Source organism: Prunus avium, chromosome 7, assembly GCF_965620075.1.
Source record: "Prunus avium chromosome 7, drPruAviu1.hap1.1, whole genome shotgun sequence".
NCBI classification, from domain to species: Eukaryota; Viridiplantae; Streptophyta; class Magnoliopsida; order Rosales; family Rosaceae; genus Prunus; species Prunus avium.
In genome coordinates this window covers 6,635,094-6,707,182 of record NC_142290.1, presented here as the reverse complement: position 1 = coordinate 6,707,182, position 72,089 = coordinate 6,635,094, and the positions used below count along the sequence as shown (strand labels likewise).

The 72,089-nt window shown below is 35.9% G+C and overlaps 3 protein-coding genes, 2 long non-coding RNA genes, 2 other non-coding genes and 1 pseudogene across 7 annotated transcripts; 5 read left to right on the top strand and 3 right to left on the bottom strand.

The window, feature by feature from the left end:
- Window positions 1-9,606: 9,606 nt before the first annotated feature.
- Window positions 9,607-10,353, top strand: LOC148292913 (uncharacterized; annotated as a pseudogene).
- A 360-nt stretch (window positions 10,354-10,713) lies between these two features.
- On the bottom strand, window positions 10,714-12,906 carry LOC148292912 (uncharacterized). The gene is made up of 3 exons (XR_015837070.1): window positions 12,695-12,906; window positions 11,231-11,383; window positions 10,714-11,130 (listed from the first exon to the last, which is right to left on the bottom strand). It is a non-coding gene; the product is annotated as an uncharacterized LOC148292912 (long non-coding RNA).
- Window positions 12,907-27,628: 14,722 nt separating this feature from the next.
- Window positions 27,629-29,497, top strand: CAM3 (calmodulin 3). Its single transcript, XM_021969143.2, has 2 exons — window positions 27,629-27,822; window positions 29,111-29,497. Exons 1-2 carry the CDS (start codon window positions 27,747-27,749, stop codon window positions 29,482-29,484), a joined length of 450 nt encoding a protein of 149 aa, XP_021824835.1. The 5' UTR covers window positions 27,629-27,746; the 3' UTR covers window positions 29,485-29,497.
- An 11,193-nt stretch (window positions 29,498-40,690) lies between these two features.
- On the top strand, window positions 40,691-44,326 carry LOC110765905 (vacuolar-processing enzyme-like). The gene is made up of 9 exons (XM_088244378.1): window positions 40,691-40,957; window positions 41,737-41,901; window positions 42,036-42,192; window positions 42,402-42,487; window positions 42,563-42,762; window positions 43,101-43,149; window positions 43,346-43,552; window positions 43,641-43,838; window positions 43,925-44,326. Exons 1-9 carry the CDS (start codon window positions 40,718-40,720, stop codon window positions 44,057-44,059), a joined length of 1,437 nt encoding a protein of 478 aa, XP_088100504.1. The 5' UTR covers window positions 40,691-40,717; the 3' UTR covers window positions 44,060-44,326.
- Window positions 44,305-44,377, top strand: TRNAE-CUC (transfer RNA glutamic acid (anticodon CUC)). The gene has a single exon. It is a non-coding gene; the product is annotated as a tRNA-Glu (tRNA).
- Window positions 44,378-44,650: 273 nt separating this feature from the next.
- On the bottom strand, window positions 44,651-48,572 carry LOC110765900 (uncharacterized). The gene is made up of 3 exons (XM_021969142.2): window positions 48,330-48,572; window positions 47,607-48,200; window positions 44,651-45,086 (listed from the first exon to the last, which is right to left on the bottom strand). Exons 1-3 carry the CDS (start codon window positions 48,475-48,477, stop codon window positions 44,761-44,763), a joined length of 1,068 nt encoding a protein of 355 aa, XP_021824834.1. The 5' UTR covers window positions 48,478-48,572; the 3' UTR covers window positions 44,651-44,760.
- An 819-nt stretch (window positions 48,573-49,391) lies between these two features.
- LOC148292911 (small nucleolar RNA R71) lies at window positions 49,392-49,498 on the bottom strand. The gene has a single exon (XR_015825961.1). It is a non-coding gene; the product is annotated as a small nucleolar RNA R71 (small nucleolar RNA).
- Window positions 49,499-59,142: 9,644 nt separating this feature from the next.
- LOC110756521 (uncharacterized) lies at window positions 59,143-61,327 on the top strand. Its single transcript, XR_015837069.1, has 3 exons — window positions 59,143-59,589; window positions 60,864-61,040; window positions 61,159-61,327. It is a non-coding gene; the product is annotated as an uncharacterized LOC110756521 (long non-coding RNA).
- Window positions 61,328-72,089: the final 10,762 nt, after the last annotated feature.

Here is a 72,089-nt window from a genome sequence, read left to right as displayed (position 1 = left end):
TGACTCATATGGTTGAGGGCACCAAGACCGTTGTGGCGTTTATCTTCCGGCGAGTGATCGGTTCATAATTGTATATCATTTTGTACCCTTCTAGCTTATGATTTGGTTATGTTTTTGAGTTAAACTTGTGCTTTTAATCCTTTTTGTGTTTATCTTTCAGTTCATTGAGCTTTAGGTAATAATGATGGCTTTAGAGAGCATAATTCATGCAATTCAAGCATGTTAGGGCCTAATTTGGATGAATGGATGAAGAGCTTAAAGACAAACTCAATTTTGGCTACAGTCCCCTGCCAGCCCAGTTTCGTAGGTCATATTGCAAGCTTTGTTTCAGCGACCTACATAGCTCGGATGAGGCCACATTCTTCATGAAAGTTGTTCCAATGGGTGTGTAATATAACATATCCAAAATTCAGCCCCATTGGATAAATATGGAGTCTGTTACCTAGCAAACACAGAGCCATGCTCAGGATGGATTTTATCAGCGCGCAAAATGAGTTAGAAATTTGTTTTGGCCTTAACTTCCTCCTCCGACCTTGGATTGGCCCAAATGATATATGGCTGGAAAGAAGACATTCTGAACTTCAAGTTTGAGTGCTTAAAGTCTTAATTTGCTTAAGGGAAGCCCAATTCGTAAGCCCTTGAAGTTGCTGGTCATGCTGACCTCAGGATGAGCTATTATTTCTGGTTGGAAGCTTGGTCATGGTGACATGAAGATGAGCTAGGGCTGCTGGTGGGATTTATTAGTGAAGTGCATCAACCATTTCAGATTTTATAATGGAAGTGTTGTATGCATTAGTGAAGTGCATCAACCATTTCAGATTTTATAAAACAAGTGTTGTATGCATTAGCCATACTTAATTCAGATTTTCAGCTTCCTTAGGCCTATATATAGTGAGGTTTCCCAAGCTTGTAAACACACCCCAAGGGGGGGAGCTCTCAAACACTTCTCTAGAGCTCCCTTCCCTTCTCTCCCTCAAATTCTCTTAGTTTCTCTTTCTAGTTTTCAATTGTTATAATGAGATCTTTGTGCTGAAATTTTCCTTTAAGTCTTTCCAAGTTCTACTTTAATTTTCATTGTTATGTAAATTCTTTTCTTTAGTTTCAAGTTTGATTAGTTTCCAAGTTTCAATTATGATTTTTGTTCTTATTCATTATGCTTATAAGTTAATATGCTAGTTTGAATGATTGATCACCATTTAGGCTTGCATGTTAGCTATCTTGGTTTGAATTAAGAGTAGACACCATACTTTAATTCGAATTGAACTATGAATAGGAAGAGTATGTATGGACATTCGACAACAGGGATTAGATACATGCTTGGTTGTTTAAATTGTTCTTCTATGCTTAATGGGTTCCTAATGCTTAATTTTAGGTTAGACAACAAATGATCAAATTAGGGAATTAGGAACACAAGGTTATGACCACACACCATGGCTTAATCATACATTAGCTAGAATCAATCCGTTAATCTAATTGAACTTGGGAACTTATCTACTTGAGTTAGTTATTTCTTTCTTCCTTGTTTTATTTATTTCCCTTCTTTTTCATTTCTGTTTTGTGTAGGGAAAATGAATTGAATCATTCAATCACCAATCCTCGTGGGATCGACCTCGCACTTACATATGCTATACTACCAAACGGCTCGTGCACTTGCGAGTATCACAAGTTGAGGATGCAGCTTAATCCATTTTGGTGGAGCTGTATCTACGCAACAAGTTTTTGGCGCCGTTGCCGGGGATTGGCAACATAGTTTGGTTCTATTTCTTTTCCCTACTTGTTTTATTTTTATTTTTCATTTTCATGTTTTTCTGGACAATTTCAAGTTTTAAAGTTAATGACGTTAATGGAAAAGTTGTGTTTGTAGTCCAACAGAAAAGGACAATTGCCCAACAAGCAAGAGAACTGGGTTTAAGTCCCAGCTTACACAACCCATTGGTGCTTGTTGCTTTGAAGCATGGAATTGGATGTGTGTTGATTTTCCTTTTCATTTTAGTTTTTATTTCCTAATCCTTTTAATTCCATTTCAAGTTTGTGTGTTTGTTTTAGCAATTTATGATAGCTTAATAAAAATGGAGAGAGATGGCAACCTCAATTATAAGAATGGGAAGTGTGGAGCAATGGGAGAAGTCGCGACCTCCAAGTGCATCACATTCGACCTAATCGCTTCAAGGGGGAGCATTTCAATCCTTTCTCTTCTTTGAATTATGTTTATTTCCGTCATTGTTTTTACCTTTTGGTCCGCGATGAGTTCTTTGTTTTTCTGTGCTGAATCTAACCATATAAAGAACGTGAAATTTGGACTTACGGTTGGAAAGTTATAGCCTAAAAACTGAACAGAGGTCGAAGCTGAAAAACATAGAAACGAATCTGTCCAAATGGTGATAAACGGGTGATAGAAAGTGCTGTTTGTTTTTTTTTTTCTTTGGTTTCTTGGTTTGTTTCTTTTAGTACAACAATTTATGTTGTTTGTTTGAATTTGTTTAGAGTACTTAGTTCATTTTCGTTTATGGTTTGTTGTTCCATTTTATCTTAATTTGTTTTTTTTTTTTCTTATCTTAAAAATTTTAAAAAGATTTTTCATATGAGCCGACTTATGGTAACCCCAGTGAGCACTTCCGTTAATACAGTGTCTAGGAGTTCTTTAGGCGACACCTTCGGTGTCTAAGAAGTTTGGGTTTTAAGCGGGACCATTGTGACCCCTCCAACCTTCCCGGATCCCCTGGCTGTGTTTTCTGAGGCCCTTAACTGGTCATCCGTGAGTTGCTTGTATATTGTGTGTTTTTAAATTAAGTTTTTATTTTATTTTATTTTATTTTCTTTGTTTTCTTTTCTGTTGAGTCTTTGTTTTTGTTTTGTTTCTGTTTTTGTGTTGTTATGTTAGTTTATTTATTTATTTACGTGGTATGGTTAGTTAGTTTATTTCTGAGTGTTAAAACACATTTTTATTTCAAACATTGCATAAAAACAAAAACAAAAACAAAAAAAAAAAAATTAAAAAAAAAAACATTAAAAAAAAAAAAAAAAAAAAAACATCATCATCATCATCTTCATCATCATCTTCTTCATCTTCTTCATCTCCATCATCATCATGGCTTGCCTCTATTTTCTCGCACTTGTAGAATCTGCAGCAGCTCCACATGGTCCTCATTTTTTCTCTGCAGTGCTTCCACGTGCTGATTGGCACAGTAGAGCCGCTTCTGCAAGTCCGCCACCATAGCCTTCAAGGAAGCTATTTCCTCGCTCATCGAGGCACACTCCCTTGTCCTCGCTAGTAGGCGCATGCCCAAATTGGTAGCGGAGACCGCGTGGAGCACAGTTAAATTGTGGGACTCCTCTACCGCTGCCTTATCAGACCTCTGTGCCACATGCAGATGATCTGTCGGAGTGAGCTTGCTGCTAATCATGCCTCCTAGCAGCACTGCTCTGTTCGACAGTGCCTCAGAAAAGTTCGGTATTGCCTCAGCAAAGTTTGAGGCCGTGCCGTGATGATATGAAGAGTTTGGAAAGACAGTGTTTGGAGGAGCCCTTGTCTGGGCATTCGGTGGTGCAAGTGAGAGCTCAAGGTTGAGATCATCAAGGTGAGTGCATGAGGATGCCATTTGTTTTGCTTCTGAATTTTTTGATGTTTTTCCTTGAGTTTGCAGGAAGAAATGCTGGGTATCATCCGCTTGCAGAGGTGTGGTTTAAATAGACATACGCTGATGAGAGAAAGCCAACACCATTTCGGATTTCCCGGGCATGCTCGACCTAATCGCTTCAAGGGGGAGCACCTTTACTTTCACTTTACTTTTCTTTTTTCCGTGTTTTCTGGTGTTTTATGTTTTTGCCCGTTACTTTCATTTTCTAGAGCTTTGTGTTTTTGCTTTTTCCTTTCGGCTGTCATCTTTATTTTATTTTAGTTAGGGAACTGTGCTTTCTTTTCCGTTTGTCGTCTTTATTTGATTTAAGTTTGGGAAGTGTGCTTTCTTTTCCGTTTTTTTTTTCTTCTGCAACTTTACTATTTTATTTTCAAAACAAAATAACGAAAATACAAAAACAACAAAATAAAATAAAAACAACAATAATGCAGTAGGAAATCATTTCTTCTCGGTGCTTGGTGTCTCGACCATTGGAGCTTTGAGTTTGGCCCTCTGGCTGTCCTCTTCCGGGGCTTCACGCACAGCTTCTTGGGGCTCATCACTTGAGCTCCCAAAGATCGCAATCTTAGCTTGAGCGTAACTACTCTCGCGATCTGCTTGTTTGCGTTTACCCGGTCTGTCTAGGTCTTCCAGCTGTTTTCGCATGTCGCGAGAGTACAACTCTACCATCTTTGATAGGTTTCTATTCTCGTCCCGCAATACTTCTAGCTGGTGTCGATTCACCTCCACTATCCTTGACCTCTCCCTTTTCAAGCTTTTTATAGCAGTCTGACACTCCTCAACCATACTTCGCTCCGCCGCCAACTGACCTTTCAGCACCTCTACCTCATGGGACTTCGCAAGTAGGCGATGACCCAAACTTGCGACTGTTGCCGTACTCTGCACGCTCAGTGCCAGGGCATCGCTCACGACCCGGTTGTCATCCCTTGTCCCCAGAACACGTATATCTTTAGGAGTCACCAGATTTCTGCCCACTCCAATGGCAACATCGTTGTCCAGGAGTATTGAGTCAGTTACTGTCACAGGCCCCCGTGCGGAAGCAAAGTAGGGCATCCATACTGGTGCCGCTGCTTGGCCTCGTGTCTGAGTCGGTGGAGCTAGGTTGAGATCCAACGAAAATGGGTAGTTAGAGGCCATTTGATTTCTCACTCTCTTTTCTTTCTTTCTTTCTTTTCTCTTTTGTGTGTTTCTGAGTTTGCGTTTTTTTTTCACCCTTTCTTATAGACTTAGTCTTTGACAAACCCTAGCCATTGCAGCATCTGAGCATTTTCTGAATCTCCAGCATTCCTTGAGTCCCACAACCTTCTCGCCTTCCAACCATACCCAACTCATTTATCACGACGTGTCTTTTCTGAACGAACGCGTTCAGTAAAGTCTTCGCGCCTTTCCATGAGCCCGTAATTTTTGCTTGTGGAGTCTGCGGCGCCTCTATGTGTCGACACGTGTCTCACCCTGTCTGTTGGTCCCTTACACTGAACCGAGACATCATGACCCATGTTAAAATCCCGCTCTTTGTGTTGCTATTCATGGTTCGATAGTTTGTTTTTACAAAACTAAATAATAATAAAAAGCTGGAAATGAAAACAAATTGTGGGTCGGGTTTCACTTTAGTTTGGGTTTCAAAGTGGGTTAAATTCACCGTGGTTTGTGTTTCGAAATTGTGGGCTTTGGGCTTCAAAATTTTTTTGGGTTTCGGAATTGTGTGATTAGGGTTTACTGTTTCATTTTTTTTGTTTGTTTGTTTGTTTGTGTTGTAATTTTTATTTTATAATTATTTTGTTTTTGTTTTCTTTTGTGATTTTGTGATTTTTTATTTATTTGCTTTAATACCTTTCATTTGTTGTTATGACATTGTTTGTGGCTAATTTTTAAACATTGAGGACAATGCTCATTTCTAGGTTTGGGGGTATTGGAGTTTAGCAAGTAAACTTGGTTTTTCTTAAAAAAAAAATTTAAAAAAATTTAAATTTCTTTCTTGTTTTGAATCTTGTTTTGTTTAGTCACTTTCTGAACACATTTGATGGGATTGTGATAAATGTTGCATGACTTAAATAAAAAATTGAATTTTATTTATTATTTATTTTTTTCCTTGTAAATTTTTATTGTAAAAAATAATAATTAATTAATTAATTAATTTGGCATCGTTCTAGCATGACATGTTCGAAACCTTCTTTGCACTTGCCATTTGTTTCATAATTTTCCAATTAAAGGATTTGCATGATCTAAAGAATTGTATCAAGCATAAATTAGACTTATATAACCATATAATGTGAGCTTTTGAGCCTTGTGCTTCATTTCATGAGTGTTATACACATACTCTTATTTTCTTGTCATCAAAGTTGTTGTTTGATCTCATTATTCATTGATTTGGTTGAACACTTAAAAGTCATTCATTCTTATGCAATTTGACTTCATGACATTTTAAGAAGTGATATTAAGGCCTTCTTTGGATCGTTTGTGCCTTTCAAGCTAACCTTATGCATGCTTAAGCATGATTTTCCATTGTTTACCATTTTGAGCCTACATGTAAACCTTTTCTTTCATTTTACCAATTATATTTCCTCGCCTTAGCCCGAAAAACAAATATTTACCTTTCTAAGGAATTCATGAGCTCTAATTCGGATGTGTTTTTCATGCTAAGTTTGGGAAGGGATATTACATAAATAAAATATAAAAAAAAAAAATTCACTCAATTGGTGAAAGAAAAGAAAAGAAAAGAGAAAAATTGTGATTAAGTGGTGGTTGAATGAAATTTCATTTTTGGGTTTCATTTTTGGGCCTTCTAAATAAATTGGTGTTTGTTCAATTCAAGGAAAGGAGTATGAATAATTGTAAATGAAGGTATAAGGAGTTTTGATCGTGTAAAAGAAAAAATCTAATCGTGATGATTCGAAGTCTTGCAAACAATTGTTTTATGCTCTTATATTTTGAGTTCCTTGGACTTTGTTTTATCCATACCTTTCATTTCTTACTCACCTTACACCCTTGGCCCCATTACAACCTATGTTAAAGACCTAAATTGATCTTAAATGTCATGTGGTTGAATTGCATTCATTTTTCTACTTTTAAGTGTTTGGCATCCTTCTTGAGATCATATTAATGCAAGTTCTTCATCTTTCTATTTCGAGTTAAGTCTTTATGGTTTAACTCTAATCTCATGTTTATAACTGAGTGTTGCATTATAGCCCTCTTCCGAGTGATTCATTTGTGAGAGGACAACTTTGGTGAGATTTGAAGTTGAACTTGTGCTTTGTATGATTTTTGAAATTGTGTGAAAACTAAGATTGGGGAATTTGTTGCATTTGGCTATCACACTACCACACTTTGAGCATATTATGTTTTGAACTTTGCCGCTTTGTGAATAATGTTTAAAATTGAGCTTTTATTGTTAAAACTTTTGAGTCATGTGCATGAGTCATTTCTCTTCAGAAAATGTTCGGAAAGATTGTTTTGAGTTCTTTTTATTTTTGTAATTTTTTTTGTTTTGTTTTGTTTTGTTTTTGTTAATGTAATTTTTTTTTTTTTGTTTTTGTTTTTTATTTTGCTTAAGGACTAACAATCTTTTAAGTTTTCTAATTACCTTGTTTTACAGAGTCAGTAAAACGTTTGTGGGTATCGTATCTGTTAAACCCTCAGGAGACACAACTCCTCCTACTAGGGATGCCTAGAGGTTTAAAGGCTTGTTGCATTCGCTCAATGCAATCGAGTTACCTACGAAAGTGGTCTAGTTAACTACTTGTTTTGTTTTGTGTTGTTTTGCTCGAGGACTAGCAAAATCTAGGTTTGGGGGTATTTGATCGGTTCATAATTGTATATCATTTTGTACCCTTCTAGCTTATGATTTGGTTATGTTTTTGAGTTAAACTTGTGCTTTTAATCCTTTTTGTGTTTATCTTTCAGTTCATTGAGCTTTAGGTAATAATGATGGCTTTAGAGAGCATAATTCATGCAATTCAAGCATGTTAGGGCCTAATTTGGATGAATGGATGAAGAGCTTAAAGACAAACTCAATTTTGGCTACAGTCCCCTGCCAGCCCAGTTTCGTAGGTCATATTGCAAGCTTTGTTTCAGCGACCTACATAGCTCGGATGAGGCCACATTCTTCATGAAAGTTGTTCCAATGGGTGTGTAATATAACATATCCAAAATTCAGCCCCATTGGATAAATATGGAGTCTGTTACCTAGCAAACACAGAGCCATGCTCAGGATGGATTTTATCAGCGCGCAAAATGAGTTAGAAATTTGTTTTGGCCTTAACTTCCTCCTCCGACCTTGGATTGGCCCAAATGATATATGGCTGGAAAGAAGACATTCTGAACTTCAAGTTTGAGTGCTTAAAGTCTTAATTTGCTTAAGGGAAGCCCAATTCGTAAGCCCTTGAAGTTGCTGGTCATGCTGACCTCAGGATGAGCTATTATTTCTGGTTGGAAGCTTGGTCATGGTGACATGAAGATGAGCTAGGGCTGCTGGTGGGATTTATTAGTGAAGTGCATCAACCATTTCAGATTTTATAATGGAAGTGTTGTATGCATTAGTGAAGTGCATCAACCATTTCAGATTTTATAAAACAAGTGTTGTATGCATTAGCCATACTTAATTCAGATTTTCAGCTTCCTTAGGCCTATATATAGTGAGGTTTCCCAAGCTTGTAAACACACCCCAAGGGGGGGAGCTCTCAAACACTTCTCTAGAGCTCCCTTCCCTTCTCTCCCTCAAATTCTCTTAGTTTCTCTTTCTAGTTTTCAATTGTTATAATGAGATCTTTGTGCTGAAATTTTCCTTTAAGTCTTTCCAAGTTCTACTTTAATTTTCATTGTTATGTAAATTCTTTTCTTTAGTTTCAAGTTTGATTAGTTTCCAAGTTTCAATTATGATTTTTGTTCTTATTCATTATGCTTATAAGTTAATATGCTAGTTTGAATGATTGATCACCATTTAGGCTTGCATGTTAGCTATCTTGGTTTGAATTAAGAGTAGACACCATACTTTAATTCGAATTGAACTATGAATAGGAAGAGTATGTATGGACATTCGACAACAGGGATTAGATACATGCTTGGTTGTTTAAATTGTTCTTCTATGCTTAATGGGTTCCTAATGCTTAATTTTAGGTTAGACAACAAATGATCAAATTAGGGAATTAGGAACACAAGGTTATGACCACACACCATGGCTTAATCATACATTAGCTAGAATCAATCCGTTAATCTAATTGAACTTGGGAACTTATCTACTTGAGTTAGTTATTTCTTTCTTCCTTGTTTTATTTATTTCCCTTCTTTTTCATTTCTGTTTTGTGTAGGGAAAATGAATTGAATCATTCAATCACCAATCCTCGTGGGATCGACCTCGCACTTACATATGCTATACTACCAAACGGCTCGTGCACTTGCGAGTATCACAAGTTGAGGATGCAGCTTAATCCATTTTGGTGGAGCTGTATCTACGCAACAGCGAGCTCGAAGCAATTGTGACCAGTAATGCGTTCAACATAAGGAGTATCGAAGATCATCTCATGACAGAAGTTGAGTTACTAAGAAGTCGGTAAACATTATCTAAAATATGTCTAGGATAAGTGTGTGAGTACTTCTTGTAATCATCGTTCTATAGTGGATTTATGTTGGACTGAGGAGTCCCGTGAATTTTCCCCATAAGTGGGGTTTTACCACGTAAAATAATTCTCTGCATGTTCTTTTATTTTATGTCCAACAGGTTTCAGGATTGATAAGCCATATCAATCCTACTACCGAAGTTTATTTTTTGTTTATTTATTATAATCTTAAATTGGCCTATTCACCCCCCTCTAGGTATTTTTAGTCATCCTACAGGTAATTTCAATTGGCATCTGAGCAGGTTACTGAACACACTCAGCAAGATCTGACATACCGTAGGATGGATCGTGACGCGGGCTCAATTGTACATCCACCATATTTCGATGGCAACAACTATGGCGCCTGGAAGGCCAAAATGAAGTCGTTTCTTTGGTCCTTAGATGAACGTGTATGAAATACAGTGGTTCATGGATTTCCTAAACTCACAAAGAAGATTGGAAAAGGAGATGAAGAAACCACTGTTGTCAAAACTAGAGAGGAGTGGACCACTGCAGAAGTCACACACAACACTAATAATCAAAAGGGGTTAAATGCTTTATTTACTACTGTCTCTTCCGATCAATTTGAATATATATCAGGTTGTGATACTTCTAAGGAAGCTTGAGATATTTTGCAGGTTACTCATGAAGGAACATATACTGTCAAGGGAGCCAAGCTTCAAATGCACACTTTACAGTTTGAGACACTCGTGACAGATGAGAATGAAATTTTTTCTGAATTTTATGCTAGACTTTGTGTAATTGTGAATGCTTGTTCAAGTTTGGGTGAAAAAATTCCATAAGATAGGGTTGTGAAAAAGATTTTGAGATCCTTGCCTCAACGGTTTCAACCAAAGATCATGGCTATTGAAGAGATTCGTGACTTGAACACCTTGAAAGTTCAAGAACTCATAGGGTCTATACAAACCTATGAGATGAAACATCTAGCTCCTAAAAAGAGCAAAAGTGTTGCTTTCAAGGTTGTGAATGAAGAAGATGATGAGCATTTAAATGAAGATTGCAGTGATGAGGAATTAACGATTCTCACAAGACGATTCATGAACTTTCTCAAGAATCAGGATCCAAGGAGTTGAGATTCAAAAGGTATAAGCCGATGTCGTTAAAAGGTACAAGAAAAAAGTCCTTTCACAACGCGCAATGTGCGTTGTGAAAACATATTGACAACATGCGGCGCACATTGTTGAAGCCGATGTCGTTAAAAGGTGTAGGGCTTTCGACAACACGCGTTGAACGTCGTCATTTATTTTGGCGCTCGTTGTGAACAACATTAACCACAACACGCGCACGTTGTAGGAGCGATTGACAACAACGTGCCGAGCGTGTTGTCTTATAATATTATGACAACATGTCTGTGCTCGTTGTTGTTTATGTTTTGACAACAAGCAATGCGCGTTGTTATATCAAATATATATGTTTTTTTTTAATAATTATCAAAATTACCTGATAAAAGTATAATTTATCTATAAATAGAAGCTCTATGATAAACATAAATATTTCCTTACTTCACATTCATAAGGCATCCCAGAATACAAAGCTTTCATTCAAAAGATAAATAAGGAGTTCCATATACATATTACAAAGTTATATTCATCCCAATATACTCATCGATGGTGAATGTAGCTGGAAACCACTGATTGAAGCTCATCAGCATCCTGAAAACCCCATTGCATGTTGTAATTTGTTTGCATGCCAAAAGAAGACATGGAATGAGAAGTGCCCTCTTCTGGGATATTCACTAAATTTTCTTCTGGGATATTTGAATTCATAATTCCATTCTCATAATTCCAACTTTGAGCTGCTTGATTAGGGTTTGAGCCATTGACAAAGCTTTGAGCTGCTTGATCCTTGAGGAAAGCTAACTGTGCTTGTAAGTTGACCACCTGAAAAGTTCAAACCAAAAGCATATACTCATCAGTTACTTCAACATACAATCTGAACAGAAACCCAATCTGAACATACAAAGGGTACTAAATGATTAACCTGCTGTTGGAGAGCAAAAATATGTGAAACACATCCATATATGGGATCTTGAATCCTGGCTTGAGCTTCATATGATATCGACATTGCGGCCTTGCATCGATCGCTCAACGGAAGGTGAACTAAAAGCCTCGACACATTGCTTGCGCCAAAAACCTTGTGGATGGCAGAAAAATCAACATCTCCCTCTTCATAGCAGAAATGAGGCGCAAAAATACACCCCGTCACACATTTTCTTCTCAAGAACTTGCAGGCTCCACAGGGAGAACCACAACCAGCCATGGTTTTGATGATCTTTTTTAATTGGGAGGGTTTTGATGATCTTTTTTAATTGGGAGGGTTTTATATACGTTTTATGTTGGTGATTTTTGTTTTTGTTTTTACCGCATTATTGGTGATTTTTGCCCCGCATTATCCGCATTATTGTTTAGGGTTTTTGTTTTTGTTTTTACCGCATTATTGGTGATTTTTGCCCCGCATTATCCGCATTATGGTTTAGGGTTTTTGTTTTTGTTTTTACCGCATTATTGGTGATTTTTGCCCCGCATTATCCGCATTATGGTTTAGGGTTTTTGTTTTTGTTTTTACCGCATTATTGGTGATTTTTGCCCCGCATTATCCGCATTATGGTTTAGGGTTTTTGTAATATAATATTGCCCCCCATTATCCGCATTATTGGTGATTTTTTTTTGGTGATTTTTTTTTTTGTTTTTACCGCATTAATGTCGTCTTATAATATTGCCCCGCATTATCCGCATTATTGGTGATTTTTGTTTTTGTTTTTACCGCATTAATGGTGATTTTTGTTTTTGTTTTTACCGAACCTTGGATCCTACCTAACAAATAATAATAAACCATGGCAGCCATTATCAAACACATCATTCCCACTTTTTCCAGTTGCTGAGTTGGTTTTGGTTTTGTCACTTTCACCGTATTCAATTTCAGATTTACTTGTGTTTTGATCAATTGTTTAAACTTAAAGCAAGCTGGAAGGTGAAGAAAAATTGGGATCCTACCTAACAAATAATAATAAACCATGGCAATCAGAACCATCAAACGCATGTAAAGAATCATGCCATCCCTCTTAACATAAAGCAATACAAGGCATCAGTGCATTGCAACAAAGTCTGGAAAACCAAGTAACTAAACCAATCAGCAAATTTAGCATTCATAAGCAAAGCTAAACTAAATAGTAATCCCAGTTTGCAGCAATAAATTCATGTTAAGGACAGGGAAAATAAAAGTAACATCGTCTACAAAGACAGGGAAAATAAAAGTAACATAGATGGGTACCAAGAATAGGCATGTGGATCTGGCCAAAACCTTGCAGGCACTAAATTGCTTGCTTGAGTACATGTATAAAGACATATATGGCTGATTCCTTAAAAACCAAAATTACATGCAAATTTTAAACCTTTCTACATTGTAAGTCCAAATTTCCTAAAGCAAAGACCTAAAATTGCTTACCTGGCCTTTGCTCCTTCAACTTTGTGAAGGTTTGGGAGAGACTGACGGTTTGGAATCTGATTCCAAATATACAAGAATTGAACCCAGATGTACAAGATCTACAAGATAAATTCATATGGAAGAAGAAAGAAGAAAAAGGGATTTGAAAAAAAAAATAGAACCAGAAATAACGTAGGGAGAAGAAGAGAGGGATAGGGGAAAAAAAAAAAGAGGTAGAAGAAAAGAGAGAGAGAGAGAGTGTCGGCACCGCACAGGGAAGAGAGAAAAGAAGAACAAGAAAAAAGAGAAAGAGAAAGAAAAGAAAGAAAAAGAGAAAGAAAGAAAAAGAGAAAGAAAGAGAGAGACTGTCGGCGGTACAGGGAGAAGAGAAAAGAAGAAGAAAAAAGAGAGAAGAAAAAGAGAGAGAGAAATAGAAAGAGAAAGAAAGAGAGAGAGGATGCGCATGCGCATGCGGGGCTTTTTCCCGCAACAAATTTCACTCTTTTTTCCGCCAATATTTTATTTATTTAATAAATTAATATAATTTTGACAACACGCTTCGTGCGTTGTAGAACTTAAAACTACTACAACATGCAAGGCCGCGTTGTGAAAATAGCTCTATTCTATATTTTGACAACACGCTATACACGCACGTTGTTATAAATTGTATAATACAACATGCTGCTTCTGCGGGTTGTTAAAAATATTGTTCCACAACGCATATGAATGCACGTTGTTGATTACATGTTGTCATAAGTTATTTTTCTTGTAGTGAATCCGTTAATCTAATTGAACTTGGGAACTTATCTACTTGAGTTAGTTATTTCTTTCTTCCTTGTTTTATTTATTTCCCTTCTTTTTCATTTCTGTTTTGTGTAGGGAAAATGAATTGAATCATTCAATCACCAATCCTCGTGGGATCGACCTCGCACTTACATATGCTATACTACCAAACGGCTCGTGCACTTGCGAGTATCACAAGTTGAGGATGCAGCTTAATCCATTTTGGTGGAGCTGTATCTACGCAACAGCGAGCTCGAAGCAATTGTGACCAGTAATGCGTTCAACATAAGGAGTATCGAAGATCATCTCATGACAGAAGTTGAGTTACTAAGAAGTCGGTAAACATTATCTAAAATATGTCTAGGATAAGTGTGTGAGTACTTCTTGTAATCATCGTTCTATAGTGGATTTATGTTGGACTGAGGAGTCCCGTGAATTTTCCCCATAAGTGGGGTTTTACCACGTAAAATAATTCTCTGCATGTTCTTTTATTTTATGTCCAACAGGTTTCAGGATTGATAAGCCATATCAATCCTACTACCGAAGTTTATTTTTTGTTTATTTATTATAATCTTAAATTGGCCTATTCACCCCCCTCTAGGTATTTTTAGTCATCCTACAGGTAATTTCAATTGGCATCTGAGCAGGTTACTGAACACACTCAGCAAGATCTGACATACCGTAGGATGGATCGTGACGCGGGCTCAATTGTACATCCACCATATTTCGATGGCAACAACTATGGCGCCTGGAAGGCCAAAATGAAGTCGTTTCTTTGGTCCTTAGATGAACGTGTATGAAATACAGTGGTTCATGGATTTCCTAAACTCACAAAGAAGATTGGAAAAGGAGATGAAGAAACCACTGTTGTCAAAACTAGAGAGGAGTGGACCACTGCAGAAGTCACACACAACACTAATAATCAAAAGGGGTTAAATGCTTTATTTACTACTGTCTCTTCCGATCAATTTGAATATATATCAGGTTGTGATACTTCTAAGGAAGCTTGAGATATTTTGCAGGTTACTCATGAAGGAACATATACTGTCAAGGGAGCCAAGCTTCAAATGCACACTTTACAGTTTGAGACACTCGTGACAGATGAGAATGAAATTTTTTCTGAATTTTATGCTAGACTTTGTGTAATTGTGAATGCTTGTTCAAGTTTGGGTGAAAAAATTCCATAAGATAGGGTTGTGAAAAAGATTTTGAGATCCTTGCCTCAACGGTTTCAACCAAAGATCATGGCTATTGAAGAGATTCGTGACTTGAACACCTTGAAAGTTCAAGAACTCATAGGGTCTATACAAACCTATGAGATGAAACATCTAGCTCCTAAAAAGAGCAAAAGTGTTGCTTTCAAGGTTGTGAATGAAGAAGATGATGAGCATTTAAATGAAGATTGCAGTGATGAGGAATTAACGATTCTCACAAGACGATTCATGAACTTTCTCAAGAATCAGGATCCAAGGAGTTGAGATTCAAAAGGTATAAATTCTAAAAATAGGTTTGTTGACTATACTGATGGTGGTCTAAATCTCGCAGGTCAAATGAACGAAAGAATCTAAGAGAAAAGGTCAAATGTTTCGAATGTGAAGGCTATGGACAATAATATGCCGACACCTTAAAGAAGCAAAAGGATGGGAAGAATAAGGTACTGCGTACTACATGGAGTGAAAGTGATTCTGACTCTGAAAATAATGAGAAGGCCATTGCACTTATCACGACCGTAAGCTTAGATGAACCAACGAAGAAGGATGATGATTGTGAAGATATGAATATTGAGTTTATCATGAACAAATATGATGATTTGTTGGCTACTTCTCAAAAACTCAGCAAACAAAGTGAAGAGCTTGTACAATTCATTGCCGTGCTGAAGCTGAAAAATTGCCGGATTGCAAACGAGTTTCAATCCCCTGATGTAGATTCCGAAAAGGTAAGTGGAGGTATGAACGAAAAATTGATGTTTTTGCAGAAAAATTAACTGATCAGAATAAACTAATTGCATCTCTAAGTTCTGACAACAAAAGCCCTTGAACTTGAACTTAAAAATTCAAAGGAAAGGATTGTTTCTTTAACCATTGGTGCAAAAAAATTGACAGGATGATTAGCATTGGAAGAAGAGATGGTGACAAATGAGGCTTGGGATTTGAAACAAGTAATAAGTCTTCTGCTGTGTCTAAAACAAAGTTTGTCAAATCCTCTTCACTTATTGAACCTTCTGCCGCTCATGAAGTCAAGAAATTCATTCAAAGTTTTCACTCTTGTGGAACTCGTGGCCACATAAGACCAAGATGCAATAAACTTCGAAACAAATTTGTTAGTTCAAATTCTCATGTCGTGGGTGAAAAAGTAAGTATCCAACATAATATTTCAAATCTTATGAAAGAGATAAAACGCTTATCCAAACTATCTTCTTTTCATTGTTTGCCGTCAACTAAGACAAAGTCAATGTGGAGGAAAAAGAAAAATCATAATTGTATGTTTGCCTCCACTAATGTTGTGCATTAACCCACTACTTTAGAAAATTTGGATCTTAAATGTCTTGTTGCAAAACCTTTAGATAATCTTCGATTTGACACTCTTAGAAAGTCTTTAGGTATTTGTTCTTTTGAATAATTGTTTGTATGCATGCCAAAAGACTCCAGCTATTCTCTTCTCTGTTTTTGAAATTGGATTAAATTCAAAGTATTTTGTTCAGCACATGAAGGGATTGATAAGTGATATCAATCCTACTGACGTCTGGAAGTTTTTGCTAATCTTAGATTGGATTTTTGGCGTTGGATCACCTTGGGCATATTAATATTGGGTTTATGTGAATGGTTCTCGACTGTCTTTGTTTTTTATAAGGTCAATTAAATGCTCTTTATATTAAATCTCAGGTCTCACATATAGCACATACACTCTAATCTTGCTTAATAATTTTGAATGAATTCTTACCTTGTCCTTGTTTTGATACTAGATTTGCGTTGTACTTTTTGCTACTGAGCTCACAAATTTATAACATCTCTTTAATTAAAAGTAAAGTAAAATAAGTGCTTTATCGTTGCGAAGTAACCGGGCCTCTTGTCTAACCAACGTCGAGGTTCACGTCAAAAAGCTTTGATCTTGTACACACATTGTTCTTCTTTGTAGCCTACATGACTCGGATTAGTAGATCCTAGGGGTGCTTTAACACCCATTGTCTTAAAGTCAGCTGACTTGAGCACATTGATTTAACACATGCTACATGGTCTTGTAGAAAGCTTGATAAAGTTAGCATTTAAAAAAAAAAAAAAAAAAGAACTAAAAGTGGTGACCTCTGTATGCATTTTGTATGTGTTTATTCTATATTCTTGGCTTGTTCTGGTTGGATTTTTTCTTTGTTATTAAGCAAGTTTAGTCACAGAACAGGAGATTGGAATTTGATATTTGCTCATTTGATGGACTTTATTTCTCATAAATACTTTTGATTCTCCATTTTATAATCCTTGTGTTTGATTAAACCTTTGTGATTTGATGTGTCTTAGATCCCGAAACGCTTTGCTTCAAATTCTTTTAGACATATATTGGTATTAGCTTTGCTTGTCTATCCATATGCATAGTGTTGCCATGTACTCATGATTTTTTTTGGCATGAATGAAGGAGGAGTCTAGGGTTCTTATTAAGCATAGTAATTGATGATTCTATGTGTTTTGATTGATGTCTTTATGGTTTTGTTCTCTTTTCTAAGTGCTGCTTATATTATTCTTTATTATTCAGATTTTTTTGTGGCTTTATATTTTATTTAAACTTTAAAAAAATTTATTTAAACCAAATTTTTTTTTTAATGAATTTTTAAAATTTTCAAACATAGTGTCGTTTTATGCTTCTTGTTTAATTGTGCAGCTAGGCTTTGTTTCATATTGCACCTCGAGCTTCGCTTGAGTATCATAATTACTTAGAAGGACACATGAGAAATTGAATCTGAGGATTGCAGGGCCATTGTCAATCCTGTCAGTCGCAGACTTGTCACACCAGTATGTTCACATGAACATTCTCTTTTTGGCTTCTGACATCTTGCTATTTCTTGGGCATTACATTGGTGATTTCTTTATGCCTTTATATTTGCTCCCTTGTGTATTTTCCTTGCCCTTTGGATTTCCTAACAAAAAGGGGGAGAGATGACTGTGTGAAATTATGATAAAAGGGGGAGAGAATGTGTTGTAGAATTAAGGGGGAGTGATGTTGTAATTTTGCTTTGCATTACATTTCTTCTCCTACTTGCTTCACTGGTTTTGTTGTTTCTTAATGTGCAAGGATTCAGAGCTTCGAGTTTAGAGTAGGATTTCATTTGTTAAATCCCATGCAATTTCTTTTGAGTTGTAATAGGTGTTTTGTCTAGGAAATGCCAAAGGGGGAGATTTTTAGTATGAAAATTGTATTGTCATTTCCTAGACTCTAGCATAGGTTGGGAAGTAGTGTGTGAATAATGTTTACTGGAAGTTTTGGCGCAACACATTCAATCTCGGATTTTCGAAGTATGACTTGATTGATATAAGGAACTTGATTTCAGGTAAATCATGACATAATCATGCATTCATTACAGGATTCCTAATTGGACTCTTTTTTTATTTAAGTTAAAATATTATCTTTTCCTATTATGACTTGCACGTTGAAATCATCTCCTAATTGATTGGTCTAATTCAATTTGTTTTAATAGATATTGTTTTTCTATTAAAGATTGGTTGTTTGGTGTCATCACTTAAAGTCCATATTGAATCAAAACTAATATCCATAATTGAACAATATTTGGTCTCCAAATTTTGACGTCTTTCACTAGAGTCCATTTTGGATTCAATTTGAGAATTATAATTGAAGAGTGCTTGTGGCCTCTTTGGTCTTTGGTCTGACTAGGAGAGTGAGTGAGTTTTGAATAAAAGTAGAGTGCCTCTCGTTGGAGGTGGGACAGCTTTCGACATATTGTTTTTTGAGCATATTGTATTTTTTAAGAGAAAGCTGATGTGCATATTTTTCAGATAAGTCACCAAGTGTTCCTTGTTTACTTGGTGATTTATCAAATCATTTCATCATTCACATTGCATTCATATGCATGTCGGTGACTTATATGGTTGAGGGCAACAAGACCATTGTGGCGTTTATCCTTCGGGGATCTTGAAGTAATCGTAACCAGTATTGCGTTCAACATAAGGAGTGTCGAATATCATCCCGTGACAGAAGTTGAGTTACAAAGAAGTCAGTAAACATTATCTAGAATATGTATAGGATAAGTGTGTGAGTACTTATTGTAATCATCATTCTATAGTGGATTTGTGTTGGACTGAGGAGTATCGTGGATTTTCCCCAGAGGTGGGGTTTTACCATGTAAAATAATTCTCTATTTGTTCTTTTATTTTATGTTCAACACGTTTTAGGATTGATAAGCCATATCAATCCTACTACCGAAGTTTATTTTTTGTTTATTGATTATAATCTTAAATTGGCCTATTCACCCCCCTCTATGCATTTTTAGTCATCCTACAGGTAATTTCAAAACCAAAAAACAAAACGAAAACATATAAATATTTTACTTTTTTTTCCTTGAGTCTCTTTATTTTAGTTCTGTTTTTGGTAGTCACTTCCCAATTTTATGATGAGATTTGTTCTTTATTTTCAACTACTTTCAAAATTTTAAGCATGACAATAATTCTTTACAATATATTTGTGTTAGCCATATTTTGATGACAAAACTTGGTAAATCTCTATGAACATAGCGATATTAATATGATTTTCGATTGAGAATTTCACATGATTTAAATCTCTAAATAAAAACTAGTGTAACTTATATAACCCTCATTATGTGAGCTTTTGAGCAGGCCTTCCCTTCTTGAGTTTATATGCAATTCTATAATTTTTGTCTGCAAGTCATTGTGATCTCATTATTCTTTTTTTTTGGTCAAGTACTTGAGGATATTTAAATTGTTTACTAGAACTACTTGCACTATCTATTTGAGGCATATTTCTAAACCACATGGATTCTAGGAAGTGATATAGGCCTTGTTTCCTTCGTTTGAGCCTTTCTAGCCAACTTGTTCATTAATTATCCTTAGTTTGCCCTTTTGTGCCTTTAATGTAAGCCTTTTCAATTGTATTATCTAAATTCTCCATACCTTAGCTTTTCATAAATTTTCCTACCCTTCTAAGGAGTTTGTAGGGAAATCTTCATAAGAAGAGAGAGTTATTCAAAGTTGACGAGGCAAAAGTGTGAAGTAAAAAAAAATAAACAAAGAATTTTCTGTGAGAAAAATATGAAGAAAAAAAAAAGCTAGGCAAATTCCCAAAGTTGAACAAGTTCATTCAAAATTTCAAAAAAGTGTGCTCAAGTTTGAAAAATGCTTTGAATTAGTTGTATCTGTCAAGTGCAAGAGTGTTAAAAGTTGTGAAGCTCTATGAATTCCTTAGACTTTGTTGTTTTCCATAACCTTTTCTTGTTTCAACCATCACCCTAAGTGTCACATCCCGGGATCGGCTCCGCTGTAACACGATATTATCCGCTTTGGGCCCCCCTCTCTGCCCTCACGGTTTTATTTTTGAGAGCTCACGACAACTTCCCAGTGGGTCACCCATCCTGGGATTGCTCTGGCCCCCAACTCGCTTAACTTCGGAGTTTTCATGACTCCGAAGCCAATGAGCTCCCAAAAGGCCTCATGCTAGATGGAGGCGGGCATGTACATATAAGGCACATTACCCCCTCTCCGTTGGTCGATGTGGGATCTTACACTAAGCCCCACTACAACCTTAATAAAAGTCCTACTTGATCCCAAGAAAAGTGTGGTTCCTCATGTGGAGAATAGGTGTGGAAGGACTATGGTTGGATGGTTTAAATGTTTTCAGGTAAGCGATATATGTTCATGAGATCTTTATTCATGTCTTGTGCCTTTTATTTTGATTATGTGAGTACATTCCATTACTTTGAATCTTCTGACATATATATGAGTGACAACGCCTAATCAAATTTCAAGTGCTTTTATTGGAGAGAACGTCCCTTGGTGAGATTTGAGTTTGAACTTTGTTGTTATTTGGTTATTTAACTTTTGTGAAGCTTAAATTGTGGGTTGTATTAATGTTGGCTATTTCACACACTACACTCCAAGTTGTTCAATTAAAGTTTGGTTAACCCTTTGATAATGTCTTGAGTTATTGTTGCTTATCTATTGGAAGTTGGCTAACAGTTGATAATTATCTCTGAGATCAATATTGGAAAGTTAGTTGATTGTTTGTGTCGAGTCTTTGTTCTTATGTTTTGTTTTGTTCGGGGATTAGCAAAATCTAAGTTTGGGGGTATTTGATAAGTCATTTATATATCATATAAATTTACTCTTTTCACTTAGATATTGTATGCAAAAGTTGATTGTTTTATAGAGATCTTCACATATTCCAACTTTTGTATTTTCAGGAACTCTGAAATTCCAAAAATGGCAAAATTATGTTTTACTTGGCGTTTTTGGATGAAACCACTTGGAGATGAAAGCTAAGAGGTCAAGGGACGTTGTATCACAATTTGAGAGTTATTGGGCTAGCCAACTGTGCAGAACGAGTTGTTAAAGTCAAGGCATGTGTCATATGGGCAGATTGGAGCTGTTGGGCTTGAGGACGATTTTAGTTAAGTTTATGGGATTTTTCTTGGAAACCATTTGTCATAAAAATTGTAGCTGACGTCAATACCTTTTCAATGACATCTTACACATTCAATTTGGTGAAGAATTTTTTTTTTTTTTGGTCAATGCAATTTGGTGAAGATTAAGCCCCCCAAAAGCCAAGAATTGGAATCTCTGCTGTAAGCCCCAAGGAATTAGGAAAGCAGACTTGTACTTTCTATTTTTTATATTTCCTATGTGGTTACAGTATGTTTGGCCATTCTTGCCTTGCAAGTTAAATTATTTGAGGTTTGCTAGGACTACGAAAAGGTAGAGAGATGATATAAAAAGAGAAGCCTAAGTCAGATTAGAGAACCTTACGATCCGTTTGATCAAGGAGAGAATATTGCTCTAGGCGTGTGCATGCGACGTTGTATTTCATGGTTTTCTCTTTCACTCTTATGATATTATTTTATGTGTTTTAATTACGTTCATGTGTAACTAAACTTTAATCTAGGGCGGGGGTTAAGCCCTAGCATGATGATATGTTACTATACATTTATTTATCCATTAATGTGATTTTGTGTTTGAACTTTTAATTGCCAAGTTTTATACTGGTTGTGTGCTTTGATGCTTGATCACCATTATGGTATATGACTAAGTTATATGATGCAAAATTGAGTGAATGCCACAGTGATTTTGAGTGTGCTTCTTGCAATTAAAATGTGTGATTACTTGGGGTAAATGCCATGCTCAAAGAATTACATGATTTATTTGGTTACTCGTGCTCATCGCACTCTTCATGTTTATATCTAGCCTAAATGCCATAGGGAGATTGCATGTTGTATATGAATTATTCTAGCCTAAATGACATAGGGAGAATAAACGTAAGGTAACCAATCTTCAATATGGAATTACCTCTTAATGGATGAATGAACATAAGTGCTTTATTGGATTGCTTGTGGTGGATGCCTAGCCTTAGTATCTTATCTTCCTGATTTTCTCAACCAATTAATGTATAAAGATATTGGTTGAGCGGTTTAGATTTACCGAAATGAGGGTAAATGCACGGAGCCTAAATGCAGAGGCTTGGGATTGCCACAATTATATACCACTTCATACGGGAGAAGAGGTGGCTATGCCACATCAATTAAATGATGAGCTATCTTTTAATTAAAGTGTGTAAATTCTGGAAACAATGAAGCTATAATGACTTATTTTTCCAAATTAAGATGTTAATTTGACATTCTCTACATCCTGCCCTTTTTCGTTTCTAGAATCCCACCATATTCATGTCATCCCTAGCAATGACAAAGATTTTTTCTTTTACTTTCTTTAATAATTTATTTCATTTTAATTGATACTTTTTTTATTCTTAACTACCAAAAATACCAGTAATATGATCTTTTATTACTTTCTTATAATATACCTAAGCACTTCAACCATTGCTTTTAATTGAACCAATTAGCATAATTTGAATTAACATACAATGATTACATTATATAATCACGAAGAAAATAGCTTTTGGTTATGTTATAACATGTACACTACTACTATTCCTTCAAATTGTGTTTTGAATATGTTTTCCTCAAAATACTTAATCCTTTTAAGTTCTTTATCCTTTTTTTGGCACAAGAGTTTATGTTGTTCGTTTTGCACGGTTTAGTTTAAATTTGGCTTTGAAGTGTCAAGTTAAGTCGTATTTAGACTACTTGAGGCCAATTGGGTCACTAATCCATTCAAACTCCAATAACTTTGCCAAAAACACAACTTCAAAACAATATGAGTTTCAATAAAGGATTACTTTTGATGGCCACACATTAACCCCTATTTTTGCCATTTTCAACAAAGGATTAGTTTCAACTTAAAAAATTTCCTCTCCTTCTCTTCTCAAGCCACATTGACCCCTATTTTTGCCATTTTTGTAATTGTTGTTGCTCTGAACAAATTCATCAAGGGCCAAGTCAAGTTGTACATTTTATCCCTAAAAAGCACAATTCTAGCTTCCCTATTGTGGTGCTATAAGGTGGGTTTTTATTTTTATTTTTTTTTAGAACCTCGACAATAATCCCAAAGGATGTTTTCCAATGACCCCTTCTAGATTAAGCTATGAGACACTAAATATTTTCAGGTCCTTAAAAAATATTTTATAATTTCAGAAAAAATTTATGAAATTTTTTGGAAATTGATTGGGATAATTTGGATTTCTAGTTTTTTTTTTTTTGGTCAAAGGTAGGAAGGGGTGGGGGAATAATGATCAATTCATAATTGTATATCATTTTGTACCCCTCTAGCTTATGATTTGGTTATGTTATTGAGTTAAACTTGTGCTTTTAATCCCTTTTCTGTTTATCATTCAGTTCATTGGACCTTAGATAGCAATGGTGGCTTTGGATAGGAAAAGATGCAAAATGGTGCAAAAACGAGCAAACTGAGTTAGCAATTTGTTTCGCCTTAACTTCCTCCTCCCAACTTGTATTGGCATAATTAATATGTGGTTGGAAAGAGGAGATTCTGAACTGCAAGATGGACTGCTCAAACGTATCAATTGATGAAGCCAAGCCCAATCCGTGGACCCATCAAAATGCACACCATGCTCAGGATTGCAGTTGCCAGCTGTTGAGCCTTGTCACCTCTTTTAAGCCATGTGCCTCAACCCATCAACCAAAAGAAAACCACATGGGTTGGCAGCAAAAGGCAGCCACAATTGAACACCTTTGAAAACCCATGTGAAGAAAGCTTGAGGTGCAGTAACAAAAGAAGTATGAGATGGAATTGATTCCAACCACACTAACATAGACAAGATGAAGTGAGAGTTATAGATTGTATTAAAAGAGGAATGATGGTGTTGGAATTCATCATGATGTTCCTCCCTCTTAGCCCTATAAATAGAGAAGTCTTTAAGGTTCAAAACATCTCTCATCAACCCCATACACTCTAGGTACAACCCAATACTCTAAACTGCCATAAATCACCAAAACAGCTCCAAAAAGCCTCCCTTCCATTTCCCTACGAATTTCCTCTTTCTCAGCCATCACCACTCACCCAAACTCATCCCAAATCACCTACTAGTTGTCATACATCATTCTAGATGTGGGGAAGCTCTTGGAGAAGTATTAGACGTGGAGAAGCACTTGAAGAAGTCTTGGACACCACAAGAACTTCAGAAAAAGGATTTTTCTACTCTTATTGCATTCCTTATGTTTTCTCATTTCTATCTAAGTTTCTTTTCTATTATGAGCAGCTAATTTCATAACTAGGGCTTCGATGTAACCTAACATGAATATTCTGGGTTTATAAGTTTGAAGTTTTGAGTTTCAAGTTGGATTCATGATTCATGTTCTTATTTGTTATGCTTATCAGTTAATATGCTTGTTTGAATGATTGATCACCATTAGAACTTGTATGGTTTGAATTAAGAGTAGACACCATGCTTTAATTCGAATTGAACTATGAATAGGAAGAGTATGTATGGACATTCGACAATAGGGATTATCTACATGCTTGGTTGTTTAAATTGTTTTTCTATGTTTAATGGGTTCCTAATGCTTAATTTTAGGTTAGACAACAGATGATTAAATTAGGGAATTAGGAACACAAGGTTAGAACCAGACACCATGGCCTAATCATACTTTAGCTAGAATCAATATTTGAATATGAATTAGACTTGTTGCTTGACTCCTTATAACCCAGAATTGAATTGTTATGGTGATTCGAATGCCCTAGTCTCCAAATCTGTTTTTCAGCTCTTAAAACCACTCTTTGTTACACTTACTTTGCTTTTGTTTGCAATTTCATTTTGCTTCTTTTGTTCAACAATCACAACCACTCTTGTTTTAAATTCTGTTTTAGACATAACCTCCTACTTTCTTGAATTTGGTAATCTAAGTACATAACTAGTTTTAACTTCTCAGTCTTCGTGGGTACGACTAATTGCCTCGTACAATTGCGAGTTAACATAATATTAACAAATAATTTACTCACATACACTGATGCCTAAGGATTTCGAATCTGAGGCCATTGGTCTGAGGCTAAACATACTTTTCTACTAAGTATGACCCCATTGGCATTTGGATTTGTGGTTTATTAGAAGTGAATAAGAAAATATTTAAAAAAATTCTTGAGATTGTTGTAAACACATGAGTTGGTGGATAACCACCATACCCTTTAGCATTCATCCTTTCTAATTCTACGTAACATATGCACTAAATATCATAGTTATGAGCTTGTAATTTATGAGTTTTTAATATCTTCATATCATTGTAAGCCTATAAATAAGAGGTTTTACTAAGATGAGATATGAAAGTGACACGTGGCGCTGTGCTATTGTATCGCTTGAAAACAGAATGAGAAAATGAGAAGCGGCGGATAAAACCCCACCAATGGCTCTATTTTTTCTTTGAGTTAAACGAAGAAAAAACAAAAACAGAAAAAGGGAAAAGAAAAGAATCGATAAGGTTCCCTGAGCTGAGAGAGAGAGAGTTCAAGATGGCCGGGGAAGTGTGGTTACGTGGCAGTCAACGTGTGTGGGGATGAGCTCACATTCCGCGTACGCGTAGAAACCGCGTCAAATTATAAAGCGTAGCAATCACATAATTCGAAACCTTTAAAAAAAAAAAAAAAAACAGAAAAGAAAATCTTAACAACGACAACAACCACACTACGCGTAAAGTTATTCTTAGAAAAAATAGACCAAGACCTATACTTGGCTACAATCAGAACCACAGGAGACTCACTGTATCCGATGGGCTCTGATTTGACAGCAGTTTTCCATGTCATCTTGGCTGCCACGTGGCAACATGGTAAAGGGCCATCACTATCTTTCATCATTTTTCCACAGCTCCAAAATTTAAAATTTTAATTTTCGAGCAATTGCTTATTTTGCCTTCTCTTTTTTCTTTTTTACGGTTATGCCCATTCTGAAAAATTTCTCACAAGTTTACCTTACCTAAAATGCCCCTCATTGGACACAATCACATAAGATAAGAGAGTTCTTCGTCGACATCGAAAAGAGTTAAAACATATGTGTACAATTTGATGAATTTAGTGTAGTATTCAAAGAAAAATGTAAAATGGTAACAATATATGTTACTTGTATATCTAATTAAAATTAATTATATATTTTAAAATAAATATTAGAACTCCTAATATAATAGTTGAACTCCCATAATCACCGTAAGTCTTGTAAAAAAGTATGTTAAAAGTATTACCAACAAGTTGAATTCATTCTCGTTGAATTAATTTTACAAGTATTATCTATTAAAAAATTGCAATATGGTTATTTACTAAATATGAGTGTACATCTAGAAGGACCAAAATATTTTGTAAGAATCAAGGTAAAAGCATTGCTTATGAACTCTAATTCAAGTGGCATTCAAATGTGATGAGCAAGTGAGATATTATAAGTTCAAATATTTTTTGTATTTATATTTCAATCCAATTTAAAACTATAATAAAAAGAGCCTCCTTAAAATTAATTCAAAACCATAACTATCCAACAAAAATTGACTATTTCTTCATCTTGCTTTGAGAAGTTTTTGATTTACCCAAATATGAACAAACTTAACAGGTCCAAATATAAAAACATAAACAAATTTGTTAATTTTATAAGCAAATCATGACACGATTTGTTTAAAATGATATACAAAGAAACTGTTGTGCCAACGGAGTCTAGCCCAGTGTAAAGGCCCTTGACTTGTAGAATAGTAATCTCAGGTTCAAACCTTCATTACAGCTTGACAGTGTGTGTGAGAAAAACTATCATATCTCAAAATCATTTGTATAAAAAAAAAAAAAAAATGAAAAAGAAATTGTTTTTTTGTGTATCAATTGCCTTCTTAATTTGTCAATATGTCCAAATGACCCCCATTTAACTAGTTTTAGTTATTTTTAAATATTAAAAAAAAACTATTTTGAGTTATTTTCTTTCTTTTTTGGCAATCATATAACAACATAAATTATTAAACTAGTGTGTGCCAATTCTTTTTTCTTTTTCACTTTAGAATTAAGAGAGTGAAAATAATTTGGTTGTTGTATGCAATGAAAATAGGACCCATGTTCTTATTTTAATTTTTTTTAGTATGAAAAACTGTTGATTTACTATAATATCCGTATTTAATGAAAATTCTAATTCTTAATAAATTCATTAATCAAGAGTAATTTTTTGTATTTTGAATGTTTTACCATTCTATACCTTTTACAGTATATATATATATATATATATATGGATAATACTAAATATTACTTAAAAAAAACCTCTAGAAATATTAAAATATAAACAACATTTCAAGTCTAAATCATATTATAATAATAAAAGAAAGAACCAAAAATACTATTTTGATAAGCGCATAATTTTTTGGTAATAATATTGTCATTTTCTTTTGGTAATTTAATATTGTGAAATTTATTAGACGCGTCTGTTTCCATATTTCAATTTAGAAGTCGCTAGAAAAAGAGTCGCGATATGGACAAAACAGTCATTTCGAAAGAGCAAATGATGATAGGCGTCGAGGGCTAAATTGGTAAAGTTGAGATGCCAGATGCGCTGGACTGATATAAAAAAGGACACTCTTCTTCCCATTTTTGTCTGAACGAAAGAAAATCTCTCTGTTTCTTTTCTCGCAAATTTTTGTGTTCTTGTTTTCGAAGAGAAACGAAAACGCAATCTCGGATTCTCGGGAAACAAACAAGCACCGATGGCGGATCAGCTGACCGACGATCAGATCTCTGAGTTCAAGGAAGCCTTCAGCCTATTCGACAAGGATGGCGATGGTTAGACTTAGATCTCCCTTCCAATATTTGCATATTATTCATATTTACATGTTATGGATCGTTCATCTATGCCAGATCTAGGTCTTGTGTTTCTGATTTTGGTTCTTCTTTTTGTAATTAGGGTTAGGTCTTGTATTGGGTCGTGTTGTATATATTTTCTGCGTTTTAATTTGACTTTCTGCTGGGGAATTTGGATAATCGATTTTGAATTTTTTCCTTTTAAATCGTGATATTTGGTTTTGCGGATTCATTAGCTTTGTTCATGTTACGTGTTGAGCGATTTAATTTGAAAAGACGTTTGGAGTTGAGCGTTGTGATTTGTAAAATGGTAATTAATCCCTGATCTTTATGATGTGATTATTTATTTAAAGACCTGTGAAAATTACAACGACGTTGAATTAGTTATCATTTTTGTCATGCAATAACTCCAGCCATCAATTTTTCTTTGTTGCATAGATGTGGCATAACAGAGTGTTTGTAGCTGTAAGTAAAGCCTGTATTGGAAATTTAAGATTTATTGTGTTGGATATGTATTTTTCTTGTGGAGATGTAACTTGTGCAGGTGGCTGTATTTTTTGGATTTATGTGCTTGAATACGCGATTCAAGTATCATATTGTCGGATTCTATTGTTTATGCTTGTGTTGTAGTGTGATTTATTTTCTTACAATTCCCATGTTCTATTCTTTCACACAAAGGTAAATAATGGGCTAATACATCTCTTGTGGATGCTTGGGTGTTTTATTATTGTTGATGCTATGAATTTTTAAAGCAGCTCTTACAATTGGCATGGTCTGTTTTTTGAACATATGTTGGTAATGGCTGATTCCGTGCCTTTCAATGTGTGTTTACACTCGTATCTATTGTGGTAAAAATGGAATTTTGCATACAGAATGTACATCATTAGATGGTGTTTTTCTTTTCATTCACGATTATATATGTTTACGAGATGAACTTGTGTGAACTTTTAAAATGCTCATGCTATATTCTAGAAGGCAGTATAATTTACTAATTTTCACTTTCTCAAAGGATATGAAATGCCACTAATTTTTCTTATCATCCCAGAATCTGCATATCTTGTGTTCTGTTGTTGTGCTTAATAGATAAGAAAGTCGATACTAGTGAGAATTTAGCTTCATTAGTTGTGTTCCTCTAATAAAGATGATAATAGTAAGAATTTAGCTTCTTCGGTAGTTTTCCTCCATAAGCAATCTGTAGGGGTCTGGCCAAGGATGATACCCCAATCATAAGAAGCAACTTATTGCTGTTTCTAATAATTTTAATATGCAGGCTGTATCACTACCAAGGAACTCGGCACTGTGATGAGATCATTGGGGCAGAACCCAACTGAGGCAGAGCTCCAGGACATGATTAATGAAGTGGATGCTGATGGTAATGGAACCATTGACTTTCCTGAGTTCTTAAACCTGATGGCTAGGAAGATGAAAGACACTGACTCTGAGGAGGAGCTGAAAGAGGCTTTCAGAGTTTTTGATAAGGATCAGAATGGCTTCATTTCTGCTGCTGAGCTGCGCCATGTGATGACAAATCTGGGGGAGAAGCTCACTGACGAGGAAGTGGATGAGATGATTCGTGAGGCTGATGTTGATGGTGATGGCCAGATAAATTACGAGGAGTTTGTCAAGGTGATGATGGCTAAGTGAGAGTTTCAAGAAACCTAACTCACATGATTTTATGAACCAAAACAAAAAAAAAGAAAAAAAGAAGAGGAAGGGGGGAGAAGAAGCAGAAATTAATATGGGATTCCTAGCTTCCAGTTTTATGTTTATGGTTTTTGTAATCAAGTCTTAAAAAAAGTAGTAGACTTGGGGAGGTGGTGTTGTTTTTGCTACCCTCTTTTATGTCTTGCGACAATGGTTTGGCAGTTAAGTTTTTTTCTTTGCCTTTTCCTCTTCCTTCTTCCATTTTCTGGTCTATTGTGAACCGTAACTTTCTGAGAGGATTCAATGTTCTATGTTGGATGGATGACGCATTTTATTTGTAGGCTACCTCATATTTTACAATGAATCTGCGTGTCAATTTTTGAGCAAACCCGTATGAAGGATGGTTCTCTATGTCATGATTTGTCAAAGGTTGAGCTTGATATATATGATTTGTCATAGGTTGTATAATTTTGCCAAAACTGTTGAGTAACCTTAACAAGTTGTGCTTGAGCTCGATCTGGTATGGCATTAGATTGTGTGGATTTGGTTTACACTTTGCCATCCCAGAAGCACCAATAGTTTTAAATTTGGATAAGTAAGGAGAAGAGAGCAAAAATGTGAAAACTTGGTCCTCAAGCTTGGAATTAATGTATATTGTTGAGATCAATGATACAACATAGTCGAGAAACTAATGTGTTGTCTTAAATTAAAGATTCTTCAACGTTACTATATACGACTTTAATTAAAAACGATGCTTTTGTATTGCACAAATAAAAAACGGATACAAGGTGACAAATTTCAGTATGCATGAGCTTCAGAAGAATGGTGAGATAAATGTTCAACTAATACAATCCAACAACAATTTTGCAGAGTTACTCACTATAGCATTGCTAACTACAACATCTAGAAAGATGGTCAACAATATTGGAATGCATCAATTCAAGGATCTTTGCTAGCATGAAGGAGAGTATGCCATCAATGAGGCCTTCGCACTATACTCCTTTTCCTTCATTCAGGTTTTTATCGCACTAGATTTTCATGGTAAGGTTTTAATGAGGCAGTGTCGAATGTTCTATATTACAAGTGGACATATACTCTTTTTCCCTTTGTCTAGGTTATTTCCCACCTTGTTTTACTAGCAAGGTTTTTAACGAGGCATATTCCATACATAGTGGATGAATAGGGAAGTTTTGTAAATTCAAAGGTTATGGATGAGAACCATAATAGCTACCATAATTACTAATGATTGTATTTACAATATTTATGGGTTTGTTATTATGCACTGTACCCTATCAATTATGGGTGATGAATGATATAAATAGTAAGAACCAAAATGAATAATATACAAGTGAGTATGAGCTAGAGGGAATTGTTCTTACCTTTTCCATACTTTCGTACTTTCTTATAAGACAATTTTCCGAAATTTGAAATTTTCATTAAAATTTAGCTCCTCCAAAACCTAATTGTTGCATAATTAAAAAATGGAAGCAAATCATTGTAGGGGCTTTTTCGTTCCGGCAGCTACTGATGGGCCTGGGCTGTTGTAAAGAGCCAAATGTATGAAATTGCCCCTTGAGTTTGAGTTCAAGGATCAGACCCCAAGAGCGTCTCGAAAGGGTAGCTGAGCCTTAGGAAACACCTTGGTCTTCTTCACCAATGAAACCAACAGTCGCTTATAGATAAATTCTTGGCTTGGCGAGAGAAGCTTGTGGCATGGGAGCTGAGCATTCATGAGTTTAGCATGAGAGAGAGAGAAAGAGCTGCGATTTCCTATGAGAAATAGAGTTTTTAAGGCAAGGGAAGAGAGGATCTGATGAGGGTTTGGCTGAAAAGAGGGAGAAGGAGACAAGGAGAGGGCAATGGGTGGATTAAGTGATTTTCCGGCAGCTCGACAAAGGTTCTGTCAAGAACTGGAACAGTTATGCCAGGAGGGAAAATGGGGAAAAAGGATGAATAGTGCATGAAATTGCTAGGTTTTGAAGATGAGAGGGAAGCTTGCTCTCTCTGGATGTGGTTTCAAGGATGAGAGATGATGCTTGCTCTCTTGTTGTGGTTGTTGGTTGTTGGGTAGGAGGTGCCTCATTTATAGCCCCTGGAAGGTCCTTCTTTCCAAGAAACACTAATGGTTTCCATCCAATTTGGCTAAGTCTTTCCTTTCCTTTCTCCTCTCTTCCTTTGACTCATCCTATTTGGTGAAAATCTCTCAGTGGGGAACTCCCATTTTCGGCCATCTCCTTTCCTTCTTTCTTCTCTCTTCCATGGCTAAATCTAGTGGGGAGAAGAAATGGGCACGTATGCTGGTTTGAAGGGTGTTTTGCTCAAGTATCCTTTGGTTTTTTGGATGGCTTGTGTTGGGAATTGTCTTAAGCCATGTGATGGAGATTCCCAGCAGCCTGCATACATAGTTAACTTTTGGCTTTGTCATTGTTTTGTCTCCAGCCATGTGCTAGAGACTTTTAGATATTTTATAGGTCATTTGGGCCATTCTTTAAGGTAATGGGCTAGTTCACTAAGGGAATAGGCTAATTTCCTAGAGCATTTGGCTATTTTTCCTAAAGTATTGGGCTATTTTCTCTCTTTTATGCTTACCCACATATTTGGGCTCAAGAAATGGGCTTGAGTTTCGGGGCTCCCAAGTAACCCAAAACTTCCATTTCTCTGCTCATCAATGGGCCTCATGAAAACTCGTAACCATCCATACCACAATCTGCTCAGCAAGCCCCAGCAAACCTCCAATTTTTGGCTGCTGCAAGCATCCCAACGACCATCGACCAATTCTCTCGGATGCTGTAAGCTCCCAGTAGCCATCACAACCATGTCTCCTACTTTCTCATCCTTGAAATCCATCATCTTCTCTATAAATTCTCACCAAGCATAACTCCAAGCCTTTCCTTTCTCCTCATACTCTACCAAGCTATAAACACCATATCCTTCAAGCCTCAAGCTTTTCCTCCCATCCTCCTTCTCTTGAACTCTTAAATCCCCATAGCCATAGCCACAAACAACAAATTTTCAACACCCAAACTCAAACATATCCAACACCAAGCCAGTTACTGCTAAACTTGTGGGTCTTTAGCTCCCATACTCCAAGCTCACACAATCTTGGTTCAACATCAACAAGTCATCTTCAACCATCCAAAGCACGACCAAGCAATCGTCAAGCTGCTGGAAAATCTACTCAAGTCACTCATCCATACATCCACATCTCTCTCTCTCTCTCTCTCTCTCTCTCTCTCAAAAAGCTCCATCCCAGATATGAAATGTTGCGTAGATACAGCTGCACCAAAATGGATTCAGTTGCATCCTCAACTTGTGATACTCGCAAGTGCACGAGCCGTTCGGTAGTATAGCGTATGTAAGTGCGAGGTCGATCCCACGAGGATTGGTGATTGAATGATCCCATTCATTTTCCCTACACAAAACAGAAATGAAAAAGAAAGGAAATAAATACAACCAGAAAAAAAGGAAATAACTAACTCAAGCAGATAAGTTCCCAAGTTCAATTAGATTAACGGATTGATTCTAGCTAAAGTATGATTAAACCATGGTGTGTGGTCATAACCTTGTGTTCCTAATTCCCTAATTTGATCATTTGTTGTCTAACCTAAAATTAAGCATTAGGAACCCATTAAGCATAGAAGAACATTTTAAACAACCAAGCATGTATCTAATCCCTGTTGTCGAATGTCCATACATACTCTTCCTATTCATAGTTCAATTTGAATTAAAGCATGGTGTATACTCTTAATTCAAACCAAGATAGCTAACATGCAAGCCTAAATGGTGATCAATCATTCAAACTAGCATATTAACTTATAAGCATAATGAATAAGAACATGAACCATAATTGAAACTTGGAAACTAATCAAACTTGAAACTAAAGAAAAGAATTTACATAATGAAAAGTAAAGTGGAACTAAGAAAAACTTAAGGAAAATTTCAGCACAAATATTTCATTACTACAATTGAAAACTAGAAAATGAAACTAAGAGAACTTGAGGGAGAGAAGGGAAGGGAGCTCTAGAGAAGTGTTTGAGAGCTCCCCCCCTTGGGGTGTGTTTACAAGCTTAGAGAACTTCCCTATTTATAGGCCTAGGGGAAGTGAAAATCTGAATTCAATATGGCTAATGCATACAACACTTGTTTTATAAAATCTGAAATGGTTGATGCACTTGTATTAGAAAATCTAAATTGGGTGATGCACTTCACAAATAGATCCCACCAGCAGCCCTAGCTCATCTTCATGTCACCATGACCAAGCTTCCAACCAGAAATGATAGCTCATACCTAGCTCACCATGACCAAGCATCCAACCAGCACATGCTGAGGTCAGCATGACCAGCAACTTCAAGGGCTTACAACTTGGGCTTCCCTTAAGCAAATTAAGACTTTAAGCACTCAAACTTGAAGTTCAGAATGTCTTCTTTCCAGCCATATGTTATTTGGGCCAATCCAAGGTCGGAGGAAGAAGTTAAGGCCGAAACAAATTGCTAACTCATTTTCTGCGCTGATAAGATCCATCCTGAGCATGGTTCTGTGTTTGCTAGGTAACGGACTCCAGATTTATCCAATGGGGCTGAATTGTGGATATGTTATAGTACACACCAATTGGAACAACTTTCATGAAGAATGTGGCCTCATTAGAGCTATGTAGGTTGTTGAAACAAAGCTTGCAATATGACCTACGGAACTGGACTGGCAGGGGGCTGTAGCCAAAATGAGTTTGTCTTTAAGCTCTTCATCCATTCATCCAAATTAGGCCTTAACATGCTTGAATTGCATGAATTATGCTCTCTAAAGCCATCATTATTACCTAAAGCTCAATGAACTGAAAGATAAACACAAAAAGGATTAAAAGCACAAGTTTAACTCAAAAACATAACCAAATCATAAGCTAGAAGGGTACAAAATGATATACAATTATGAACCGATCAAATACCCCCAAACCTAGATTTTACTAGTCCTCAAGCAAAACAAAAGGAAAACGAAGAAAAATAAAACAAAATAAGAAGTTAACTAGACCACTTTCGTAGGTAACTCGATTGCATTGAGCGTATGCAACAAGCCTTTAAACCTCTAGGCATCCCTAGTAGGAGGAGTTGTGTCTCCTGAGGGTTTAACAGATACGATACCCACAAACGTTTTTCTAACTCTACAAAACAAAATGGTTAGAAAACTTAATAGATTTGTTAGTCCTTAAGCAAAACAAAACAAAACAAAATACAAAAACGTTAACCTTCCAACCGGACAAAAATGTTAAACTTCATAGACATGGCTCAACAAGGAACAAAACAAGCACTAAGGAAGTTCTAAACATTATTCAAGTGCTACCACAATCTCACAAAAATCATGCTCAAGGTGTGTGTGTGTGAAGTAGCCATGAAGATACAACTCATGCTTCTCAAACAACGATATGAATTCTTGCAAGAATGAACACAAGTTTGCCAAGCTAAACCAAAATCAATAGGACTTTACTCATGGATGTAATGTAATGGTTAGAAAAGGAATGGATATTAAAATACAAAGTCTAAGGAGCAAAGTAGAGCATGACATGTAAACAAGATCATGGACGTTTGAAATGTAAGGCACATAAATTGAAAAGCTCACAACACCAGATTTTGCAATTGAATCACTTCACAATTTGATTTTGACATTTACACACTTTGTATAATATTTGGCCCAATTTTGCGGCTCTTTACCCTAGATCACCTTTATTTCTCCTTATATCAACCTAGGGTCGTGACTACATTGGCCACACTTCTTTTCTCTTTTTCTTTTGATTTTTTTTATAGCTCATTTATTGCCTTGAATACAATCTGAAATACAATCATACTCTACATGTTCCCTAGATGGTAGGATGTTTAATGGATGATAAGGTGATAGAAAGAAATGGCTAAGTGTTTGAGCACAAAGGGGTTTACAATGGAATATGTATTATATGGGTTGATGGAGGAAAAAGAAAGAGGCTTAACAAAGATGGCCTAAATCATATCTTAGTTATAAACTTGACATTCCAGTGAATCACACAAGCAAAAATGCATACAATTGGGTAAGACATGCAAGAGTTGTATAATCATGGCTAAAGTGCATAAAAGGCTCAAGCATAATTATGTGAGACTTAGCTAGCAAAAGAATAAGATTCAGACCTAACACAATGCTTATCAAATTCCTAAGAGCCATATTAGAAGTTAGACTCAAGATTTATCATTGGTGTGGGAAGGAAAACTGAAAATGACTCAAAGAAAAGAAACATAAGCTAAAAAAAACTTTCCAGCACCCCCAAACTTAAATGAAGCATTGTCCTCAATGTTAAAGCAAAGTAAAGATGATTGAGAACAAGTAAATGATAAGGGGAAAAGTTAAGAAGAAGGTTTAGAAAGAAAAAAAAATGAATATATAAGCAACTCACGGATGACCAGTTAAGGGCCTCAGAAAACACAGCCAGGGGATCCGGGAAGGTTGGAGGGGTCACAATGGTCCCGCTTAAAACCCAAACTTCTTAGACACCGAAGGTGTCGCCTAAAGAACTCCTAGACACTGTATTGACGGAAGTGCTCACTGGAGTTACCATAAGTCAGCTCATATGAAAAATCTTTTTAAATTTTTAAATTTTTATAAAAAAAGAAACAGAAATTTAAAATAATAACAAGTAAAGAGAAAGGATTGAAATGCTCCCCCTTGAAGCGATTAGGTCGAGCGTGATGTATTTGGAGGTCGCGACTTCTCCCACTACTCCACACTTCCTATCTTTGAAGTTGCCATCTCTCTCCATTTTTATTGAGCTATTTACATTGCTAAAACAAACACACACAAAAACTTGAAACGGAATTAAAGGATTACGATATATTAAAAAAAAAACTAAAAATGAAAAGGAAAAATCAACACAAGTCCAATTCCATGCTTCAAAGCAACAAGCACCAATGGGTTGTGTAAGCTGGGACTTAAACCCAGTTCTCTTGCTTGTTGAGCAATTGTCCTTTTCTGTTGGACTACAAACACAACTTGTCCATTAACGTCATTAACTTTAAAACTTGAAATTGTCCAGTTAAGAAAAAAAAAATAAAGTAGGAAAGCCAAATATAATCAAACAATGTTACCGATCCCCGGCAACGGCGCCAAAAACTTGTTGCGTAGATACAGCTGCACCAAAATGGATTCAGTTGCATCCTCAACTTGTGATACTCGCAAGTGCACGAGCCGTTCGGTAGTATAGCGTATGTAAGTGCGAGGTCGATCCCACGAGGATTGGTGATTGAATGATCCCATTCATTTTCCCTACACAAAACAGAAATGAAAAAGAAAGGAAATAAATACAACAAGAAAAAAAGGAAATAACTAACTCAAGCAGATAAGTTCCCAAGTTCAATTAGATTAACGGATTGATTCTAGCTAAAGTATGATTAAACCATGGTGTGTGGTCATAACCTTGTGTTCCTAATTCCCTAATTTGATCATTTGTTGTCTAACCTAAAATTAAGCATTAGGAACCCATTAAGCATAGAAGAACATTTTAAACAACCAAGCATGTATCTAATCCCTGTTGTCGAATGTCCATACATACTCTTCCTATTCATAGTTCAATTTGAATTAAAGCATGGTGTATACTCTTAATTCAAACCAAGATAGCTAACATGCAAGCCTAAATGGTGATCAATCATTCAAACTAGCATATTAACTTATAAGCATAATGAATAAGAACATGAACCATAATTGAAACTTGGAAACTAATCAAACTTGAAACTAAAGAAAAGAATTTACATAATGAAAAGTAAAGTGGAACTAAGAAAAACTTAAGGAAAATTTCAGCACAAATATTTCATTACTACAATTGAAAACTAGAAAATGAAACTAAGAGAACTTGAGGGAGAGAAGGGAAGGGAGCTCTAGAGAAGTGTTTGAGAGCTCCCCCTCTTGGGGTGTGTTTACAAGCTTAGAGAACTTCCCTATTTATAGGCCTAGGGGAAGTGAAAATCTGAATTCAATATGGCTAATGCATACAACACTTGTTTTATAAAATCTGAAATGGTTGATGCACTTGTATTAGAAAATCTAAATTGGGTGATGCACTTCACCAATAGATCCCACCAGCAGCCCTAGCTCATCTTCATGTCACCATGACCAAGCTTCCAACCAGAAATGATAGCTCATACCTAGCTCACCATGACCAAGCATCCAACCAGCACATGCTGAGGTCAGCATGACCAGCAACTTCAAGGGCTTACAACTTGGGCTTCCCTTAAGCAAATTAAGACTTTAAGCACTCAAACTTGAAGTTCAGAATGTCTTCTTTCCAGCCATATGTTATTTGGGCCAATCCAAGGTCGGAGGAAGAAGTTAAGGCCGAAACAAATTGCTAACTCATTTTCCGCGTTGATAAGATCCATCCTGAGCATGGTTCTGTGTTTGCTAGGTAACGGACTCCAGATTTATCCAATGGGGCTGAATTTTGGATATGTTATAGTACACACCAATTGGAACAACTTTCATGAAGAATGTGGCCTCATTCGAGCTATGTAGGGTGTTGAAACAAAGCTTGCAATATGACCTACGGAACTGGACTGGCAGGGGGCTGTAGCCAAAATGAGTTTGTCTTTAAGCTCTTCATCCATTCATCCAAATTAGACCTTAACATGCTTGAATTGCATGAATTATGCTCTCTAAAGCCATCATTATTACCTAAAGCTCAATGAACTGAAAGATAAACACAAAAAGGATTAAAAGCACAAGTTTAACTAAAAAACATAACCAAATCATAAGCTAGAAGGGTACAAAATGATATACAATTATGAACCGATCATGAAACACCCATAATCTCAAGCTAAGTTGAAATCATAGTCATCATCTTCTGGCTGCAGAAAACACCCAAAATCTCAAGCCTTAATCCTTTCTTTATGCTCATTTTCTCTTAGAAGACCATGCTAAACCCTAAACATCACCCAAGCATTTCTGTAAATCACCATCTTAAGAGTCAAGCATCATAATTAACTTTCTCTGTTTCAAGAAACCCATTCAAGCTGGCAGGAGCATATCCAGAGTTGCCGAAAGATATAGTCCAGCTACAATTCCAAGCTTTTACCTTTCCAACTCTCTCTCTTGCTAAATTTATGGGCTCTTAGTTCCCACGACACAAGCCTCTCATGCTAAGCCTAGTAATATCTTGATTCACCAAAGCAAACTTTCATGCCAAGCCTGTACAACATCAATGCACCATCTCAAACTATTTTCAGAGCTGCCGAAAACATCAACACAAAACACGCAGCCACAAGAAGAACAACAGAGTACTCCCCTTGGACTTACTTCTCCTTCGGGATGCTTTGGGCCTAGTTCTCGCTAACTCGGAAAAAGGGGCAACGAATGCTTGATTCACCAATATGGCGGTCCAAGAATCAACAAGCCCGAACAAGCCTTCTGACGGAAAAAGACGACGACACATATAAATTATTTACAATAAGTGATTTTTCTTATATGTTACGAAATAGGTTTGGCTTTCAAAAATGCCGAAATAATATGGACCCCAATAAGCAATGCCAAATTGGCACTTAGCTGAGTATGATTATTTGTTTATTCTTTTTAGTGAGAGCCACTAAGTGTATTCGGGGTTGTGGTCTCCAAACACTTTGTAAACACCCTAATTTATTGATAGTTGATTTGTTTGCTCATATTGCTATGAGGATGTACTCAAGTGACACTGGTCATGAGGAGCTTCATTAAATTATGTGTCTTGCTATTTTCTTGTTCTTGGACTTATTTCTATGCGTTTTATCTTGGATTCAATCCTTAAGATTTGGTGCTTCCGGCACTTATGAAGACTAAGAAATTGTAGTCATTTCTAACCATGTGATGATTTCACCAAGTTTATTTGGTTTAGTGGTGTTCCTCTTTTCAATTTCCAATACGTAATGAGAATAAGAAGAAATGGAATAGGATAAACAAGGAATGAGAATAAGACATCCTAGTTTTTTGTTTTTTTTTGCCAAAGTTAGGAAAGGGGAGGGGGGAAAACTCACACACGAGTACCATGGGGGCTTGAACTCAGGACCACTTAAGAGCACCACTAAGGGCCTGAGCCAATCCAACTAACACCCTATCGGTAACTAGGGATGGCAATGGGTCGAATCGGGGGTGGGTATGTCATTCCCATCCCCATCCCCGTTAAGCTTTTTTCCCCCATCCCCGCCTTCATACCCGCAATATTCATATTGGGATTCCCCATCCTCACCTTTGTTGGGGAATGGGTTCCTCGACCCACCCCATTACGGGAAAAAAAACCAATATAAAACTACTTTGTTGAAAAAAATAATAATAATAGGATTAGGGCAAGATAATGAATATATATGACCCTATCGGTAACTACCCCTCCCCGCGAAGACCCTATCGGTAACTACCCCTCCTAGTTGATCCAATTCCTAATTTTTAGGGTATTTGATTAAAGTTTTAAAGTTAGACCCGTGTATTAAATGATGCAAATAAACGTAGGGAAACTCAAGAATGGAAATCATTCCTTTTCTTCTAATTGTGGTTACTTGTAAGTTCGAATAAACAAACAAAACCATATCAAAAGGAATAATAAAATAGGTTTCTTATCAAGTCCCTTTTCCTTCTTGTTCCGCCTTTCTTTGTCACTTATCATGCGATACTTCTAAAGCTTGAAGTAAATTTCTTGAAGCAGAGTGTTTTAACATGCGGCGAGAAAAACATGGGAAGAAAAGAAATTGTATGAGTTGTATATGAGTGGACTAGAAAAAGTACAGGTTGCCCCAAAGCCATTCTCATGATCATCGAAGCTGATCTCATATATAATTAAAAACAAAGGTCCCAAACTGATCATCATGACATAACTTGTACAAAACAGAGAAATTTGTCGGAAATAATTCGACCAAGCGTAGTTTTAAATTAGCTTAGATTAGTCTGCTAGCTGGCTGTTGCATAAGCTAATTGCCTGCTAGCTTTGCTTTGTATTATACACAGATATATATTGTGGAAATCGAAGAGGATATTGTGTGCAAGTTTGAAGCCTTGCTTGTATAGTCGTGACAAATTGATGAACTTTCCATTCAAAAACAATTATATATCTGTTTTGCATTGTATTAATTGAACTTAATTTAATCCATTATCTTAACTTATACCTCTATCTTGTATCGAAGTTTCAGTCTCTCAACCATTCCTTTTCAACTAAGAAACCCTACAAATACGTAGTTGGTTTGGTTTTCCTTGTTGATATCATTGCAAAGTCATGATGGCTGGGCACCTTTGTGGTACATTTCTTATATTCATTGCAATCTTAAGTCTGATTTGTGGAAGCAGCTGGTTCCCCTGCGCAAATGCATCCAAGTTAATGCCATCAGAATTTCCAGAGGATTTCATCATTCATGTTGTCAGTGGCTCATCATCATCTACTGCGACTGAGCAAAATGGAACCAGATGGGCAGTCCTAGTTGCTGGTTCATATGGTTATCAGAACTATAGGCATCAGGTGTATAATCAATTCACTTAAGGGCCCGTTTGATAATCATTTCAATTTTAGTTTTTAGTTTTTAATTTTTTAATTTTTGTGCTAGTATAGAGAGAAAAGATGGAGAATGGAAGTGAGAATGAGAGTGAATATGTGATTGAGGGGGGAGATGAGAGGGGAGGATGGGAGGGAGAAATAACAAAAGTGGAAACAAAAACTAAAAAATTTCAGGCCCGTTTGATAACCATTTCAATTTTAGTTTTTTGTTTTTATTTTTTGTGCTAGAGTATAGAGGAAAAAGAGTGAGAATGAGAGTGCAGATGGGATTGAGAGGGAAGATGAGAGGAGAGGATGGGAGAGAGGAGTAATAAAAGTGAAAATAAAAACTAAAAATTGAAATCTATTTCAAATTGTTTTCACTTTCAAGTTTTTGTTTTCACTTTTGTTACTCCTTCCTCTCATCCTCCCCTCTCATCCTCTCTCTCAAACGGGCCCTAAACTTAATTATGTTAATTGTTTAGAACGTCAATATATGATGAGTAATGTTCTTTCATCAAATTGTCTAGTAACATAATATGCTTGTCTTGCTAGACTATGAATGTCGACTCTTGATTATATTGATTTCGCCAAATTTTTGTGTGATTCATATGGTTTATTTGTATAACAACATAGCCTTATAAGGTAGCGTCCAATATATACACACATATATATTTATTTATAAGTATTCATATTGAAATGGAACATCTAATTTTTTTTAATTATAAATATTTTTCTAAGATAGTTTGTTGGCAATGTTGCAGGCCGATGTATGTCATGCATATCAAATATTGAAGAAAGGCGGATTGAAGGATGAAAACATTATTGTTTTTATGTCTGATGACATTGCATCCAATGTTCAGAACCCTAGACCTGGTGTCATCATCAACAAGCCAGATGGTCCAGATGTTTACGAAGGAGTTCCCAAGGTTTCTTTACTTTTCTTTTGTCTATAATTTTTAATTAATTAAGATGAGGAAAAAGAGAAATTATTCAGTGTGACAGTAGTAACACGTGACATATTAATGCAATGCTACGAGTTGATTATACTTTGATTTGGCAGGATTATACAGGAACTAATGTGACCGCTGCCAATCTTTATGCTGTTATTCTTGGAAATAAAACTGCTCTCACCGGGGGCAGTGGCAAGGTTCTAAACAGTGGTCCAAATGACAACATTTTTATTTACTATACAGACCATGGTGCCGCTGGAATAATCGGTTAGTAACTTACATCAGTTAATCTAAGAACGTAATTTCTAGCAAGGAGTTTGTAGCTAAAGTTGTTAAGAGCAATTATATTCCTATACCCGAGGTTTAGGTGTTTGAATTCCCCTTCCCAAATATCACTCGTATATAGACGTAATTTACATATTATTAGTGTACATATTCAATCTACAAACCTTTTATCTTTCAATGATCTGGTGTAGGGATGCCTGAAGGCGACTATGTTTATGCAAACGATCTAGTGGATGTTCTGAAACAGAAGCATGAAGCCAAGTCCTACAAAAATATGGTAAAATATAACTATAAGAAATGGTATTTTTTTAATGGATTTAAATTCTAACTAATGATCTTTAAAAAAACTTAGGTATTTTACCTTGAATCTTGTGAATCTGGGAGCATGTTCGAGGGCCTCCTTCCAAACAATATAAGCATCTATGCGACCACAGCAGCAAATGCAACGGAGAACAGTTGGGGAACATATTGTCCCGGTTTTAATCCTGCTCCTCCTGCAGGATATAACACTTGTTTGGGAGACTTGTATAGTATTTCTTGGATGGAGGATTGGTACGTACTATTTTCTGAATAGTATTTAGTCTCAATTTGTTCGATTTAATTCACAACAAAAGTTTATGGGACACAACCATTTAGTTGAAAGAGGCCAACAAACGATATACTAAACTATGGGTAGGGGGATTCAAATTCGGATGCAAAGTGGAGAGCACAACCGCTCTAGCCAACTTGACTAAGCCGATGCATGCAATTCCTTAATTATTATACACATGTTATCTTTTTTTTTTTTGGTCATGAACATGCACTTCTCTAAAAACTACTGATTATCTCAATTAATCCTTATCCTTTGTAACTGTGATGATTTTTGGTGTTTTTATGTACATGGGGAGCAGCGACATCAAAGATTTGCGGGGAGAAACTTTTGAACAGCAATATGAAGCAGTAAAATATCGAAACTTATAATATCCTCTTACAAATATTTTTATATATTTTGTAACTGCAACAACAGAAATATACGCTATTGATTATGTTACTTTTTATGAATTATATACTTATTTTAGTTAGTTCTTTATTAATTATGTCACTTGTGTTTTTTTTCTCTCCATTGATGCTTTGATTGGTTGCAAATGGGATACAGGTTAGAAAGAGAACAAGAAATACTACTGAGGGACTAGGTTCTCATGTTACTCAGTATGGAAATCTGAATCAAGCCAACGATGTACTCTTCTCTTACATGGGTTCAAATGATAACTCTACTTCTTACACCCAAAGTGAATCGTCACCGTCGCTCTTAGGATCGATTATCACCCAACGCGATGCAGATCTCCTTCACTTTGTGCTCAAGGTCTATGATCTCTCTATCTTCCTAACTAATTCTAAGTTCTTTAAGATGCAAATCTCAAATGTCATCTCTAATTTGTATATTAATCCAGTCGCGTAATGCTCCGATTGGGTCTCATGAGTGGCATGAAGCTAGAGAGGAACTACGTGCTGAAGTTGATCGTAGGAAGCGCATCGACGTCAACGTAGATCAAATCCGGTGGCTTTTGTTTGGAGATGAGAGTAACTTGAAGAATGTTCGACCTCAGAGTCAAAGCCTTGTAGATGATTGGAGCTGCTTCAAGATGCTTGTAAGTTTTTTTCAATTATGAACTAAACGTGGTATATAGAATCTTTGATTATGTTGGTTAATTTGGATATTAATTCATGGATGCAGGTGACAACTTATGAGAAATATTGTGGGTCACTCACGAATTATGGAATGCAATACACACGAGTTTTTGCCAACATGTGCAATGCTGGGGTTACCAAAGAGCGGATGATTGCAGCATCAACTCAAACTTGTTCTTAGTCTTCATGACACGGAGATTGGCAAGATTAGGGGCAAAATAAATTACTTTTAATTTTAATACACTTCTTGGGAAAATTTCAATTGTTTTTCTTGTAAGTTTGGATATCTAGGTTCCAATAAGATTGCTCTCCAGACAACCATATGATCCCCTAAACTTTGTCCAAAGCAGCAGATAAGCTGCATTAGCAAAACAGGACAATCATACAAAAAGATATAACTCTTTTGTAGCCGAAAATATAACAAGTTCCGTTGTAGTCTAGTTGGTCAGGATACTCGGCTCTCACCCGAGAGACCCGGGTTCAAGTCCCGGCAACGGAAATGCTTTTTGTTTAGTTTTTATTTTTTTAAAAGCCAAATGATTGAAACTGAAAAGCATCACCCAAGTCATTTTAATCACCAAAAAGAAAAAGAAAACACTAATATTCATTTGACTCAAAATATTATTACCTCCAAAAAATCCCAATTCTTTCGAACTTTCTCTTTTTGGAATGAAATTTTAACGGAATCCCCCTGAATAAGTCATGATTTCATAAATATTTAGTCAGGAACATGTATGAGAAAATTACTTTTTGCGACTTTAAGAACTGTGACAAACAAAAGGATCTCTTATTTGTAATTATGGAGTGAATTTGATATTTAAAAATAAAAATAAAAATAAAATCCCCAAAAATCATTCATGTTACAAAAGTAGTACACACCAATTAGAAACGTAGTCTTCTCTTACATGCCTCAAAGGGCAGTGAATACACACAACTATGTCCCATTTCTGTGACCATCTCTTGGATCAAGTCTTTGCAAATGTGGTCCTGTAAAGCCAACCCTATTCTTCCAATTTCTCTCCTCTCCCCCCAAGCAATGTCCCTGCACACTTCCTCTACACTCTCTCGCATGGCATTGCTGTTCCATATTAATGGTGATGATGATGCTTCCACTGATCCGGTTGTGATTTTGTCAATGATACTTGGATTGAGGTTGATGAAGTCCTCTTCTCCTGGTTTCTTCCTTTGTTGTTGAGGTTGTGCTCGCCCTGCATTCAAATTAAATTACAGTTTATCTGCCTTACATAGATTCTTTTAAAAAAAAATTACATAATATATATTAGCGGTGTCAAACAGGTCGGCCCGGTCGGTTTAAAATCGTGTTATTATTACTACACACATGTTCGTGTGCAATTGCATGAACCAAAAGAATTGATGAAATAAACTCATTACAAAAGTGCTCACTGTTGAGTACTAATTCCATGGACCATCCCTACCTTGCAGCCCATGATGACTTATGAAAATTCAACACTGTAATGATTTTTCTGTTTTTAGTAAAAAATAAATAAAAAATTTTGCAATAATTTAAGGAAGAGATTGATCACTATTATACCTAATATAGGAGCTCAAATTATAAAAAAAAAAAAACCCTATATGAAATGGACTTTAAAAACACACCCAAATCTCATTTACAACATAACAAAAATGTTTTTAACTTCTTTTAAATTACAAAACTGCCATTGATTTCTTAAAACAAACCCAACCCAAAACCTTATAAAAAGCCTAAAACACTCAATAGGGTATCAAAGTAATTTAATAATCAAAATTAAATTCAATAGGGCTAACTATCATTTTTTGGGTTTTTTTTGGGTTTGTTTATAGAAATTAAATGGTGTATGGTTTATTTATAGTTTTAGTGCTAAGAATAGGTATATTACTAAATATCTCATAATGTAATTGAAAAATGTACACTTAAATAAAGAACTCTTGTTATAGCACTCGAACCTAGGACCTTGGATGTAAAAATAAATATTCTTAACAATTTAAACTACAAACTTCTTGCGTGTTGGGGATTGTCTGTGTTTGGATAACCATTAGCTGTATGGCTCCACATAGCAATTGCATAGGGATCCATGCATAAATTGTACATCATTACATAATGCATGATGTCCTCAACAAGGCTGTCCCCACGCGCAGTACACGTGAATCTTTCCAGACGCAGCTTTAAGCATATACCGTTTTTTTTTTTCTTGGGGGGTCAAAATCTTTAAACATAGACTAAGTCCATACAAAGTGGTCATGGAACCCACAGCCTGCAAAAGAGGGTTTTGCCAGGTAAATCCATTAGGGTTTGTCTTCCTTTCCTTTCCATTTGTCTCTCTCACTCTCCTTTTGCTTTTGAACCAACTTTGACTCCATCATGAAGGAATTTCAAATTTATATATAGTCCATGCGAAGTTAATAAGGCTCTTAATAGGTTTGTCTTTCTTCATCTTGATTCAATTTTTATGCTTGTAAAAGCCCATTTACAACATAATGAAGAGGCTTTGAACTTCCTATAATTTACAAAACTACTATCGATTTTCTTAAAACAAGCTCAACCTCAAAATATTACAAAAAACCTAAAACACTTAAAACAAAAGGGTAAAACCGGAAATTAGTATATTAAGTAAACTCAAAAATAGGAGTAGAGTTTTTTTTTTTTGGTTTGTTTATAGAAATTAAATGGTATAGTGCTAAGAATGAGTATATAACTAAATATCTCTAAGTTAAGTTCCTTTGTCAATTTTTTTATATTTAAATTTTGTTCAATAAAATATTTTCTCTTTTTTTTTTTATAGAAAGGGGTGTTCTATAAGTTGAGTTAATTTCCCGTTTTCTAGTTTCTTGGTTGATTTGTAAAATTTTATGTTGCCAATGACAATAAACCAAAATAGTTGCAACTTTTTTTAACAACCTCTCCACAGATTTGATTTAATATATATATATATATATATATATATATATATTGCGTTGATGATTAATGATTGCAAATAGTATGATGGAATAGATCAATTAGGTTGTCTCCCACTATAGTATGGTTATGATGGCCTCAACATGTACATGGAAGATGTGTTAACTTGGAATCCTAAATCTTTGGTGGAGCATAGAAAAAGCAGACTTTTTCCTAGGGGTGCTCTCTTCGGACACAAAAGAAACATTCCTAGGGGTGACTCTTTCTTCTAATCTTCTGTTTGGTGTAAAATCTTCATGTGCTTGGACCTTGTTTTGTCAGATTCTAACTTCCTTTTTTATTTTATTTTTTAATAAGTTTTATTAATTTCTTTTTTCTTTCTATTTTTCGTCATAAAGGAAGGCAAAGTTACAAGCTCCCACTTCAAGTTGAATGCAATTTCCAAGCACATGTGAAGAGTGTCATTATATTATTGGATGGATATAGCAAAATAGTGTTATTCCCGTTACAAATAGGTTTTTCTGCTATTTTAGCAGATGACACATTAAAGAATTTGTATAAGGAAACAACAAGATTGCTTTAATCGCACATACCAGAAAGGGAGCAAGCTAAACATGCCCGATGACACACACACATTAAAGAATTTGTATAAGTAACTTATTTACTAAATAAATATAATAAAGCTTTAAGGGCCAAAGATTGATATCTCCTAAAATATAATATTAAAAATAAGAAAAAATAGACTCAAGACTGAGATGCTAGATGGTTTTAAGTACCAAAAGCAAAATGGAAAAGAAAAAGTTGTAAGGAAGAAAAGAGAGAACATGGCACATACCGTAATTTAACACTTGCTTTTTGTAGTGTTGGTGGTTGCTGAAAGGGGAACGAGTAGACTCATCAAGCACGGACACCGGACTCGGATGCTCAGTACCAAACTCCAAGCACTTTGAATTTGCACCATAAAACCTTTTCTTCTTGTCACCAATGGCCTCCATTCGCTTCACCACGGCGGGTGATCGGAGCCCTTCTGCTGCCCGAATGGCGTCTATGATCTTCTTTAGGGCCTTCAAGTCTTCATCACACTTCTCCAATGCGCCCAAAAGCTGCTGCCTCTTGCTGGTGGACGTGGGCTCTGGCACCGCCGTCTTTGGCATGACTTGCGGAGCCAGAGCTTTTTCCAACCCCATCAGCCTCGCAACTAGGGTTGGTGGGATTGGGGAGTTTTCAGGCGGGTCCACAGAGTTGGAGCGCCGGATCTCTGCCGGAAGTGTGGGACTTCTTGGAACGTTGCATGAGAATCTACGCAGATAAATGGATTTGTCTCCATTTTTTACTTGACCTACTATAGGCGGTGTGGAAGCTTGGATTGCTGTCGAGGACTTTGATATTCCAGAAGAGGAACCAGCCCCATTCTTCTCTTGCTTTCTCCCTGAAAATAATTAAAAACATAAATTACAAAATATATGAAATATATATTTATATGGAGAGAGAGAGAGAGAGAGAGAGAGATGGATGAACAAAATATATAGATAAAGAAGAAGAAAAAAATGGAACAAACCAAAAGTGAGGAATTTGCGGGAAGAGTGGTATTTAGAGAGAAGGTTGGCGATGCCGGACATGCAGCCGATGGTCTTTGCGTGGAGATTTTCTGTTGCATTTTCACCGCGTGAGGAGGCTGAGCGCATACTGCTCTCCTGTCTTTTCATATCTCTCACTTAATTTCTCTCTGTGTGTATGTGTTTTTGTTTGTTTGTGAGTGAGAGGGATAATTCTTTTGGTGTTGTAAAAGGAAAAGTTGATATGATTTCACATGAAATGGTGCATCATGACATGGACATGGTTAGAGTAGAAAGCTGGCATAACGGTAATATATAAATAATAGAGGGCTCTATGTGGGGTTTTTATTTTATTTTATTTTATTTCATTTTTGGATTAGAACTAATCGAATCCTCACAACAACCAAAATCATAATCACAACTCATTGCTCCACTCTCTTTCACAAGTAACGGTACACGGTCATTCGATACTCGTTCACATTATAAATGAATATTTGTTGATAATTATACTTTAAAAATGAGAAATTTTAATTATGTCATTCATCTATAGTATAACATGTTGACAAAATATACTACGTGTCGTCCATATAATATATCGACAAAAATAAATCATGTAAGTATATTCCAGTACCATACAATAATTTCTCATCTTTCACCGCTTAAACTTTGAAAGATAAGGGAAAGAGAGTAAAGAGGTGTCCTCATCTTTTGCAAGAGTTATTTTCTTATTTTGTTTTTGGGGGTTGCATGTGTTTTTTTTAAATTTTTGAAAGCTAGTGCCTGTTGTATATACATGGTGACATCAAGTGTGGAAGAGATATTGAGGTGGTTCAGATAAACTCCTACTATGCACACATTAATTTGCATGACGTAGTTTACATAAATCGAATTTGATAGAAATTGTTGGATATTGTTGTTTTGTACTTGATGGATATTGTTGTATAATTTCCCTTTTGGTATGGCTGGATGTTTTTGGACACTAATTTGTGTAAGGAGTTGAAGGAGTTTGGGATGATTTATCCAATAAATTCCTTGCGAAGTTTTTCCCTCTGGCCAAAACTACAAAATTCCGATAAGATATTTTGTCGTTCACTTAATATGATAAGGAGTCTCTTTATAAAGCTTGGGAACGGTTCAAAGATTTATTGCGCAAGTGTCCTCACTATGAGCTACCAATCTGGATTCAAGTTCAGACTTTTTACACTGGGTTGAGTCAAACAAGCAGGACATTAGTTGATGTAGCAGCTGGAGGCAGTGGCGGACTTGCAGAGGCACAAGGAAGTGCAGTTGTACCTTCCTTTGTCAGAAAATCCTGTGGAGATGCTGGAGTATGCACCTTTGCTGGTCCCAAGGTTCTGCATCTAAGGTGTGTTGCAAGGGATTTCAAAACGAGGAAGATGACTTTGGTTTTTATGTTTTCATTTTTTTGCAGTGCAAACCCAAACCACGTCGCCTTTGTTATCCTCCAGCTCAAAAGGCGTTTAATGAAACGGGGAGTATTGATTGATGCAATTCTGACATTCGGAAAATTACTACTTTAACCTTATTATTATCCTCTAGCTCAAAAAACCTTTTGATTATCCCATGATCAATTAACCATGTGCACATATTGGGATTCCCTTCCATCTAGAAAACCAACAACTCCAAAATCACTTCCCAAATCTCTCAAAGATTTCTCCAATGCAAATTTAAGTACTCATGGGTTAGTCTTGAAGATATGTTTTATTAAGTAATATTTCATGTGGCTTTTACAAGTTATTATTTCTCACTATTATTTCTTTATGTTTTGAGATTGATTATTGTTTGTACCATATCTGACCCTCCGCTCATACAGCGACACGTGGATCTTAGAAGCTTACCCAAGTGCCCAAGGCTCCGAACAATCAGCATCGGCTACCGATGATATTGTCTCAAGTGGGCAAAAGGTCGCTACAGGCCCAACATAGACTACAATCGGTATCTCCTACCGATTCTGCAGAATCAACCTCGAAGCACCCGCCCGAAATATCTAAAGACTCGTGTCGACCTCATAGGGCCCTCCCACGAGTCCCACATCGAAATTAAGTACTAAGAGCATACAAGATGCCCTCTATAAATAGGCCCCTTCACTACAATACAGGGGTAAGACTTTTCAGTTGACCTTTATACTAATATATTGTCAACAGCGAAGGCTCTTAGAAAACAAACTTACTTTAGCATCGGAGGGTCTTAGGCTGGTTCCACACCGGTTCCATAGACCTCATGAGCCTCAACTCTCTTCTATTCAGGATCTGCATCCAAGGACAAGAAGAATCTGCATCTATCACTCAATCGATCTGCTAGATCGTCCTCACCACTTGTAAGTTGCACTCATCTCTATCTGTTCAGTTTTGGTGCCAACAATTATTGTGCTTAGATGAATAAGGACTTATATTTAATTACATTATACTGATTATTATGCATCAATAATAATTAGTAAATTTATAAATTTTCTTGTCAAAATAATTGATATCTCAAAAAGCTTACTCCTCACCGTTCAAAACTTTGGCTAGCGCCCATTATTCGACTAAATGCCTCAAAGAGGCTTTCACGTTTTGTTTGTATTGTTATTTTTTTTTTCATCAATTATGAATGACATTAGTATTTTTTAAATTCTAAAGAAATTTGGTTGTCTAAATTTTGTTTTTGAACTTTTAGACTTTTAAATATTGCCCGTTCTCTGAAAAATTTATAGATCTGCCATTGGCTGGAGGGGCTTTAATGGCAAAACGGCTATTGAAGCATTTGAACTATTGGAGACCATGGCGTCCAACAATTACCAATGCTCGAGTGAGAGAATGAATCCGAAGCCAATTGGGGTCTTGGAAGTCGATGTTATGGCTTTGCTAACAGCATAAATTTCTAACCTTACTAAAAAAGTTGATTCTTTTAGTGTTAATGCTGTGAACACTAATACTAATTTTGGTTGTGAATTTTGTGCAGGACCTCATCCAAGTTCAGAGTGCACTACAGGGAACCCATTAGTGTCTGCTGAGCAAGTCAATCAAGTTGCAGGATTTAATCGACAGAGGAATAATCCTTATTCCAATACATACAACCTCGATTGGCGAAACCATCCAAATTTTTCATGAAGCAATAATTAGAATGTGCAGAGACCACCACCTGGCTTTCCGCCTCAAAAGAATAAATTAAATTTGGAAGATGTGCTTACTCAGTTGACTATGTCTACCACTCAATTTATGACTGAAACAAAAACCCAACTTCAGAATCAACATGCTTCTATTTAGAATTTGGAGGTGCAAGTAGGCCAATTAGCTAATGTAATGAGCGGAAGAAACCAAGGAGTATTGCCAAGCCAACCCGAAGTTAACCCGAAAATCAAGAACAAGCAAAGGCAATCACTCTTCGTAAAGGAAAGCAAGTGAATACTGTGGTCAACTTGCAAAAAGAAGAATTATAAAAAGAAAAAGAAGCTGAGAAGTCTGCGGCGGAAGTGGGGCATGCAGTTTCATCGCCAATCACCATCCCACAAGCCATCGCCTAGAAATCCATATAAGAAGAAAATTCTATACTGTTTCCATCCCCTCCATTGAAGCCATATGTCCCACCAATACCTTTTCCATAGAGGTTGAGGAAAAATAAATTGATGGGAAATTTTTGAAATTCTTGGAGATGTTCAAAAAGTTGCATATAAGCATTCCTTTTGCCGAAGCTTTGGAACAAATGCCAAGTTATGCAAAATTCATGAAGGACATCCTCTCCACGAAAATGAAGCACGAGAAAATCCAACTCATTGAAGAGTGCAGTGCCATCTTACAATGGAAGCTTACACCAAAGCAAAAACATAGAGGAAATTTTAAAATTCCATGCACTTTCTTTGCAAGAAGAAAAAAAAAAGAGTACAAGAAAAGAAGAAAAAGAAAGAATAAAAAAAATTAGAGAATACTGAAGAAAAGAAAAGAAAATAAAAGCATTTTGCAATTCAAAAGAATAAAAGTTATAAGTTTTTGTTATTCCTTTCCTTTCTTTCTTAACTTGGGCCTAGCCTTTCATTACAACTTAAGTAGAAGACCTAACTGATCTTTTGGAAAATCTTGCTTGGAGGTAAGGTATGTACTCGTGTTCTTAGTATTCGATTCTTTTCATGAGAATTTATTTTCAGAAATTGTCGTTCTTCATGCTAAGCATATGTGTTTATATTTGATTTCCACTACAAAAATAAAGTGATATCCAGTGAGGATTAGAGTCATGGCGAAATAATTCCATGGTGTTCGAGTGTGGTTGTCTTTAACCTTTGATGTTATGACTTTTGGTATTACACGCTACACCAAGATGCAATGTACTCAAAGTGGCATAGCTTTAGTGATGCAAATGTGAGTGGCATGCATTGGTTTTTATTAGCTTGTTTAAAGTGATGCCTTTAATGACTTTGTTTTGTAGTAAAAATTTTGTGGGTATCATCATAATTGGTAAACCCTCAGGAGACACAACTTCTCTTACTAGGGACACTTAGAGGTTTAACGGCTTGTGGCACATGCTAAGTGCCATCAAGATTACCTGCGAAAGTGGTTTAGTTAGCTTTTCATTTTGTTTTTGTTTTTGTTTCTAATTTTGCTCGAGGACTAGAAAAAAATTAGGTTTGAGGTAGTTTGATAGATTTATATTTTGCATATATAATCTATCTCTATTTGCATTGTTTTCGTGTGAAATTGGTTAGTTTAATGTGTTTAGTGAAGATTTTGTAGGCAACCGTTCCTAGCAAGGGTTTGGAGCTAAAACTATGATTTTGGAAACTCAAGGGATCAAAATGGGTGGAATTATCAACTCAACGAAATCTCAAGAACTCACTTTGTCATTTCATCAAACACGTGGAGTACATCTGTGCAGGTGTCAATTTATACCCACAATTGGTCTCAATGACCAGTGCCAGAGAGTTTGAGTTAGAAAAGTTACCATCATTTTTGGAGGTGAATTAGTATGTAGTTGTTGGCTGTGTAGCTGTAGAGATTTGGTGTCAAAATCTATCAACTTTTGTTAATGAGCAAGGAAAATACATACATACATGAAGGTGGTGATACTGTCTTCTTTTATTCAAATTATTGGGCTGATTCAATGATAAAGGAAAAGGATCAGTATCTTTGTATTACAATGGGCTATGAAGAAGAAGACAGAAGATGAGATCTAGAAGGAAGCAAGCATTTGCTGAATTATAATGGGCTGAAATTGAATTAATGTTACCTGGGCCTATCTAGTCTTGCGGAGATCCATTTAAACCTTGGTCCTATTTTCCTATTTTTTCTACCCAAGCTCAATTTCCTAATTCCTTCTTTGAGTTGGAGTTAATTATTTCAAAATAACAGCCGCATCTTTTCTCCTATATCGAAGTTGGTTTTGGCTTTCTCAATATTCCTATTATTCCTCTAGTTCTTAATTAGATATTACCTTTCCTTATTTCTGGAGGATTTTCTTGCCTTATGAATACAAAGCTTTAACCTAAGAGACGGTACCATCGTCTTACCATATACAACTTTCATACACCCACAAATATATCAGAGAGAGAGCCAAGAGTTTGCTGTTGCGATGCTTTTGGAGCTTACAAAGGTGTTGATGTGGAGATTCCGGAGATCAATGTTGAGCCTATTCTTAACAACTAAAATGAGTTTTTAAAAATAGCAACTTTAATTCTCGCAAGTGCATGAACCATTTATAGTATAGCTTATGTAAATACGAGGTCGATCCCACGGAGAATGGTAACTTGGTTCCAAGTTAAATTACTTAAAATGCAGCAAAACAGAAAAACAAGGAAACAAACAACTAACAAATGGCAAAGTCTAGGACAGAATCCTAGCACCACACACGCACTCGAAATAGGGGGTTTTGTTGTTGAAATGAAAACAAGAAAGTGAAATGAAAGTGCTGGAAAGTAAACACTGGCAGCAATCAACAAGTTGTGAAACAATCATTGAGAGGTGTTAGAGCCTTGGAATCCACCACTAATCTTCCTATCCAAGTTATGAATGCATAGAAATTGACTCAAGCTTCATCAACAATAGATTATCGCATACAAGCCTATGGTATCTAGGTCAGGATGCATGATTCTCCTAAGGCATGTGATTGTGCATGGTATCTACACAACACGTGATCTCTAATATGCAACCTAAGCATGGTATCTACTTAGAATAAAGCATACACGAGTCATTAAGCTCCTTGAGAATATGATAATCACACAAGTCCTAGGGCATGGTATCTGTCCTAGTCAACCTATGGTTATTAACCCCTTGAATAATTCTTAGGCCATTCATGTATTGCTTGTGAAAGGAGAGTAGAATTGGTGAATCTAAACCCCTTCCCAACATGTGCTAGATGCAGAAAATCCTAGTTAGCTACTCCAAGAAAACATACATCAAGCGCATAACAAACTGGAGGTTAACAACTTGATAATGAAAGCAAGGAACTCAATTAACTATTAAATCATCCATAACATTGAATATTCATGACTAGGGCTTCATCCTAAGCCCTAACTAAATGGATTAGTTAGACATAACTATGAATACATAAAATAAGAAATACATAGATTGAATAAAGAGAAGAGAATAACTAGTTGGTGGCAACAAGATAGTTCCTAGGACAGCTCCAAGCTCTCCCTCTTTTGCAACTAGCTCTCTTCTCTCTTTGTGGTGAATGATGGAATCTGAATGTGTGTATGAGTAATGGATGAAAATGTAAGACCCTAATTGAGTTTGCATCTATTTAAGGCACATAATCTATTAAGGAATAAAAGTGGAAAGTTTTTATTTGATTAGCCGGATACTTGGAGGTGAAGAAGGAATAAAATAAAAGGAGATATCTATCCTATTCTGTCATGGATTCTAGAGGTGATTAAGGCATGATTTAGGTAATCTTTTATGGGCAAGAAACCTAGGTCAAATCACCTATAAAAACAAGGTTTAGGTCCCCGATCTTATACACATTCGAGCATACAAGTCCTACCCCATATTAGAAGTGCATAAGGCGTGTAGAAAGATTGGAAGACCTTTCCTTACTGCTCAAGATCTCTTGTCCAGTTCTCATGGCTTCTCAAGGTTAGTACTTATAGCTTGTTTGATCTTAAAGTCTAACATGTGGTATTAGAGCCTAGGTCATGCATCTATAAGTCTAAATCAAGATAAAACATAAACTCCAGACTGTTTTTCCAATTCTGCATTTTATGCTGTACTGCAATGATTGTTTGCTAAACTCAAGAATCAAAATCTGTATTCTGGGACTGCTGTGCGTGTTTTTTTTTTTTTATAAGTATTAAACCAATTTATATTATTTAGCATATCTATTTGCAGATACACATAGAATCATGACTAGGGTTAAAACCACTTAAGCATGAACATAATGAAATTCCGCATCAAGTAAACATATCAAGGAAGTCATGTTTTGATTCAAAATCATTGTCTGATGTTCAGTCCACAGATGAACATGAGACAATTGTTTTAAATCATATCAAGGTTTTGATGACATAATTGCATCACAAGACACATCGAGTGAGGTTTTCTGCTTACAAGTGTGAACCTCATTCGATTATGCCTTATGATGGAACAAGATGGCACATTAATTGCTATGAAGATCAAAATCTTTTTTGTCCACAAATGGGAAGATCTTGATAACAGCTTATCATAGATAGTTTATGATGTTAGACTTGTGAAAGAAACTCAGGCATATTTGATATTCTGTCCACAGATGTTTATCACATATGTATAAAGTTTTTTAGGATAAAAGATTAACCATATTGCATAATTCTGTGTTTTCAGTTATGAACCATACTTTTATCAATTTGATTGAACCCTTGATTGGTAGCAACTTTAAGAAATGGAAGCGTGATTTAGAGATAGCTCTAGGTCTCTTAGATCATGAGATAGCTTTAAGAGAAGAGAAACCAGTGCTCACTGCTGAGCAAAGGCTGAAACTTGAGAGATGGGAGAAGGCAAATAGGATCTGTCTGCTCATAATGAAAAAGTCTATGACTGAAGCCATTATGGAGGCATTCCTGATTTTGAAAATGCTAAGGAGTACTTGGAGGTCGTGGCTGAGAAGTTTAAAGAATTAGATAAGGCTGAAACTGGAAATCTGATGAATAGGCTAGCTACCATGAAGTATGATGGTATGGAAGATATGAGGGTGTATCTCCTAGGCATGATAGAGACTGCTAGCAAGTTAAAGGCACTTGATATTCCCATAGCCGATCCTTTTCTCGTTTATCTTGCTTTGAACTCTCTCCCTTCATCATATGGACAACTTAAGGTAATTTACAATGCTCAGAAAGACAAGTGGGATCTCAATGAGCTCATAACTATTTGTGTTCAAGAGGAGGCTCGGATCAAGAAGGAAAAAGAGGTTAACACTGTGCACCTCACCACCAATGCTCCCAAACGTCACTTTTCAAAGTCTGGCTCACATACTTCTGCCAACAAAGAGAACACTAAGGCTAACCTTCCTCCTAAAAGGTCTGACACTTTAAAAACCAACAAAACTATTGTCTTTAATGTTACTTCTGTGACAGAGCAGGTCACATGAAGAGAGAGTGCAACAAATACAAGCGTTGGGTAGAGAAAAAGGGAAACAAAGGTAAGTCTGAAACTATCCTAGTTTGTTTTGAGTATAATAATGTCATAGTTCCTACTAACTTATGGTGGATTGGCATTGGTTCATCAATCCATGTTGCCAATTCCTTGCAGGACTTCGCAAACCAGAGGGAACCAAGTAGAGACCAAAACCATCTGTTCGTAGGGAATGGGAAGAGAGTACCAGTCCAAGCAATAGGCTCAGTTAGACTCCAATTAGTTTCAGGCTTTCCTTTAATTTTGAAAGATGTTGCTTTTGTACCTTCCATGAGAAGGAATTTGATTTTAGTTTCTAGATTAACTAAGGAACATTTCAGTTTTGTTTTCTTTGAAGTTGGATTTGATTTAGTTTTTAATAAAAATTCAGTGGGCAATGCCTCTTTGATTGATGGTTTGTATTGTTTAAATCTTTCTAGTAACAATGTTGTTTTCACCACTGCAAAACTATGGCACAAAAGATTAGGTCACGTGTCTAAGAAAAGAATGCAAAGGCTAATTCAAGAAGGAATTCTTCCTTCCTTGGATTTTGCAGACTTCACCGAGTGTGTTGAGTGCATAAAGGGAAAAATGACTAACTCTAGAAAATTAGGATCCGCACGCAGTCAGCAACTCCTAGAGATAATTCACACTGACATTTGTGGTCCTTTTCATAGGTACTTCATCATTTTCATTGATGATTTCTCTAGATTCTGCTATCTCTACCTAATCCAGACCAAATCTAGTGCCTTTGAAGTTTTTAAAATATTTAAAACTGAGGTTGAAAACCAACTTGAGTTAAAGATTAAAGTGTTAAGATCTGACAGTGGGGGAGAATACTATGGCAAGTATGATGAGCAAGGCAGACATCCACCACCATTGGCTCGATATCTTCAATATTGTGGGATAGTTGCTCAATACACAAACCCTGGAACTCCTCAAGAGAATGGAGTGTTAGAAAGAAGGAATAGAACCTTGAAGGATATGGTGAGAAGCATGATTTGCACTACTGACCTTCCAAGGTTTTTATGGGGAGATGCTGTCAAGACAGCTAATTATATCCTAAATAGGTGTCCAAGTAAATCAGTGCCTAAAACACCTTTTGAGCTATGGAACAAAAGGAAGCCTAGCTTAAACCATCTGCATATCTGGGGTTGTAAAGCTGAGGCCAAATTTTACCTAACTTGGGACAATTGGATCCTAAGATTGTGAGCTGCAGGTTTATAGGATATGCAGAGAGATCAAAGGGTTTTCATTTCTATTGCCCTAACTATACCAATAGAGTTGTTGAGACAGGAAAGGCTAAGTTTCTAGAATATGATGAGGATAGTGAAGGAGCAAACAAGAATTTTACTTTTGATTAAGAGGGAGAAATAGGAGCAGAAAATTGCCAAGCATAATATTCCAATCATAACCTACACTACAAGAAAACAGACCTTCTGTGACCAAATTTTACGTGGCGCTGAAAATTCCGTCATATTTGACTTGTATAAGTGAGAAAATTTTGAAAGTCGTCACCTAAACGTTTTGAAGAGATGTAACAAAATTTTCGCTCGATGTTCGTCACGTTATAATTTTGGTGTCGTCACAAATTAAATAGCGGGAAATCTTGGCACCCAATTTTTTTACTAAATGTGACGAATAATGCACATTCGTCACAGACCATGAAAGTGAGGCCCGAAAATTTTATTGGGTGAAGATTGGCAGCGTCACTTATGGCCCAAAAGAAAAAGAAAGAAAAGCTAAAGCTTCAGTCACTTGCTCATAAAAAAAAGAAGCTTCAGTCCCTTCATCGTCATCACTAGCTGCCCTCTCATCCACAAACCACCGGCGACGACGACCACTCCTCCTCTCTCTCTCTCTCTCTCTCTCTCTCTCTCTCTCTCTCTCTGTGTCTCCCCCTTCGGGTGACCCATTGTCTCCCACATTCAATCACCAACAAATTCTCATTTCAATCTATTCCCTCGATAATGACCACAGCTAATTAAGTCCTCCTTCCACTTGTAATCTCTCATCCCCTTGACCCCCACTCTAAAAAACCCACAGGTAAATAGAACTTTCTACATTGATTGTTAAATTGTTGATTGTTATTTCCCTGTTCAATCATTGATTATTATTTGATATCTATTCGTTGGCTTTTTCTGTATATTTGAGGTAAAATAGAAATTTCTTCTGGGTGTTGCAGTGCTCTTGGTCAATTTTGCTAGTTTTCGTTCTGTTCGAAGTAAGTTTCTTTTACTTTCTGGTTTGTGTTGTTTTGATTCATGCTTTAATTTGTAATCTGAACATGGCCAAATATGAGAAATTGTATTTTGACAATTTGATTAGATGAGAAATTGTAGAATAACTTATTTTGACAATAACTTGTAGGTTTTGGTCTTTTTGTGTTCGAAATCACCCTATACCCATTTGTAGAAAGGCTTCTTGGTCCTCTCGCATTGGAGGGGTAAGTTTTCAGCTCCTGCTCCCTTTGCATTGTTGTAGCTTCTGCATTTTTTTTTTCATGATAAATGTGTTTTGATGTAATGCCTACTGACCTGTACTGTTCTTTACCTTTGTGGTTCTTTTTTTTCTGGCACATGATTCCCATATGCAGATTATCACAATACCTCTTCTGTGAAGTTACCCGTTTATAGCAATGTTATGAACCCTCTACCTGATGTTAAATATTGCATATGTGCTGAAGAATGTCTTATCTGTAAGTGCAGACATGACTTTATATCTCATTTCAACTAACACACTTGTATGCATCCTTGCGTTACAAAGACTTGGTGAACTAATATTCCACCATCATCTTGATACAAATCTCATTAACAACAAAACCAAACTACAAGTCTGTCATCTTAACTGAAAAAAGTAAAAAGAAAATGACTATATCTACTCCACAGCAGCTCACCGATTTGATAAAATAGGGGACCAATATGAATTGTCCTGATTATATTGTTAGTGACCAATTTCTCATCTTGACAATTGATTGAATTAATTCTACAATTGACTAGGACTTTTGTCATTTGTATTTTGACAATTTGACTTTTCTATGAATTTGGGCAAATTTTTTTCAGTACTTCATACTCTTATGTTCAATGACAGTGGTGTAGATTTTGGCTTATATATCTCAAGTATTCAATTTGATATTTGATAATGTTGTCATATTCAATTGGTTGTTGCCCTGGACTTTGCATTCACCATTTTTTGAATTAATTCTCTGTTTTTCTACTTAGAGAAATTAATAGTTAAGTTTATTAAAGTTCCATTTCAGATTTAATAATTTTGCTCCTTTCTTTCTTTTCTTAATTATAAACTTTCCCATGAAACAAATATATTTTCTGATACAAAAAATACAACAACAAAAAAAAAAAGGTTTGAAGCTTTGTTTTAAACCCAAAGGCAGAGAGACAGAGAGTTCATATATTTCTTTCCTCAACATCATCTACAGTTAGTCATAGGGTAATGCCATTCTAGCTTACGCTGTCTCATTATTAAGTTTGAGGATTAACTAATGGCAATCGAGATTAAATTATCTTTGATATATCCTGGTGTTCACTGCTTACCAATTACATTGTTTCTTTCGAATAAAATGATGTTTTTCTACACAACATGTCATTACTACCCCGTGTGTCACAACCCATGATAGGCTTGACTCACTCTAGGCAGATTACAAAGTAGCCCAACTCCATTTTCCCTTTTGAAACAGATTACAGCTGTGCCTTATAATGGTTAAAACTCAATTTTCTTTAAACCTACACTTCTATTCCAGTTGCGTGCTTTTAGCTTAATTGTCTACATTCAGTCACCATTTTTTTTTCTGTCATCTACTAACCTATTTGGACTCAAACATGAAATAGAAATAGAAAAGGAAAAGAGATGAAACAACCAAATCATATTCTAGCAATCACTATCAACAGACTTTCTATTTGTTTTGATGATGGTGATTTTGTCTCTTTGAATTTACATTTTGACTATGAATTGCAGAATACAATTTTGAATTTACCTTGGTGGCCTCGGGAACCCCTTGCACTGTGATCAAGGTTGACTTTTTACACAATCTACTGGTGGAACTCATGATGACGACGACGATGAATTGCAACTTGGCAATTATGATAATAGTGTAACAAGTGAAGGATATAGTGATTTAGATTGATGTTTTTGGTGAGCTTTTAGAGTAATAATGTTATGAATGTTATGTTTATTAGCACTGGGTATGCTTTTATTATAATATTATATCTTATATTAATTTTGTTCTAACTCTTATCATTTCATTTTATAGATGACAACTCCTGGGCAGCGAGGAAAGAGGGTGAAGAGAGTTAAGAGGTTGAGGGATCGCACACCTCCTCCTCCAGGTGATGCACATGCATCACCACCACACCACCACCACCACCACCACCACCACCACCACCACCACCACCCCCACCCCCACAGCCACCACTTGAAGAACCAGCATCTAGTAGCGCAGGTTATCTATTTTCTCTTTTTATTTATAATTTGGTTATTCTTACATTTTGAACCAATTCATAATAATGTTACATTTGTTTTTGGCTATACAGAGAGTTCCTATGACTTCTCTGGAAAAAAGCATAAGCGTGTTAAGTCATGTGGGAAAGGCCTCCATGATATTTTGGAGGCCAATGATGGAAAGAAAATGCCAGTTATCTTTGACTTGAAACACCAAGTCCCCAGTGATGATAAAGTGGGAGCTTTATTCAGTTCCGAGATAGGCAACATTGTTCGGACTAGCACACCAGTATGCCACTTGGGATGGAAGAAGGTTTCAACTGATGATAAGGGGAAAATGCGGGACTCATTGACAGTGAGTTGAATATTCAACTAATATTTCTATATTGGCAATGCAACTAATATTCCATTGTCAAACTTGGTTATTCCTTGTTCAAAAATGATAAAGAAAACTGAAAATCTAATTATACTTCTACAAGATAATTCTAAATAAAAATTCCATTATAGTGGTATTTTCTTATAAGGAAAACTGAAAACTGTTACTGTTGCACTTGTTTCTAAATGAAACACAATGCTACATTCGAAATTAAACTAGAATATTCTTCCCTTCAATTGTTCTGCTCCATTATGTTGAGATACATATGAAAAACAGCTCGAAAACTAATGCATGGGATCAATCAAGTAATTTTAGCAATTATTGCTATGAGTTTCAAAGAAATGATTGCTTGGGAAATTCGAGATATCATACTTTTACAGAGATATAAAAAGGTTTCTGCACTAATTTTTATGCATGTTTGATATAGGTATTGTTTGAGGTGGACTTATCACATCTGACCAGCACCAGCTCAGCACCAGCTCATGTCCAGACCAGCACCAGCTCTAGAGGTAGTAATGGTGTCCATTCTGATGATGACTATTATGATGAACTAGCAAACCAGAATCTTGATGAGAACTGATTTAGGGATTATATCCATATGGAACATACACTTGCTCTCTAGACTTACTTTTGGTTGTACGAAGTCTAGAATTAGTTTGGGATCTTTATTTTGGAACACACTTACTCTCTAGCCTTACTTTTGGTTGTACAAAGTCTAGAATTAGTTTGAGATCTTTATTTTGGAACACAGTTGCTCTACACTTACTTTTGGTTGTACAAAGTCTAGAATTAGTTTGGGATCTTTATTTTGGAACACACTTGCTCTAGACTTACTTTTGGTTGTACAAAGTCTAGACTTAGTTTGGGATCTTTATTTTGGAACATACAATGTAATTACCTACTTTTATTAATGGAAATGCGATTATCTATTTTTATATTATACATTGAAAAAGATGAGAACAGAGAATTGTGATTGGATTTGCACATATTATTCATAATTAGGTACCTTGGTATGGAACATGTGTGATACAGACCTCATCACAATCTGAAGAAATATGTGAGGCCAACATCGTCACAGATAAAAAGACATTTTATGTATACATCGTCACATACTACAAAATTATGTGACGTGTGCATCGTCACACATTAAAAAAATATGTGATGCGTGCATCATCACACATTACATAAATATGTGACGCCTAAAGGGTCATGTATTATATATGAAGGAGCATTTTATACCCAGTTTAGGAGAGGAATTACTTCTCACAGATGCCGCTAAACCGTGACCCAAATCACGCATCACTAATAGCTATAGGAAGTGACAAACGGACGGCCACATAATCAAACGTATAGTGACGCGGTATGTGTCACAGATATCGGGTATATGTGACGAAGGAAGAAAGCGTCACGTGGGAGAATCGGTGACGGGGTATAGGTGACGAAAGCTGTGACGCTAAAATTGCGTCACATATACTCAACTGTGACGAAATTCCATGTTTCAGTGACGACTACCCCTCCTCACAAAAGGCATGTTTTCTTGTAGTGCTATGAGTTAACTCAAACTTTGTCACAACCTGAGGCACCAATTGAACCTAGGAATGAAGACCAAAATGTTGGGGAAATACAAGAAGAACTGAATGAAATGGACGTGCCCATAGAACCACAGCCACAACAACAAGAAATTAGAAGATCCACAAGAGGAAGGAGAGCCAATACATTGCCAGATTTTGTTTATTTGAATGAGACATATTCTGATAATTGTGATTTTGAGGACCCAATGAGTTACAAGGAGGCTATAACTAGTGAACATTCTGAAAAATGGCTTGAGGCAATGCACAGTGAATTGGAGTCTATGAAAGCTAATAAGTGTGGGAGTTAATTGAATTGCAGCAAGGAATGAAGCCTATAGGGTGTAAATGGGTGTTCAAAACCAAAAGGGACTCAAAGGGCAATATTGAGAGGCATAAGGCTAGACTTGTAGCTAAGGGTTTCACACAACAAGAGGGGATTGATTATACTGAAACTTTCTCTCCAATTTCAACCAAAGATGCTTTTAGGATCATTATGGCACTTGTGACACACTTTGACATGTTTTTACATCAAATGGATGTAAAAACAGCCTTTCTAAATGGTGAATTGAGTGAGGAGATTGTTATGCAGCAACCAGAAGGATTTGTAGAAGAAGATAGTAAGCAGTTAGTGTGCAAACTGAAGAAATCGATTTATGGTTTGAAACAGGCCTCAAGGTAGTGGTATTTGAAGTTTCATAAGATAATTACATCATATGGTTTTGTTGAGAATAGGTTGGATGAGTGCATATACTTAAAGAACAGTGGGAGCAAATTTATCTTTCTTGTTCTCTATGTAGACGATATTCTCCTTGCTAGCAGTGATGAGAGCCTCTTATATGAAACAAAGAATTTTCTATCTATGAATTTCGAGATGAAGGATCTTGGAGAAGCTTCCTATGTCCTAGGTATTGAGATTCATAAAGATAGAGCAAGAGGGCTGTTAGGTTTATCACAGAAAGCTTACATAGAAAAGGTGTTGAAAAGGTTTAATATGCAGCAAAGGAATGGAGCAGAAGTGCCAATTTCAAAAGGAGATAAGCATAGTCAAGAAGATTGTCCAAAGAATGATTTTGAGAAGGCAGAAATGAGAGACAAGCCATATGCTTTAGTTGTAGGAAGTATCATGTATGCACAAGTGTGTACACAACCAGATTTAGCTTTTTCAATCAGTGTTTTGGGAAGATAGCAAGCTAATCTAGGTTTAGTTCATTGGAAAGCTGCCAAGAAGGTTCTCAGATACATGCAAAGGACTAAAGACCATATGTTGGTTTTTAGGAGGACAGATGAAATAGAATTAGTTGGCTATTGTGATGCAGATTTTGCAGGATGTGCAGACACAGCTAGATCAACTTCTAGTTTTGTTTTTATGATAGGAGGTGGAGTTGTTGCTTGGAAGAGTGTGAAGCAGTTGACAATAGCTACATTTACCATGTATGCAGAATTCAGTTTTCTTTTGTAGAAATAACAAGAGATCCTCAAGAGTCAAACACATGAAAGTTAAGTACCTATCTGCTAGGGAACAAGTCAGAGATGGTGAAATAAATGTCGATTACATAAACACTATAGAAATGATAGCTGATCCATTAAATAAGGCAGTGCCTAATTCAGTTTTTCATAGGCATGTCAACAGTATGGGAGTGCTGTCAAGCTTTGAAGATGCCCTATTTTAGTGGGAGTTGTTTTAGATTGTGTTCTTATTTTAAATGTTTTGGTACTGTGCTTTAATATTACTTGACAATATGAATGAATATTTTGACTCTAATTCTGTTGAATTTTTGCAATATGAGTAAGGACTGTTTATAAATATTAAGGAGCTCTTTATATATATTGAACATTAAAGTTAAACCACTCAGTGGTTATAAAGTAGACCATTCATATATCAGGAATGATACTTCACAGTTTAGCACTTCTGATATATGTGAATATAACCATGACTTGCTGGTACTCTATGTGGATATTGTTGCTTGTGGTGATTGTAGGTGGATGATACCATATCATTTGGATATCATGTCTGCAATCCTATGAGTTGATGAAATTTGACACAGAGTTTGATATAGATATCCTTATCAAATGAGCTTTCCAAACTGTGCACATAAGGAATTGATTCTGAGGCAATACGGAAGTGTTTTAAATAGATGTTGCACTCAAGTGGGAGAATGTATGACCCTAATTGAGTTTGCATCTATTTAAGGCACAGAATCTGTTAAGGAATAAAAGTGGAAAGTTTTTATTTGATTAGCCGGATACTTGGAGGTGAAGAAGGAATAAAATAAAAGGAGATTTCTATCCTATTCTGTCATGGATTCTAGAGGTGATTAAGGCATGATTTAGGTAATCTTTTATGGGCAAGAAACCTAGGTCAAATCACCTATAAAAATAAGGTTTAGGTCCCCGATCTTATACACATTCGAGCATACAAGTCCTACCCCATATTAGGAGTGCATAAGGCGTGTAGAAAGATTGGAAGACCTTTGCTTACTGCTCAAGATCTCCTATCCAGTTCTCATGGCTTCTCAAGGTTAGTACTTATAGCTTGTTTGATCTTAAAGTCTAACAGAAAATGAATGTATCCCCACTTGAATGAGTGTGCAGCCCTCTATTTATAGAGTGCCAAATTTGTCCTTCCTTTTGGCTGGTGAAGCAGACCTCTCTTAGCTGCTGCCCAACTGCCTCAGCTGCCCAATAAATGCCAATTGCTCCAGCTGCCCAATAAATGTTTTTGGTGGACTATTCTTGGTCTCTTCATGGCAAGCTTGACTTTTGTTCATCTTTCTGAGTTCCTAAGCTGATTTTTCTCCCATGTGTGGCTGCTATTAAGTGTAGCACATCGCTCTAGGGATGTAGCCACATTAAATGTGATGGCAACTAACTATGACTTTTATGTGAACTTGATTGGGTCTTTGACCTTCTGAGGGCCCCAGATTTATCCAATGGGGTTGAAATTTGGATATGTTATAAGAGACACCCATTGGAACAACTTCTATCAAGGATGTCTTGTCATCCGAGCTGTGTGGGTTGTTGAAATGAGGCCTCCAAGATGACCTACGAAACTTGACTGACAAGGAGTGTGGCCCAAATTGGGTCTGTCTTTAAGCTCATATTCCTCTAATCCCAATCAGCCCAAAACATCCATGGATTGCATTAAATGTGATCACTTTCTGTCTTAACCTACAAAACACACAAACAGAGGTAAGTGACTCAAAATAAAGAGAAACTAAGCAAAATCACTAAGTAAAGAAGGCATGCAAATGTATGAAATTATGAACTTATCAATCAAGTCCATCAGCCAAATCAGTTTTATGACAACAATTATTTTGTTTATCTTTTCTTTTGTCATGAACTAATTTCTCTTGCTAGGGTTATGATGTAGCTTAACCATGAACACTTAATTTTTATAGTTATATTAATTTCTGGTTATTATTCTATGCTGACTATTTGTTACTGTTCTTAATGCTTTAAATATCTAGCTAATATTTAATTGTTGATCCAAACGGAGACTGAGATGAGATGTTTGGTGAATGAGTGCCCGAGAGTGCCTAACATGACTCATGTAGTTTTCTTGCAGGTTGTCATAGAACTTAATGAGTTCTTGATTTTCTAAATTCGTTGCTCGAGAGAGAATGGGTTGTTAATTGTGAATACTTTTGGTTGAGCCCGAGAGGGGATATTGAATGAATTAGGAGAAACCAACTGTCAACATGGGTAGTAATTAGGGTTAATTGGATATAAGAATTAAGTGTGGTGAAATCAAATGCTCTAGTATCTCATCAACTTGATTTTCCATTGTTTATTAAGTTGCTATTTTTCATAACTATTTTAGTTTAGTTAAATCAATCAATCTTCTTAATCAACTGTTCAAATAAACTTTTGAATTAATCATAATTGGTAATTAAAAGGAAATTACAGTCTTCATGGGAACGACACTTCACTTATCTCTATATTTGTGCACTTACAATGATTTCACAATAGTTCTTTTATGAATTGCTTGAATTGGAATTTTTGGATTCAGTTTCTTCACTCTCAAAAACTGCTATTATTGGTAGCCTAGGACACTTAAAAATGAGATTGGATAACCTGATTACATAAAGAAAGCCTCTTAGGCCTACTGTATTGTGGGAACAAATATTTTGGCAACCAATCATGAGGCGCCACGTGGACTATGAGAATATCTCTTAGGTCAATAATTATCTCCATGTAATTGGTTAATTACTTCGACCAAAAATAGAGATATCATCATCAATTAGTGATTTGATTCTCATTAAAATCCCTAATTGACTTAATCTCTCCATTTAAGGGAAAGAATATAGGAATTATTCTTTGAAAAACCCTAGAAGGCACACTACTACAAAAAGTGAAAAAGACGACCAGAAAAAGACGATGGTAGAAGAAAAAACCGTCGTTGTGTTTAAAAAGACGACGGTAACAAAAAAAACCGTCGTGGATAAGTGACTTAAACAACTAAAAAAAGGAGGTACTGTTGAATATTTTTTTTATAACGACGCACACAAATAAAAAAGCGTCGTCTTATTAAAAAGGTTTTCTTCATAGTTCAAATCAGACAAAAAAACAATGACAGCAGGTATGACAAGCGTCGTCTTTTAAAAATCAAGTGTCTTTTTTTTGGTAAAGACATGATTGTTTTGAAAGAACCGTCGTCTATTATACGTAAAGATGACGGTTTTTTTTAAAGAACTGTCGTCTATTATAAGTAAAGATGACTGTTTTTTTTTTTTTTTAAAGTGTCGTCTATTATATGTAAAGATGACGATTTTTTTTAAAAAGGGTCGTCTATTGTGAAGTAAAGATGACGGTTTTTTTAAAACAAGGGTCGTCTATTACATGTAAAGATGACGGTTTTTTTTAAAAAAGGGTCGTCTATTATAAGTAAAGACGATGGTTTTTTTTAAAAAAGGGTCTATTATATGTAAAGACGACGGTTTTTTTTTTAAAAAAGGGTCGTCTATTATATGTAAAGACGACGGTTTTTTTTTAAAAAGGGTCGTCTATTATATTTAAAGATGACAGTTTTTTTTTAAAAAGCGTCGTCTTTTAAAACACGCTAAAAAAAGGCTGCTTAAGTGAATTTGCGCTCGACAAATTTTCAAATTTTCCCCCATCTTTGAAAACCTTATCTCTCATTAACAAGCGTCGTCTTTTAAAACACGCTGAAAAAAGGCCGCTTAAGTGAATTCGCGCTCGACAAATTTTCAGATTTTCCCCCGTCTCTGAAAACCTTATCTCTTCCTCCTTGAAACCCTCTTGAGCTCTCTAAAACACTCTCATGAAAGGTTTGATTTGAAAGTGACCTAATCTCTCAATATCCTTCTATATTTTGCTAGTGAATTCTGGAATAGTCTCTTTGCGTTTCTGGTATGTTCTTCGTCTCCCTGATTTCAGATTTTCTATCTCTCTTGATTTGTCTGGTTTGTTTACATATTTTTTTATTTATGGTTTCTTTTTAGATTTTCTAATTTGGTTCTCAGGAGATGAGGAGGAAGCTTGCATATTTATAACTTTTTCTTTTGCAGGTTTTCTATGCGAGTCGTATGTTTTTTTGTTGTTGAAAATTTGTTACCTTCTCTTTTTACATATTTTTTTATTTATGGTTTCTTTTTAGATTTTCTGATTTGGTTCTCAGGAGATGAGGAGGAAGCTTGCATATTTATAACTTTTTCTTTGCAGGTTTTCTATGTGAGTCGTATGTTTTTTTGTTGTTGAAAATTTGTTACCTTCTCTTTTCACCATCATTTTCTTTATATATGTTTCCTTTTGCAGGTTCTCAATGGTCTTTTTTATGCTCATTATATAAGTTTTCTATGGAAATATGGTCCAATGGTAAAATTTCTCTTCCACCTAATTTTATATGTTTATAATCTTAGCTTTTTTTCTCTCTTTATCATTTTGATTTATTTACAGGGATGATGGAGGAGACTTCAGTTGTGCATCATTTGTCTGTTAGGTCTTGTTAGGAAAAGATTGTACTACTTAATTGGTAGGAATTATGTTTGAATCTTCAAGTTTTATGAAAGAAACTATTTTTGAGTGTATATATTCATTAATAAAGCATTATGGTTGGTTTCCAGTTAAAATCGTTGTATAGCATCATATGAGATAAAAAAGAACTAAAATGTAGCAGTTTGGGAACTTATTAGACGATGATTTTCATAATAAATCATGGTCTTTACAGATAATTAATGACGGTTTTTATAAAAAGGGTCGTCTATTATATGTAAAGATGACGGTTTTTAAAAAAAAGGTCGTCTATTATATGTAAAGATGACGGTTTTTTTAAAAAGGGTCGTCTATTGTGAAGTAAATATGACAGTTTTTAAAAAAAAGGTCGTCTATTATATGTAAAGATGACGGTTTTCATAAAAAAACCGTCATCTTAACCAACAATACATGACGGTTTTATTAAAAACCTTCGTCTTTCCTCCTATAATTAACGATCTTTACTTCCAAACAACAACGATTTTCTTTAAAAACCGTCGTCTTTACAAATAAACAACGACGGTGAAAAGCCGTCATAATTTGACACCCAAAAAGATGGCGGTTGATTTAACGACGGTTTTCAAAGCATTACAACGACGGTGGATCCCCGTCGTCTATTTCGTTTTTTGAAGTAGTGGCAAGAGCACTATGAAGACATGGCTACATTATACCTCCAAGGTAATTTGAAAACCCTAGCAAAATTCTGTCAAAATTATATATCTCTCTCTCTCTCTCCTCACACGGCCAGGTGCCTCCACACATGGCTCGGACCACCCGATTTTCCCTTACCGTAACTCCAACCACTTTAGCTATTATCGTATCTTTTTCAAGATCCAATCAAACTAACTTAGGCTTGGAGGGCCTTTAACCAACACCCCATTCCCCCCAAGGTGTGGCCTATTAACCCCGATCTTTTTCGCAGGGTTCGAGGAAAAGGAAAGAGAAGGATATTCTAGGGTTTGAAGAATCAAGAGGTGAATATTCCCCGTGCAAAAATTTGCATAAACATGTATGAGAGAGAGAGAGAGAGAGAGAGAGAGAGAGAGAGGGATCTAGATCCTCTGCTCTGATTTTCTTTTTCGTGATCTGCTTGACTTTTGTTCTTTATACGCTATCTCATTAAAATTTAATCTAAGGCCATCTCCAACCCAAGGGGTGGAAACTCAAAACCAAAACCCATCTCCAACCCATGTATTTTGAGGGGTGGAAATTTGAGATAGGTGGAATTTGGGGTGGAATACCAGTCCAAGTTTTGCCTGGACTGATAATTTGTGTGAAACCCAAATCCTTGCTCTGCAACCCATGTGAAAGAGGAACAATAGGCGAGCCCCAAGTGGCAGCAAGCTGTCTCCTTGCATTCTTACTACACGACAAATGGCAGCATCTGGACAAAGAGCTGTTGCAATCAAATGGCCCAATTTGAAAGTTGAGTTTGTTTGTTTTTTCTTTTTTTAATGCAACGGCTATATCCACATATCAACGATCATGATTAATTTTAGGCAATATGAACGGTAAAATTTCACATCCAGCTGCTCAAATTTAAATCCAAAGGTCAAAATAATATTTATAATTAATCTAAATCAGATCCAACCCCAAAACTTATTCCAAACTCTATAAATAGCCATTCATTTGGTAAATAATACACCAAAAATTATTTTTTTCATTTCTCCCCTTTGTTATATTTTTTCATTCTCCTTTCATTCTTGTTGAGAATGGCCCAAAACCCCAAAGAGGTGTGAATTGGAAATCACAAGAAGATGAGGCATTGTGCAAAGAGTGGGTTTCTATCTCTGAAGATGGGGTTATTGGCACCAATCAATCGAACGACTCATTTTGGTTGCGTGTGTACCACAAGTTTTCGGAAAATGATCTGGGCATGAGCGGAGCCGGGATACGATCATCGCAAGGTATTGCTTCTCGATTCAAGATCATCAACCAACAATGTTCTCTATGGAAGGCATATATGACAATGGCCAATGCAAGGCATGTGAGTGGCTCCAATCTTGAAGATGTGGTGAGTACCCATTTTATTCAATGCTTAAATTTATAATTCTAATTCTTTTCAATTATTAACTTGATTTTTATTTTATTTTGTGGATAGGATATGAATGCACAAACACTTTTCTTGAATGATAATAAACCTCCGAATAGGCCTTTCAAGTTAGATCATGCTTGGACAATTTTAAAAGATTGCCCAAAATGAAACAACCTATGTAAATCTCCCACACAAACATTCAAAGATTCTTCTCATAGTGGCAATAGTCAATTTGGAGGAAGATGAAGATGATGTGGTCATGCCCACTCCAAGGCCGTTGGGACGAGATAAACAGAAGGATGAAAAAAAGAAAGGAAAAGGTGTTAAAGGTTATCTCAACCAAAGTGGAAAGTTCTTGTCTGAATTGGTTCAATAAGGAAATGAGGAAAAGGAGGATAAGAGGCAAAAGTTAGAGCTCCTACAAGAGCAACATGCCTATCAAATCCAACAAGATAAGGAGGCCAATGAACAGAGGATATAATGTCCATGGACCTATCCAAATTTACTCCAAGAAAGAAGAAGTATTAGAGGAATAAGCAAAACGAAATTATTAAGGCCCATATGAATACAAGTTCTCCCTACAATCCAGAAGACAACTCTGGAGACTATTATCCAAGCCCTCCACATAGTGGTTATTAATATATGTTATTTGTAATTGTTGTTTATCTTTATTTATAATTGTCATCTATCTTTATTTGTAACTGTTGTTTTATCTTCATTTATAATTATCGTTTATCTTTATTTGTAATTGTCGTTTATTTTTCTATGAT

Coding starts and splice junctions, on each gene's coding strand:
- CAM3 (XM_021969143.2), top strand. CDS start 27,747: ATGGCGGATCAGCTGACCGACGATCAGATCTCTGAGTTCAAGGAAGCC. Junction 27,823..29,110: donor ATTCGACAAGGATGGCGATG/GTTAGACTTAGA, acceptor TTTAATATGCAG/GCTGTATCACTACCAAGGAA.
- LOC110765905 (XM_088244378.1), top strand. CDS start 40,718: ATGATGGCTGGGCACCTTTGTGGTACATTTCTTATATTCATTGCAATC. Junction 42,763..43,100: donor ATTTCTTGGATGGAGGATTG/GTACGTACTATT, acceptor CATGGGGAGCAG/CGACATCAAAGATTTGCGGG. Junction 43,839..43,924: donor GGAGCTGCTTCAAGATGCTT/GTAAGTTTTTTT, acceptor TCATGGATGCAG/GTGACAACTTATGAGAAATA.
- LOC110765900 (XM_021969142.2), bottom strand. CDS start 48,477: ATGAAAAGACAGGAGAGCAGTATGCGCTCAGCCTCCTCACGCGGTGAA. Junction 48,201..48,329: donor CCGCAAATTCCTCACTTTTG/GTTTGTTCCATT, acceptor AATTATTTTCAG/GGAGAAAGCAAGAGAAGAAT. Junction 45,087..47,606: donor AAAGCAAGTGTTAAATTACG/GTATGTGCCATG, acceptor ATTTGAATGCAG/GGCGAGCACAACCTCAACAA.